Genomic DNA, 57,206 nt, shown 5'->3' with positions numbered 1-57,206 from the left:
TTTGGCGGGATAAAAGAAAAATCCCTAATAAAGCCGTTATTAATTCCAAGCCATTCCAAATGATTCTATGAGGATTTTTTTTTCCTCTCTTTCCTCCTATTACCAATATGCATTAGCGGGACCACGTAGTATCGGAGAGAATGCGTGGTCATCTCGACTTATCGTATTTTACATTTTGAATATAAAGTTTAAGTAATATTTAACGATATATATAAAAACCATTGTTTGTTTTGAAGATCAAGTATGATGCAATGGTAGTTGAGATACATGATAATGGACGGGGTATGGGTTTGAATCTCCTCGTGCATTTTAATTTGTAATTTATTCTAAAATCAAATTTTTGTAGTGTTGTTCTATATTGTTGTACTAAAATTTTCATTCTAAAATCTCGACGACATTCTATCGAGAAAGTATTATTAACTCTTTTTTTCCCCTAATTTTTAGTGTGTATTACTTAGTATATATTTATTTTAATTAATTTCTTAGTTAAACTACAAGATAATTTTCTCGTTTCTTGTCATGATATACGTATCATACTATTCACAAGTAACACTACAAAAATCTTCACCTTTTCCCATGCAAAAAAAAAAAAACGTCGGGCAAAATATTAAAAATGTCGAGATGGGTTATGTCAAAGTTTTTTTTTGCGTCAGCATAATCGTCGTCGTATCCATAACAGGAGAAGTTCCTCCCGACGAAAACTTCGTCGGCATAAATACCATTTTTAGCAACGCAATTATTTGCATCGGCATATATGTTTTCCCAACAAAATACAAATTGCGTCGGGAAAGCATAGTCCTAAACAACAAAATTTCAGTTCAATAGATGGATTTCTGCCAACGTTTATTTGTGTCGGCATAAGTTGTTTATAATTTTATATATTTTTGTAAAAATTAACCAATTTTTTATTTCATTAATACCTAATTAGGCACAAACAAAAATTAATCTTCAAACAAATCAATTGAGAATAAATATAACAAAAGTAAGCTTATATATTTTAAAAAAAGACTAATATTCAATATACAAGCTATAAAATTCTACGAACAAAAACTGTGTATACAATTAAATTTGAGCTTTTCTAACTTCTTACAAATCTCCTATACAAAAATATATATATAAATAAAAGTAAATATTAATCTTCCCTGATCCAAAATATGTGAGATACTAAACCAAACTAAGTAATTATCTCACAAAATTTTCTCACAATCTCCAAAAAAATGATCTTAAGAATTTAAACGAACAACCTGAAATAGGAAAAACAAATATTATTAAAGATTTCCTAAAATCAACAAATAAAAATGCACAAAAAGATGTGAACAATAACATAAAGACTTAAACAAAATATTTAAAATGGTTATGAGGAATGATCACTCTCTCAAGCTACAAACATGTCATCAATGTTCATACATGAACACTACAAACAACCATTTTACTATATAAAAAGTGATTAAAATGGTTATAATTAAGACGTGAACCCTCCCCACATTACGAGCATGTCGTAAATCCACTTAAACAATTAGATAAACACCCTTTAAACCTCCACAACTATCAGATCCTTACAAATAAGCCAAGAACTTGTTCCTTTAAAGTCTACAATTAGGCTTCAAGATAATCTAAAATACAATTAGAACATCTACATCCTCTTCCCTTCCCAAAAAACGAACGTGTCCTAGTTCTACCTAAATGCCATTTAAACCACAAAGTAGCAATAACTGCATAGAAAGCGTCGAAGTAAATCTCTCCCCCCTAAATCCACCTAAATATCTTTCAAGGTTAAACTCGTCATTCGATAGTCCTAAAAGAATATAACTTAACTCTCGGATCCCTACAAATAAATCCAAGAACAAAGTTCCTTGAAAGTGTACAATTAGGCTTTTAGATAATCTAAAACACAATAACATATACATCCCCACCCCCAAGCTATGAACGTGTCTTAGTTTCACCTAAACGTCATTTAAACTACAAAGTGACAACAAGTACACTAAAACACATATATTTAAAGTGGCTACCATAACTGCAGGATAGCCACAAACAAGCAAACTTAGTTTCTAAATCCACTAACCAATAACTAAAGGTTGTCATAACGTACCTAGTTGTTTGAAGGTCCATCTCTTTGCTTTTGTTCCGCAACTAATTGTCTTGTGATTTCAATCAATTGATCTTGAAAACTCGAAACTATAGACTTCAACGTGGCATTTTTTTCCTTTAAGCTTATCACCTCCGCCTCAAGCTCTTCATACTTATTCCCAATATCTTTCTCAATTTGTAAGGAAGATATAGCTACATTGGGTTTTGGGTTCCATCCAAGACCTTTAGTATGACCTAATCATTTTCCTAAAACCCGTTCACAAATAATTTCCTCAATTATCGGTTCAACCCCATCTTGTGATGATTTTCTTATCTCCTCTTGCATTGCCAATTATTTATAATATTTTTTGAGATTATATATTATATATAAGGGTTAATATAAAATTACGCATGTATGATACAATATAACTTACATAAGCTTCTTTGTCGGCTTCGCTTATCCACCCATCATTCTCTAAAAAGTGATTTTTATCAAACAATTTCACTTGGCCTACTTTTCCACCCTTCTCGATCGTCTGTAATTCAATAAACAAATTTATTCTTTATATTCAATGGGAAATGAATAAAACAATAATGAATTTGGATTAAACCATACAAATTCATTTTGCACTTGAAGAAAAGATTTCGACCCACAATAATGATTGAAATTGAAACATTCTATACTCTTCTTGTTCTTCTCTCTTTTTTCCTACACAAATTATAATTTATTAGTACAACCAATTTATGTAAACAATAAGTACAACAAACATATCAAATTTACCTGTCATTCAGGAGTCTCCCATCGATCACAAAGAATCATATGCCCCTTCTCTCATTAGTCCTTGCACATCATTTAAAAAATTGAACAACCTATCATCATCATTATGTGCAGTAGGTTCTTCCCTTAATCCATCATCCATTGAAGGAGCTAAAGGAGTCGTGACTCTTTGAAATTGAGCTAAATTTGTTGATTCTCCATGATAAATCCATTAACTATATGAAGGAGAATTCTGACAATTTTTACACGGGCATCTTGTTTTCCTCTCTTCATTTACATGGCACTTTGCCACTTCCATGAATTGTGTAACTCCATCAATGTACTCACTTGAAAGCCTATATCTAAACTTAATCCAATCCTTATTCATCATTGAACCAAATGAATAAAGTGTGAAATTTAACATTAACAAGTAAAAAGTGTGAGATTTAGTTAATTAATGTGAAACCTAGATCTCAATTTCCTTACTTAAGCAGGTAATTGAGAAAATTAACCAAGTATAAGTTAAATCCTGCTGAAGAGAAGGAAAATTCTAAGTATTTGAATAGATTTTCTTTTAGTAACTTTGAGTTGAGCCTTAACTAGTAAAAATTTGGCCAAGTATGAAGTAAAAAAGAAACCATGTGTTTGGTGTTAGGAAGCATTAATGCATAAGGCTCTAATAAGGCTAAGTTTATAGAGGTTATAAGGGATTAAGTATTGAAGTCAAGGATAACCATGCGTTGAGCTTGGACACATGTTGGACGAAGCATTGGCATGACAAAGGTGAATGAACTCTTATCAAAGAGAACTTATGAGCAGAAGCAAGATCGTTCCAAATTCATTGTGACAAAATTGCAAGCATTCACAAACATATAAACTAGTTATGCATCTCTAACAAAATTATAGCATGCTTTAGAAATTACTACAAAAGGGAGTGAGAGACTTACCATTGAAGAACTCTTCTTTCACAGGTTTCTCACTCTCGTGAAGACTTGGACCAACACTTCTCGCTGCCTCTATGATCGTCTGGTCAACCACGAACAAGAAACCTTTCAAACACCACCACTCAATAACCTTGGTATTCTCGGAGTGAGAATCCAGGAGGTGTGGGCTCTGTTGGATTTGGTAGAGGGAATGAGAAAATAATGATCGCACTATACGACCAAGCAAGTGGGAGAAAGATATTGTCTATCATATAGACTGTGGTGCTTGATCGTTTAGTAAAACAGGTTTGATCGTTTACACAATCGTTTAGAGAAACTCGCTAGCCATGCGATCGTTTAGTTAAAAAAAGAAAAAAAAAACTATACGATCGTTTAGAGAATGGCGCATGTACATGATCATTTAGACAAACACTTGAAGCGCCGTGTAGTCTCTCATGAGCTAAATGATAGGTTGTGTACTTAATGAAGCGATTATGCGATTCTCTTCCAAAATGAAAATATTTTTCATTTTATCCTTCAGTTATGAAAATTGAATAAATCCTCCCACTTCACACACGATTATAAGAGAAACCACCCACAATTATCTCATAATTGTTTTAATTATAAATAAATATAATAACTAACTTATCATATTATATTTATAACCTATAGTTATAATATCACATCATATGTAACATTTAAACCATAGTTTTTTTCTCATTTACTTGATATAAATCATATTTATATCATTTTCCTCCAATTAATGTATCTCATACATCATGTCAACTATATCATATATAATTGAACTAGTTTAATCATATTATATATAATCAAACTCTCTCTTGTCAATTGAATACTTCAAACTGACCCAAAAACTGATTATCAACTTGAATTCATTGAGCTACCAAGGGGACCTTATGGACCTATAGCTTGAAGCTTCAACGGTACGTGAATAGCTGACTAAACTCTTTTGTCACGAGATCCACCATCTGTTAACTGTCGGGCACTCCACTAAAGACCGACAGCTGCACTCTTCTCACTACAGATATATTTCTGTATCCATTGGATATAACTAATCAATAGTATGATAACCCTTCATAGATGTTCGTAAGTATAGTTGGGCCAATTTACCGTTTTGCCCTTGTAGTTACATCTAACTCCTTAAGCACCATCGATCTCTCTAATGAACACTACATCTTTGTCCTACTATGAGTGGACACCTCTTAAGCCATGAGAAGGTATGTGGCACCACATCATTCAAGCCTTGGAATCAACCCTTAAGGGAGCAATCTACCTACTTACTCCTGCTTCCGGAAATGAGTGAATTACATCTTGTGTAGTTGAGTTCCTAACTCCCCAATTAGACGAATCCCCAAAGTGGTAGGTTTGAATTGGCAATCTAGTCACTCGCACCTATGCAAATCAAAGGACCACACTCAAAGGTAGGAGTTCTCAACTTACTCAGAATTAAGGTCATGTTACCTATGGTCATCCTAGTGAAGTGAAGTCTCTGTCATGAACAATGTTATTTAACAAGACTAAAAACTTCGTGGTCCGGTTTTATACAAACTCCTTTATATAGGACACCTCCGCTAGTATGTCTCCACGTGATTAGGAACAGACCATCTGTAGCACGTCACAACCCTTGTAACTGAAGGAACTCTTATTCAAGAGTACCTACGAGCGGAAGCAGATCTTTCCAATTCATTGTGATAGAATTACCGCATATACATTCAAAACATATTAATATACATTCATAATGCTAAAGAGATCAAGAGATGATACCAAATGAGGATTTCTTCTTCACAACGAGCCTAAAACTCAACCGTTTACCTCGAACAATCACCATTCGTACAGAAGGAAATGGAGAAGACAACACCATTCAGAGCCCTCAGTATTCTTGGAGTGAGAATCCAAAGTGTGGGCTTTGTTCGGATTTGGTAGAGGGAAGGAAGAAGAGAGATTGTACACAACAATCAAGTAAGTGGAAGATGAAATTGTGTATCCCATAGACAAGATGTTTGATCATTTAGGTGAAGTATACGATCGTGTAGGAAAAAGTAAGCGATCGACTAAACGATCGTGTAGGAAAAGTGTGAGCGATTGTCCAAACGATCGCATAAGAAAAACTAAGTGATCGTTTATACTATCGTTTAGTAAATATAGGGAGCTAAACGATTGCTTAGGAAAAGGTAAATGGTCGTTTAGTTAATAGCATGCGACGGTGTAATCGGTAAGCGATCGTTTAGCAATATCGTATACGTAAGCGATCGTGCAGTTACTATCGTATAGGCACTGATTTTCTAAACGATGACACTATCTTTTTCACAATGTCCACGCCTATGACCTGCACACTGTCAGCTATTTATAATGCACTCATCCGTTATTTTGAATAGAAGAGACGTCATCCCATTTTCTTTGTAACTGTTCAATGAATGTGATCTTATCATATTCATAACATATAAATTAATATCATATATTAATTATAATATTTTTCTCTACTAGATATAAATCATATTTATATCCAATTTCCTCCAAATTAATGTATCTTATACATAAAGTTAATTATATCATATTTAATTAACTTGTTCAATTATATCATATATAATCGAACTCCCTCTTGTCAATTTGAACATTTCAAACTGACCCAAAAACTGATTCTCAACTTGTATCCAAGCTACCGAGAGGACCCTATAGACCTATGGCTCGAAGCTCCAATGGTACATGAATAGCTGACTAAACTCTTTAGTCACGTTATCCACCATTTGTTAACTGCCATGCATTCTTCTAAAGACCGACAGTTGAATTCTTCTTATCATAGATATATTTCTATGTCCATTGGATTCTTCTTGTCATAGATATATTTCTATGTCCATTGGATATAATCAATCATCAGTACGATGACCCTTCACAGATGCTCGTAATTACAACATATCAATTTACTGTTTTGCCCCTGTAATTATATCTTCCTCCTTAAGTACCACTGATCCCTCTAATGAACAATACAACATAGTCCTACTATGTGTAAACACCTCTCAGGCCATGAGAAGGTGTGTGGCGCCACATCTTTCAAGCTCCGGGATCAGCCCTTAAGAGAGCAATCTATCTACCTACCCCTACTTTGGGGAATGAGTGAACTTCATCTTGTGAAGCTGAGTTCCCAGCTCCTAAATAAGACGAATCCCCAAAATGGAAGGTTTGAGTCAGCTTTTTGGCCACTCGCAGTTCTGGCCACTCGCACCTATGCAAATCAAAGCACCACCCTCAATGGCAGGAGTTCCCAACTCATTCAGGATTGAGGTCATGTTACCTATGGTCATCCTAGTGAAGTAAAGTCTCAGTCATGAACAGTATTATATGACAAGACATTAACACTTTCAGATCAAGTCTGATACAAACTCTTTGTATAGGACACCCCTACTCGCATGTCCACTACACAAATGATCAGGATCAGATCATCTGTGACAAGTCACAACATTTGTAACAATTCCACAAAGCGGGCCGCGTTCGTACCAGGATAAGGTTTCCCTCCTATATCCATATACTACAGACTATTTTTGTTGTCACTTAAGACATGATCCACTTGTATGTCACTACATACATGATTAAGTTACATAAAGACAATCGGGGATATTAAGTTTGTTGGTTTATGGTAAAATAAAAAAAATAAAAAAAATCTAAATGTGCAAAGTCAAGTAGTGAAGTAAATATCATTTATATTTTACATCACAAGTGTTCATAAAAAGTTGTTTACAAACTGCAGGACAAGAGACTTTAGAGTACAAACCCCAACAGTAACTATCTACAGAGCGGGCCGCATCCGTAGTGTCACCAGGATAAGGTTTCCCTCCTATATCCATATACTACATACCATTTTGTTTATCACTTAAGGCATGATCCACTTGTATGTCTTCACATACATGATTAAGTTACAACGACAACCAAGGATCTTAGTTTATTGGTTTGTGATAAATGTAAATAAAACATCTCATGTTTCATAGACAATAATGAAGAAAAAATCTCATATTATTAAATCAAAAGCGTTTGTTCAATATAGATGTTTACAAACTATAGGACCTAATGAGATTTTAGGGAATTAACCCCAACAAAAGGTTGTTCATGCGTTGGATAATAAGAGGCTAGACAATGAGCACAAGACACTGGGCATTGAGACTGGGCGTTGGAGCATTCGCACGGATGATCACGTAGGTGCTTGCAGCGCTAGACGATAGCACTAAACGATGGGTTTGGGCACTAGAAGATGCGTTAGGCGCGAGCACTAGGCAATAGACACAAATGCTAGGAGATGGCGCTACACAATAGGCGAAGTGTTAGACGATAGGTGTTGCGCTAGGCAATAGACACAAGCACTACACGATAAGCGCAATCACTATGCGATGGGCTGAACGATGAGCGATAGCGAGATTGTTAGTGGTTATTATGCTGTTTGTATGATTGATTTCTATGTATATATGTGATTATATATATAGGTTATATTGAATTATTGGCATGATTGGGAAATGTGTTTTGTCTGGACTTGATTGTTATTGTGTCCTTGTCATAATGCGTGTGTAATTGCATTTGGAAACAAGATTTGAACCCGGGGTATTGTTAACATGCTTTATGGACGCTTGGTTGGGATTGTCAGCGTACCCAAACATGTCAAATAGGAAATATCAACATATGCACATTCGGCGGGTGCTAGGATGTTGAGATCATGTCCATGTTAGTCATTATGGGTTATTCGTGGAGAGTACCAAGAAAAATACATGATCATGCCAGGGACATACAGCTGACAGGCTGGGGAGATTATACTTTGTTATGTGATTATTGTTTGATTGTGGAATTGTTTTCCCAAAAGTGGATTTCTAAAATCAAACCTATTTTCATATAAAGCTGCCACTCACTAAGCTATTTACCTCATGTTTTCCATGTTTTATTTTCTCCCCCTCCCCCCTGTTGGGGTTTGTGCCCTAAAGTCTCATGTCCAGTAGTTTGTAAACAACTTTGTACGAACACTTGTGATGTATAATATAAATGATATCGACTTCACTACTTGACTTTGTACATTTAGATTTTACCACAAACCAATAAACATAAAATCTCTGGTTATCTGTATGTGTAAAACCCGAACCCTAATTACTTTAAGTAAGAGTAGGTAATATGATGTCTTCTAATGAGTTAAATGAAGCCATGTTTTAGGAGGGATAGAGGATGGAAGCAAGAAGAAATAAACTTTTGTGTAGCTAAGTGTAAACCCCGAATTCTAAGTTTTCTAAACAGACATATTTAGCCAAAAGAATGAAATATTAAATATCTAATAAGTGAAAATCCATGTTATTTATAGATGTTGTTGAGAAAGAAAAAGAAAAACATGTTAAATAAGGAAACTCACTTATTGGTTTGGTACATGGCGATTAATCCTTGAATTTGGGAGGCAGCAGGAAGATTAAAAGGGAAAAGGGAACTTCGAATGCTTGGTTTCGGCAATCTACATGAGCAAATTTAGTGAAATTGGTGTTGTTTGAAAACTGGGAAAATCTAGTTTTTGAGGTTGTTTTGTCAGAGAGATTGTAGAAGAAGAAGAACAAAAAGTGAGTAATTCGCAGAAGAGGCAGAATCGTGGATTAATTAAGGCCCGAGGTGACAATTGGAAACTCTATGCCAAACTATAAGGAATTTTTAGCTGAAATTTTAAGGTAAGAAATAACTCAATTCTAAACATGTTTGTAGAAGGAAGTTTCTTAAAAAACTAATTGCTAATGTAGAAGCTCGGAGTTGCTGGATTTTGAATTATAAATTTTTGAAGTTGTAACATAGAAGCTATGCATAAGTAGACAGCTGTTTGGGAAGAACAAGCAAACAGCTCATATGGAGAATGAAGATCTCGCTAATGAAGGAAATCTCACTAATTTTGTGCTGAAGATCTCGCTCTAGAGGGAAATCTCACTAGAAATTGGGCTGAGTATCGTTGGTAAGGTTAGTATCGCTAGGATGAAAGTTTGCCAAGAAAAGCTTGATCTCGCTCATGAGGAGGATCTCAATAGTAAAGTTTCCTTTGATGATGAAAGTTTCATTAGTAAATGAACTATTTGGCACTCGAGCTTTGTCTTTCTCATAAGAAAATGGCTCGGGAATGAAACTTACTGTATCACTTGAAGGGCCTTTCTTTAGTATTTAGTAAAGGAAATAGGGTATTAGGCTGTTATGCTATAAAGAAAGAGAGAGCTTTTACCCTACTAGTCTTAGATAGAAGAGTCAAAGGTTTCCTTCGAGAACTCAGAACCTCTTCTATTATCAATACCATTCATTTTTTTTTCGGGGTATGGAACAGCCTCGGGCAGTTGAATCACCAGCATCTCTTCCTCGTTTGCTGAGCCTCTTTACTAGGATTGGAAAAAGCGAGGAACGAGTGACCAAAGCTAAGAATTCTAAGTAGTTAACCGGGAATTATGTTCTTTCAGGCCAAGAAGAGCTAGGAGAGGCGTATAACCCGTTAAGAGGCCAACGAGCTGTGAGTGACTATGTGATGATTTAGTGTTTTAATGATTTAAAAACCATGATTTCTTTGAAGTTATTTCTCATGCCAAGTGTTTATATGAAGTGCCAAGCAACCTGTGTTAAAGCTATTTCTCACGCTAAGTAAAGCATGTTTTCCATGGAAATTGACACGATTTAAATATGTTATCTTGTCCATATACTTTCAGCATGTTTTAGTAACTCCGTTTTCATGATGAACTAGTATGATGATTTGAGCATTAAACCTTAGTGTTCAACTAAATGTTTGTGACTAGTAATATGACGGATACTGAAAGACAATGAGAAAGTATCCTAGCTAAGTAACTAAGGTATGACGGTACTGATGTACTATGCTTTAAATACCTAAGGTTGTCAAAGTACATATGTTGGTATTTCTAAACATAATGAAAAGGGATACTGAAGGTAGGGAAGGTATTCTAAAGAGTTTCTATGCTATATTTGAAAACTATTCTTTTAATGCTCTTCAAGAACTTGATAGCTTAAGTGAGCCAGATACTGAAGGTAAGGAAGGTATCTAAATAAATGTACCTAAGGTGTTGATGGTACATAGAAAACACCACGTGCACGTTGGTAATACGATGTTGAGGGATTGACCAAAAGGGTTCTCCCCGACTAAGGTTGACGTTGAGGGATTGAGCAGAAGAGTTCTCCCCTACTAAGGTTGACGTTGAGGGATTGAGCAAAAGGGTTCTCCCCGAATAAGGTTGACGTTGAGGGATTGAGCAAAAGGGTTCTCCCCGACTAAGGTTGACATTGAGGGTTAGATCTAGTAGTTCACTTTCAACTAAGGATAAAGGGAGGTCGAAGTATGGATCTCCTAGGCTATATACCAGCAAAGGGAGGCCGAAGTATGGGTCTCTTGGCCGGTAATAGACGTTGGGAGCTAGAGTGGTGTATGCTCATTCTCAACTAAGGAATAATGACGTTTAATGGTGGTTTTAAAGGTTTTGTGTACACGTTTTCTTGGTGTATTTTAGTTCCAGAATTATGTTTTCGAGCTTTCATTTTAAGCATGAGATTTATGTTTTTTATTAAGTCATTCACTGGGCTTCTAGTTCACGTTTTCAAATGTTTTCCTTTTCAGGTAGCGGTCAGATTTCTCAAGGTTGATCCTGCTACTGCTTGCCACTGAAAAGCCCGGCTTGTTCAGAAGAACTTAGGTTGATGGCTTGTTTATGTACACATGTTTTGAAGGGACTAGGGCTTTGTTAGGAATGTTTGGGCCATTTGTGAATATTTTGTTCATAGATGTTATGTCGTGGCTGTATGCATGTGTTTATGAATCTTCGTAGAACCTTAAGGGAGGCTTGCTTTATACGTATACTACCAATGTATTAAATAGTTTGGTATTTAAGATTAGAAGTTTTTGGTGGTGGGTACTGGCAGTAGGGTTGGTAACTACCACGGTCATATCCTCATCCAAATTAAAAGGATAATCTAGGAGGGGGTGTGACAGTATGTGACTCAAGCATGTATGTGGTGGCATACAAGTGGATCATGTCTTGAGTGATAACCAAAATGGTCCGTAGTATATGAATATAGAAAAGAAACCTTATCCTGGTAACGCTACGGATGCGGCTCGCTTTGTGGAATGGTCACAAGTTTTGTGACTTGTCACAAATGGTTTGATCCTGATCATTCGTGTAGAGGACATGCGATTGAAGGCATCCTATACAAAGAGTTTGTATAAGACCTAACCACGAAGTGTTAACGTCTCGTTATATAACACCGTTCATAACTGAGACTTCACTTCACTAGGATGACCATAGGTAACATGACCTCAATCCTGAGTGAGTTGGGAACTCCTGCCATTGAGGGCGGTCCTTTGATTTGCATGGGTGCGAGTGGCCAGAACGCCAACTCAAACCTACCATTTTGGGGATTCGTCTGATTTGGAAGTTGGGAACTCAGCTACACAAGATGGAATTCACTCCTTCCCCGAGGCTGGGGTAAGTAGATAGATAGCTCCCTTAAGGGCTGATTGCAGGGCTTGAATGATGTGGCGCCACGCACCTTCTCATGGCCTGAGAGGTGTTCACACATAGTAGGACTATGTAATATTGTTCATTAGAGAGATCAGTGGTACTTAAGGAGGAAGATGTAATTATAGGGGCAAAACGGTAAATTGGGCTGCTTAATTACGAGCATCTATGAAGTTCATCATACTGATGATTGGTTATATCCAATGGACATAGAAATATATCTATGGCAAGAAGAATTCAATTGTCGGTCTTTGTAGAATGCTTGGCAGTTAACGGATGGTGGATATCGTGACTAAAGAGTTTAGTCAGCTATTCACGTACCATTGGAATTTCGAGCCATAGGTCCATAAGGTCCCCTTGGTAGCTTGGATACAAGTTGAGAGTCAGTTTTTGGGTCAATTTGAAATATTCAAATTGACAATAGGGAGTTCGATTATATATGATATAATTGAACGAGTTAATTAAATATGATATAATTAACTTTATGTATGAATACATTAATTTGGAGGAAATTGGATATAAATATGATTTATATCTAGTAGATGAAAAAATATTATAATTAATATTTGATATTAATTTATAAGTTATGAATGTGATAAGATCACATTCATTTGACAATTATAAAGGAAATGGGAAGACACCTCTTCGTTTAAAATAACGTGTGAGTGCATTATAAATAGCAAACGATGTGTTGATCTTAATGTGCGCGGATATTGTGAAAACGATAGTGTCGTCGTTTAGAAAATCAGTGCCTATACGATAGGACTGCACGATCACTTACATATACGATATTGCTAAGCGATCGCATACCGATTACACCATCATGCGCTATTACCTAAACGATCATTTATCTTTTTCCTAAGCGATCGTGCTCCCGGTATTTACTAAACGATCGTATAGACGATTGCTTAGTTTTTCCTACACGATCGTTTTGGACGATCGCTTACCCTTTTCCTATATAATCGTTTAGACGATTGTTTACCTTTTCTTACACGATCGTATAGGCGATTGTTTACTTTTACTACACGATCGTATACTTCACCTAAACAATCAAGCATATTGTCTATGCGATAGACGACCGCATCTCCCACTTGTTTGATTGTTGTGTACGGTATCTCTTCCTCCTTGCCTCTACCAAATCCGAACAAAGCCCACACTTTGGATTCTCACTCAAGAATATTGAGGGCTCTGAGTGGTGTTGTCTTTTCCGGTTCCTTCTGTTCGAGTGGTGATTGTTTGAGGTAGACAGTTGGGCTTCAGACTTGCTATGAAGAAGAAATCTTCATCCGGTATGATTTCTTGATCCCTTTAGCATTATGAAAGTATGTTTGAATATATATGCGGTAATTCTGTCACAATGAATTGGAAAGACTCGCTTCCGCTCGTAGGTACTCTTGAATAAGAGTTCCTTCACCCCCTCCTCCCCAGGTAGCGGAGGTTGAGGAGTTCCAAAGTACTGTTAAGATCAAGGTCTGCCACACCACAGCTACACTTCCTTTTAGAGTTGTTGATGTAAACTTTGTAATTAAGTATGAGATTTGTATAAACATTATACTGTTTGTAATAAAATGAGTTTAGTCAAACAGTTGTCTTTATTCTTGACTTAAAGTTTATTGAGTGTAAAAGGTTCAGATGGACAGTATGTATTACAAAAGGGTGGTATCTGTCGTCCTCATGCCTCCCCTCAGGCTCAAGAGGCGGGCTCGGGATGGGGTGTGACAATTAAATATCCTTAGAAATTCAATTTTAAAACTTAAAGCATAGTATATCCATAAAAAGGAAAGATTAAACTTTAATATTAACAAATGAATCTCATATACAAAACCAAAACCAAAATACACATATAGTTCATCCTTCATTATATCCATCCATACAAACCAAATATAGAATAACAATTTCATTCATAAACAAATTAATATCCTAATTTCAATTTGAAATAAATACATAAATCCATCTTTAAAAAAAGAGGGAAAAAACAGAACAACTAAAAGCTTATTTTAAATTGATTTATCATCAATTTTATTAAAAACAAAACTCCTTATCAAAATAATAACATAAACATAACCCATAGACACATTTGTTAGAAAAAAGCAAAAAGAAGGAGAACCAACCAGTGTGTGCAGTGGTAGTGTGCAATGGCGTGCGACGACATTTGACGTTGGAGCGACAGTCATCTGTGTAAAAAAATTGAAGGGAATGGGAATGTAAAAGGGGATGGAAGAGTGAGGTCTGGAGGGGGAGGTGAGGCAAGGAAAAGGAAGTGACAAGAGGAGTGGGGGAAGGAAGTGACGAGGGCGGGGTTGCGAAGGGGGAAAGTGGGGTCGGGCGGGGGAAAGGGGGTGGGGAGGGGGGAAACGAAAAGGAAATTGGGGGGTAGAAGTTGGTTTGGAAAAGGGGGAAAAGGGGGAAAAAGGAAAAGTGGGGGGAAGAATAGTGTGGGTTTTTTTAATGTATTTTGCCAACACATATTTTGTCGGCATCATTTTTTTAAAAAAAATGTCCACGTTGCTATATTTTGACCGACGCATTTAATTTTCATCGGGAAAAATACGTATATGCCAACGAAAATGGATGCGTTGGGAAAAAAATATCCAGATAGGAAAAATTCTTAGTGTAAGTTTCAAATTTTTCTCATTCTTTTTAATTTTCGTACTTTTAAATCTATATAGTAAATTATAATACTTTTATTGATAATACTTTGTAGGGTCTATATCAATATGAAGAGATATTTCTTTTAAAATAACAACAGAAACCACATAGTCATCATCTTGAGGAGGAAAAAAAAAAACATAGCTTTGATTCTGACTACAAGGACTACCTGTAGATTCTGATCTAAGAACTAAAATTTCTAAATATAATAATAATGTTTAAGATCAAGTTCGTAGAGCATATCTACAACAATATCCTTATCAGCATTGTAATCATATTTTTCAATTCAAGAAATTTAGATCGACTTGAAAACATGAAAACTTATAGAGACAGTTGTAATATGTATTAAATTAGTTAATTTATGGAGCTATAAATATATATATAATTATATATATATTATATATATATTATATATATATTATATAATATATATATATATTTATATTACAGTTTTTTAATTACACAGTGCTCCCTATAAGAAATTTCTGGCTCCATCGCTGCTAATACGATTTTTATTAATGACTCGGTTCTTCGACCTGTCTACACTAGAGATGTCCATGGATCTCATAGGGACTTGTCCCGAATGGGGTGAAGAATTCTTGATTGGATGGGAGAGGGAATGAGGAGAATTTTCTCCCCGTTGACTAACATATGGACGAGAACGGTGAATACATTCCTCAACTTCGATTCCCCACGTCCACCCCACCCCGATGAATATAACACACACATAAAATACATATATACATACACACATAATAATAATAACAACAACAACTCACATTTCAAGTTTATAATATATATATATATATATCTTTATTTTTTATTATTTACTTTACAAAAATCATAATAGAACAATATAGTTATTTTCTAATTTTCACAACTTTTTATACATTTCTAAACGTTATAATATCTAAGACTTTTATATTTTTGAGATCAAGAATGTTGTAATATTTTCAACTTGTAATATATAGATTGAAGGTTAGACTATAATATTGTAATATAAAATTTACCCTTAACAAATTGTGGGATCGAATATTTAAATATTATTAAGTTTATAATAAAATGTTACAGTATTTTATTTAAATAAAAAATGTATTGGAATAACTCTTTTGATAATAATATTTTGTTTAGTTTATAATGGATTTAAAAACGATTAAATATAAATAAGTTACATTAAAACAAAAATAAGCATAAAATTTTTCTCTAGAAGAATCCAATCCCCACAAATTCTCCGTGGGAAATCTCCGCCACAATCCCCGACATCTCTAGTCTCCACCCCTCATTTCATTCTCCATTGCAATAAGTTCGCAAGGTCAGATTCCCAATAAGATTTTTTAGTAAAAAGTGAAAGAAATGATTTTTTTTAAAAGAAAAGGTTCGATGAGATAGTTGTTTAAATGATTGATTCCCCTAAATTCTCGAGATTAATTCCCCACGAAAAGTTCTAAAACCTCTTAAATTAAACTAAATTCATATTAAATTATTTAATCATCCATACTTTAAAAATGGTTCAAACATATCAAATCATTGATACAATATCGTTATATATACACAATAGTTTAAAATGATTCAAACATATACATGTCTTTATACGCATCTGGATATGAAGGGTTGAGGATCCCCATCTCCATTTAGCTGGTAGGAAATTTTCTTTCCCACTTTCTCTCCCACTTCCCGTCTAAATAGGGATTTCCCACTCTGCTAGGGACTAGTCCCACGAAAAAATGGACATCTATAATTAACTGCAATAGAATGATGTTCAATTTTTAGTTGGGGGAGAGGGAAGGGGGTTACAATATATTAAAGGATGGAGGATCGAACCTCAAATATCGAGGTCTATAGTACATATTCACGTCAATTGAATCATGCTCATGTTGGCCATGAGGAAATAAGAAATAAAGACGAGATAGAAAGATACAATAAACTCCACGACAATTTAAAATACCTAAATTATAAGTTTTTCTTGACTTGCAATTGTTCAATCAAGCATTTTTTCACGAAACAAGGATGGTGATTGAAAAATGATTTTTTAAGAATGACGTCCATGAAATAAAATAATATATTATTTTATTACATTAAAAATACTAAATGCAATGAATTTCTATATAACTAAAAAAATGTACCATCATTTTGGTCTATTTGGTCTATGTACTTTAGGTTCTCTACCATTTTATTTTCAAATGTCTAATTTTAGTTATTCAACTATTGCGGCTAGTTTATTTATTTTTTTTTTCAAAAAGAAAAAAATACATCCCCTTCATAATTGTGGAAATATGTTCCTATGATATTTTTTATTGTATGAAAGACTTTAAATGATTAAATTTAAGATTGATTAAAAATGCATCAACTAAAATGGGATCCCTGAAAATATAATAATTAAAATGAAACGAAACTTAAAATATACATAATATTTTAGTAAAAAAAAAAAGGAAAAACATACAAATATTATTTGAAGAAAAGTTCATTAGTTATATCAACACTTTAGATTAAAAATCAAACCCAAAAAGAAAAAAGAAAAAAAAATAAATGCTTTAAAATGGTATTATCTAATTTTAATTGAGCATTCAATTCAATTGAATTAAATATTACGATTTTTTTAGGCAGAAAAATATTGCGATATAAGTTGCTGCGAATATTGATATCCTCATAAATGCTTCGGTCCGAAGCCCGTGACCTGCAAAATTGCATTAGCAATAGAGGGAGTACTTTTCGGAATATTAGTTCAATATTTTATTAATATATTCGTTAAAAATGTAAAATTTCTCTCTCTTATAAAAATGTAAATCATAGAGAGAGGTCAATAAAAATTTATTACTGATTTTTTTTTTCTATTTCTATAAATAGTTTTATATCTTTCTATTTATGAAAATCTGTCTTACTTATATATAAATTATTATTTGTTCACAAAAATCACAACGATAATTTTTCTATTTCATTAATTCAAAAAAAAAAAAATCTGAAATTGCATATGATACAAATTTAATATTCTTTTATATATTTGAAATATTATCATCTATTTGAATATGATTTGAATCTTTGATCATGCAATTTTAGTACCATTTTAAACTTATTTCTATGTTTGAAAATACATTTCATGTTTTCTACATAAATGTTACCTTTTTTAAAAAAAAATTAAAATATTATTTTAGTCATTTATATAAGTTTAAATATTAATTTTAGTTGATGTATTTTTAATAAATATTAAATTTACTCTCTAAAAAATTAAATTTTATGAAAAGTAACTAAACAATGATATAATTAATATTCATGAAAAACGTAATATGTGAACATGTTTTTAAATTTTTTAGTGAAAATTTTCGTAAATAACTTAAAAATCCAATAAATTAATTGTACGAACTAAATTTGAAATTTATAGAGAATATATTATCTAGAATTGGACATTTAAAAATATAAAAATTAAAATTGAATAAACTTCAACTACCATTCATTAAAATGTTAACCAAAATTATGTTGTTTTAAAATATTATTAATATAAAATTATTAGAAAATAAGTAAAGAATCAGAATGGATAATTTTACCCCGTAGGTAATCTTCAACCCTCATGGAAAATTTATAAAATGAACTGAATTTTAAAATTGATAAATAAAGTGGGTACAAACCGGAGGATAAAATTGTCCACAAATTAAAGACGAGAAGGACATCTTTAACCTTACACACTCTAATATCACATTGGAATTTCAATATTTTAAAAATTATTTGAATTCTCCTGATTTTTTTTTTCTTGATATATGTAATTTATTAATAACAGTATATCACGATGGACCAAAAAAATATTCAAATGACTATATTATTGCCATACGTGTGACAAAAAAGGGGGCTAAATATATTTATAGTAGCCAATAACTAAATCTTATTAAAGTTTAGAATAACTTCAGATACAAAAATACGAGTAAATGTGTAATTTTAATGTTTCAAACTTGACAAATGAAAATATTATTGATCGAAGTTTCGTGCTTCGAATCTCCTTACTCTTCATCGAACTAAATAAATTAATGGTTCAATTTTTTTCTCTTAAAATATTATATTAATCATCGTAATTTGGAGTTTGTTTAGTTTTATACTATATTTTTATACGTCCAATTTTAATATACGTACTTTTAATATATCTTGATTTTAGTCAATCCAATAATTTTTATAGAATTTGGTTCGACAATAATGATAATTTCATGCAACAAATTATGATGTGTGAATGTGTTTCAAAGTTTTATAGTAAAAATGCTAATGGATGATAATTTTTTTAAAAAAGAAATAACAAGAAATTAGTAGTAGATATTAAATTTAAGATTTATCTAAAATATATGGATTGAAATATAATATTTAAGAATAGGTCAAAATAGCATTTTGGTCTACATACTTTAAAGTTTGTTCAATTTTAGTTTCTGTACTTTCAAAATTTAGTCTAGCAAAATCAACTTTTATCTATATCGATTAATAATAATAACAATTTTCATGCAATCAGATAAAATATGTGAATATGTTTTCAAAATTTATAATATAAATGTTAGAGATAACAAAAAAATTCTTTTTTTAAAAAAAAAATAACAATAAACTAAAGAAAAATTTTCACATATGGAAAAAAAAAATGTCAAACTATTTACGCAAGTGACAAAAAAAAAAGGAAAAACATTGAGAGACACTAATAGATTTTTATCAGCGTCTATCACATAGTATCAATTCCATTAGTTTCTATCACTACACTGATAAGTTTCTATTAGCCTCTATAAAAAAGATTAAATTTTACTATATTTTGTGTAAATAAATTATTTTATTTTCTATTTTTTAAAGTCCTCTTAAACTAAACATTATGAACTATATTTAAGGTTTATTAAAAGTCAGACTAAATGAACAAATTTCGGAGTATAGAAATAAAAACGATATTTTAAACTTAAAAATATATAAGCTAAATTTAAAAGGACTTTATAGTGCAATGATAAAAATAATATATATTTTTTTTTTCAACCAAAAATTAACCCATTGACTTGGCAAATCGCTCGGGGTTGCAAAAGTGGAAATATTTGACGATAAATTAATTAGGAAGAATTTTGGGGAAGAATTGAAATTACGTTGTTTGTTCGGTACTTTCGCCCAATTGTTATGCTGATTCCTAAAAGGGAACTGCTGATTAGCCAATTAACTTTTCAATACGCAAGCTGACTTGCGTTTCTTCTACTCAAACACGTGTCAGTCTACGATTGGACAGCTTTCTGATTTGTTCGACACTGTGGCCGTACGTTGGTTTTATGAAGTTTATGTCAATATGTCATCAATATCGATATTTCAATTTAATTTATATATTGATAGATTACACATATTCACGAATATTTTTTGGAAATATAAAAATTTGTAAAAATAAATATTCAAATTAATTACATTTTATACTTAAGGAAGTCCATATATTCCCTAACAGTAAATGATTTACATTTTATACTTAATTAAAAATCTTTCTGAAACTTTAGAAGTAAATAGAAGTAAAATACAAACCTTCGAACAAAATATGTTAATTTTAAATCTAAAGAAATCAAATAAAACTAAATCAAATCTTTTAGTTTTGAAAAGGTTGCGACTATACAAATCTTAGATATTAAAAATATATTATACCCTTGAAGATTATATATATACGACGGGAAAAATGATTGGTCACTTCGATTGGAATAATTTTTATTTGGTTTCGTTCACTTGGATTGGCTTTAAAATAATAAAAATAATAATATGTACGATATTTTTAAATTTCTATTAATATCCACGTACAACGTAAAATTAATATTTCGAAAGAAGTATATATAAAACACAAATATGTTTATTTTGGGAAAAAAACGAACAAACATAGAAAAAAAACAATAACAATATCAATACAATATATATCACAAATGTTTATTTGTTAATTTAAAGACATTTTAACATTTGCTTGGCTTTATAATGTTTTTAAAAAACATCTATTGTAATCAGTATTCCATCGGTATTTTCATCACATGAAGACGGAAAGTTAAAATATTGATGCTTATAAATTTGTAGAAGTTTAATTTCAGATGAAAAGTCGATGACAAATTTATAAAAGTAAAATTAAAAAAAAACAAATAATAAAAAATTTAAGGTCTCGTTTGGTAACCATTTTATATGTAGTTTTTGTTTTTTAAAATTAAACATATAGATACTATTTCTACCTCCAAATTTCTTCGTTATTGTCTACTTTTTACCCATGATTTAAAGAAATAAGGCAAATTTTGAGAACTAAAAAAAAATAACTTTCAAAAAGTTGCTTTTTTTTTTTTTTTTAATTTGGTTAAAAATTTAACCATTGTTAAAAAAAATGCAAATCATTGTGAGAGGTGTGGATGACATAAGCTTCATTTTCAAAAATAAAAACAATAAAGTAGATGATTACTAAATGGGCCTAAGTTAATAAAGATATACTTTACTCTCTATAAACAAGTTACCATATTTATTATTCATATTATATCTATTGGGGTTGATGTCCTAAATCTCATGGTTCATGTAGTTTGTAATTATACTATACAAACATTTTATTTATTTAATAAAAATATGAGATATTTTATTCAATATTTAGTAGCATTAATCCATAAACCAATAAACGAACATCCAAGTATCATTTGTAGCTTAAACATGTATGTAAAGACCTACAGATGGATCGTGTTTAAATGATAACTCAAATGGTCTGTTGTAGATCGATAGGACTGTGTACCTTATCCTAGTGACATTACAAATATGATCTGCTTTGTAGATGTTACAATTATTATAAAGTGTTATAAATGATACGATCCTGATCATTCACGTAGCGACATGTAAGTGGGGATATTTTATACAAAGGAGTCTGTATAAGACCGAACCATGAAAATACTAGTCTTATTATATAACGTCGTTCATAATAAAGATTTGCATTTCACCAGGATGACCATAGTTTACATGATCTGAATCCTAAATGAGTTGTGAACTCCGACCTATAAAAGTGGTCTTTTGATTTGTATGGGTGAAAGTGGCTAGATCGCTGACTTAATAAGCCTACCATTTTGGGGATTCGTCTAATTTAGGAGCTAGTAACACAACTACATAAGACGGAATTCACTCTTTCCCTAGCGTCTAGTAAGTAGATAAATTTCTTTTTTAAGGATTGGTTCTAGGAACAATATAGTACCACACCATCTCTTGGACCGAGAGAGGTTTGGTCATAGTTGGACTATAACTTACTGTTCATTAGATGAATCAGTGGTACTTAAAAAGTTAGATGTAATTACAGGGCAAAACGATAATTTTGGCCCAGTTGTACTTGTGAGCAATTTATGAAGTCACATCGTTAATTGGTTATATCCAATAGACATAGGAACTCTGTAGTACAAAGAGTGCAGTTGTCGGTCTTTAGTAGAGTGGCCAACAGTTAATGGATGTTGGATAATTTAATTAAAGAGTTTAATTAATTATCCAAGTACGATTGAAGCTTCAATCTATGGGTCTATAAGGTTCTCTATGTAGCTCAACATGATTAATTTGAATTGTTCAAATTAATTGAGGAAATAACATATTTGATACATTATAAGTTATATGTTATATTTGATATAACATATAGTTATATATACACATAATAAGTTAGTTATATAATATATATATATATATATATTATATATATATATAAATAATTTATATATTATTTATATTTATTTTAAATTTAAATTTCAAATTAAGGGGAGGGAGTTACAACTCTCTACCCTTAATTCTCTCAATCAACGTGGAAGTGGGAGGTTTTTTCATGCAGGATGATTTTTTTCGTTTTATCGATTGTCTTCTTCATAGACTCTTCCAAGAAAAACTCCATCTGAAATTTTTTCAAGAATCCTCCCTTGCTCTCTAAAAAATTATTTTCTTCACTTTTCCAAAATCTCATAGCCCACACACTCTTAGAGATTCTCATCCCAAAAGAGAATACAAAGGTCTCACTTATGGTGGTGCCTTAGTTTTTTAGATCGTGGTTGATCATTCGTGGAGAAGAGGATTTCGTGATAAAGGGTATGAAATTATTGTCTCTTTTTCTCTTAAAGCATGATTTGAATTTTTTTATTGTGATGCATAATTTAGGTTTTGTAAATTTTTATTATGTGAAAAATAATTTGGGACCGATCCCCGCTTCCAAAGTGGACCTTAGGGTTTCTTTAATTGGTATTAGAGCGTGATTTTGGTCCTAATTTTTTTATTTTTTCCATATTGATTTTATAGAATTGGTGGGTTGCATTCTGAATTTTTTCACATGATGAATGGATGTTGAATATATTACAATTTCTGGATATTTCGGGATTGGACTTTGGTTTTACTGCTTTATTTTACAATTGGTTTATAAGGGCCCTGTGTTTTGGGCATAATTAAAGTTATAGAGTCTGTAATTCAATGTCATGTGTCATTCGTTATAATTATGGTGAATTTCTAACGAGGCTAAATTCAAGGAGTTTCGAAGGAATTCACAACTGTACATTGACTTATATATAGTAGTATTGCAACGCTAGGGCGGAACAAAATGGTTTTTCCCTACGATTTGTATGACCTTGATCTCTCTCATTAGTTTGTGTCAATTAACCGAGATGGAAAGAACGAACCGATCCGCATGCAGTTCGATTCATGGCTTGGCTGGTTTGTGTCCAGTTCGCTTGGTTCAAGCGGTTTGTGGTCGTTCAGGTGCTGGACGGTCCCGGTTCGTGTGGTTCAAAACTTGTATTATACCAGTTGACTATTATTTTTGTAAATAGTTAGATATTTTTTTATTAATTAAATTAATATAAATATTAATTTAATTAATTGTTTAAGAGTTCAATCCCGGTCCAATATATTTTTTTAAATTATGCATATGATGTATGATTTATTTTATATATTTATATGTCATAAAATATGCCATATAGTAAAATCTCACCATAGGTTATGCATTTTTCATGCATTATTTATAATATAAATGATACATATATAGTTGCATGATTTAATTTATAGCATGCTTTATACATCATGTAATATAAATGTTATAATATATGGTTGCATGCATTAATAACATTGTCATGTATCATTTATATTATAAGTGTTATAATATATAGTTTGAATATATGGATGAATGTATGTTATTAATGATTTCACTACTTTATTATATAAATGTTATATATGTTAAGTAATGAAATAGAGTTGCATGAAGTATGTTACTACTTTAGATTATTTTATAATTGTTATAATTTACCGATATATGCGTGCACATGCAATAATTGATTTTAAGCTATTTCATTTCTTTTATAAAAGTTACAATTAAATGAAAATAGAATTACAATCAATAATTCGGAATTGCATGCAAACCTTAGGTCAATAACATTTTTTAAAATAGTTTTAAAACATGATTCACATAGACCTACTATGACATTTCTAATGAGATTAGAAATTAGTTTAATCCTTTAATTAGCTTAATAGGATTAAATTGATTTTAATTAAGTTTAAATTTGTAGCAAATGTATCTAAAAGGAACATTTTGTCTAAGGCTAGTTCTATCTACGCTAAGGTATTTAAACTGACGGAAACAAAATACCCCTACCTAGGAACTAACTTGAAAAGGTGAATTAGATAGATTTTCTACAAGCATGCAATTATTGATTAAGGTTTATTAAAGTGTTTAATGAACATTAATCGAAGTTGTTCTGACAACCATCCGCACAACTCAAACATGACACTCTGAAAAACATATTAAATACTCGTATGCAAAAAGGGGCATATGTTAGAGAACACGCTCTCAACATGATGATCAACTTCAACGTGGCAAAGATGAATGGGTCTGTCATCGATGAAGTTAGTCAGGTTAGCTTCATACTAGAATCTTTACCTAAAAGTTCCATGCAGTTCAGTAACGGTGCTGTTATGAACATAATTAACTTTAACCTGACCACTTTGCTAAAAGAGCTATAGACTTTCCAGTACTTAATAAAAACCGAGAAACAAAAGGGTGAGGCAAATGTTGCTTCATCCTCTAAGAAGTTCTACAAATGTTCGATTTTAAACTAAGTGTGTGCTTTCTTCTTCTTGCACCAAAAAATGGAAAAAGAAGAAAGGGGAAAGCTAACCAACCAGCTGCCACCCAAAAGGGCAAGAAGGCCAGGGTTACAAAGAGAATCTGCTTCCATAGCAACCATGAGAGATACTGGAAGAGGAATTGTCCCAAATACTTGGCAGAAAAGAAGAAGGCCAAGCAAGGTAAATATGATTTACTTGTTATGGAGACTTGTTTAGTGGAGAATGATGACCCAGCCTAGATAATACATTCAGGTGCCACTTGAAGGAATCTTTGAAGGTTCTTGAACGGAAGCGTGGAGATTGATCCAAAATTTATTTTCACAAAATGAAAATTACAAAGTACAAATGTTATGCATAATCATAAATTTAGAACATGCAAACAAAAAAGAAATGAGAGAACTAACCCTTGAAGAACGATATTCTTCATGTGTCCTCTTCTTCAAAAATCACAAACTCGAACCCCACAATGGACACCACTACTTGATTGCTTCAGTATTCTTTGGGTGAGGATCTAGGAGTTTTGTGGGCTTTGGCTATTTTGGAAGAGAGAGATTTTGAGAGAGATGAGAGGAAGTGATGAGATTCAGATTTTCTCATAACGTTTTTATGGATTTATATCCCTTTGTGAAACCACACTAGGAAGAAGAATAAGAACTCTCTCCTACCCTACTATCGCGTATTAGAGAGAAAAGAGGGGGAGAGAGTTACAACTCCCTTCCAAAATGATTTTTAAAATAAAATAAAATAAAATTAATTAATTTACTTTCATAGATCAATTTAATATATATTTATATGATAACTACCTTATCCTATAATATATATTAAACTATATGTTATATCAAATATAACACATAACCTATAGTTTTTTTCTCTCATTAATGGCATTTAATATAAATCTAATTGCTCGTAATTACAACTGGGTCAAAATTACCGTTTTGCCCTTATAGTTACATATAGCTCATTAAGTACCAATAATCCCTCAAATGAACAATAAATTATAGTCTAACTATGACCAAACTTTTCTCGGGCCAGGAAAGAGTGTGACGCCACATTGTTCAAGCTTCAGAATCAGCCCTTGAGGGAGCAACTTATCTACTTATCCCGACGTTGGAGAAGGAGTGAATTCCTTCTTATGTAGTTGTGTTCCCAACTCTTCAATCAGATGAATTTCCAAAATGGTAGGCTTGTCGAGTCTACGATCTAGCCACTTTCACCCATACAAATCAAAGGACCGTCCTCATGCGCAAGGGTTCACAACTCACTCAGAATTCAGGTCATGTCACCTATGGCCATTCTAGTGAAATGTAAGTCTCTGTTATGAACGATGTTATATAATGAGACTAAATATTTCGTAATCCAGCCTTATACAAACTCCTTTGTATATAATATCCTCACTCACATGTTTCCACATGAATGATCACTATCAGATAATTTGTAACACTTTACATCAATTGTAAAATTTACAAAACGGGCCATACTCGTAGTGTCATTAGGATAAGGTTTTCAGCCTTATCCATCTACTACAGACTATTTAGGTTATCATTTAGGTTATCCCTAAACATGATCCACCTATATGTCTCTACATACATGTTTAAGCTACAAGATAACCTTGGATGTTAGTTTATTTGTTTGTGGTTAATGCAACTAATTTTGAAATAAAACATCACATATTTTATGACATAGATAAAATGTTTGTATACAATTACAAACTATAGAACCCTATGAGATTTAGGGTATCAACCCCAACACCACCAACCATGTTTGTTCTTCATTTCAGGGAATTAGTTCTTAGCAACAACTAAAGGTTGGGTAGACGACGATGCGTGTTGAAACTGGGCACGTCGTCTCAGCTATAGCAGTGAGAGGCCTTCGACTCTACTTACAAAAATCTTATGTTTTATTAGATAATGTATATGAGGTTCCAAGCTTCAAAAGGAACCCGATTTCTGTAAAATGTCTTATAGAACAATATTACTCTATAAATTTTCAAGTAAATAAAGTGTTTGTTTACAATAATGGAGTATTATTTACAGTAATGGAGTACATATTTGTTGTGCTAATCTTGAAGATAATTTATATGTGCTAGGATTGTTAGCAACTAAAACTCTCCTAAATACTGAACTGATTAAAGCTGTGGCAACTCATGATGAAAGATTTAAAATTTCTCCTAAAGAAAATGCCCATCATTGGCACATGAGATTAGGACACATAAATCTCAATAAAATTGAGAGAGTGGTCAAGAATGGACTTCTAAACGAGTTATAACAAAAAATCTTACCTGTGTGTGAGTCATGCCTTTAAGGCAAAATGACTAAAAGATCTTTTACTACAAAAGGTCACAGGGTCAAAGAACCCTTAGAACTTGTACATTCAGATCTCTGTGTTCCGATGAATATTAAGACAAAAGGAGGGTTTGAATATTTCATCATTTTTACTGATAATTATTCTAGATATGGGTATGTTTATTTAATGCAACATAAGTTTAAAGCTCTTGAAAAGTTCAAGGAATACAAGACTGAAGTTGAAAACACATTAAATAAAATCATTAAAACTTTTCGATATGATCGAGGTGGAGAGTACCTGGATATAAAATTCTAAGACTATTTGGTAGAACATGGAATTGTATCCCAACTCTCGGCACTTGGTACACCTCAGTGGAATGGTGCATCAGAAAGGAAAAATTGAACCTTGTTGGACATGGTTCGGTCTATGATGAGTTATGCTTCCCTACCAGACTCGTTTTGGGGTTATGTAGTACAAATTGCATCTTATATTTTGATCTATGTTCCATCAAAAAGTGTTACTGGAACACATTTGGAATTATGGAATCGTCGTAAATGCAGTTTACGCCATTTAAGGATATGAGGTTGCTGAAGGATCCCAAATTGAAGGGAACTAAAATATGAATACAATATCATATATTTTAGTAAATAGACAATGAGTTTGAATAAAATATCATATATTTTATTAAATAAACAAGAGTTTAAATAAAACATCATATATTTTATTAAATAAACAATGAGTTTGTTCATTACATTTACAAACTATAGAACCCTACGAGATTTAGGGCATTGACCCCAACAATTATCCAACACATGTGCTTGAGGCAAATCCTAAGAAATTTGAACCTCGTTCAAAATTGTGCCTATTTGTAGGTTATCCTAAAGGAATGAGAGGTGGTTACTTCTACTATCTTAAAGATAATAAGGCATTCGTATTGATAAATGCTACCTTTTTAGACTATGACCACATAAGGGAGCATCAACCCCGCAGTAAGATTATATTGAGTGAACTTTCCAACGAAATTACTGAACCTTCAAAATGAGTTGTTGAAAAACCCAATACCTCAACAAAATTTGTTGAAGTTGGATCATTTAGTAGATCAAATCCACCTCAAGTGCTGAGGGAGCCTCGACGTAATTGGAGGGTTGCGAACCCACCCGTTTGTTATATGGGTTTAACAAAAACCCTAGTTATGGTAGCCGATGGAGATGTTGAGGATCCATTGTCTCACAAGAAGGCAATAGAGGATGTTAACAAAGATGAGTGGATCAAAGCTTTGGATCTCAAAATGGAGTCTATGTACTTCAATTTTGTTTGGGAACTTGTAGATCAAACCGACGATGTTAAACCTATAGGTTGCAAATTGATTTACAAGAGAAAATGAGGTTCTGATGGAAGGTGCAAACTTTCAAGCTACACTTTTGGCAAAAGGTTATACCCAAGTTGAGGGAGTCGACTATGAGGAGACTTTCTCACTTGTTACCATGTTGAAGTCTCTCCGGATCCTTCCGTCTATTGCCTCATATTATGATTGTGAAATTTGACAAATGGATGTCAATGCTGCCTTTCTGAATGACAATCTTGAGGAGACTATTTATATGGAGCAACATGAGGGATTCATAATCTAAGATAAAGAGCAAAAATTTTGCAAGCTTAATTGGTCCATTTATGGATTTAAGTAAGCTTCTCAATCTTGGAATATAAGATTTCATACTGCGATTAAATCTTATGGCTTTGATCAAAATGTTGATGAGCATCGTGTATACAAGAGAATCATCAATAATTCAATAGTTTTTTTTAGTGTTATATTAGACGATATCCTACTCATTGGGAATGATGTAGGTCTACTGACTGAAATTAAGAATTGGTTAGCAATCCAATTTCAAACGAAAGATTTGGAAAGAAGCGCATTTTTTTATGGGCATTTAGATCTTTAGAGATCGAAAGAACAAAACGCTAGTCCTATCTCAGGCATCGTACATTGACAAGATGCTTGTTAAGTTTCGATGCAGAACTCCAAGAGAGGTTTACTCCATTTCAGGCATGGAGTTATACTGTCTAATAAACAATGTCCTAAGACACTCCAAGAAGTTGAAGAAATGAGACAGATCCCCTATGCATCGACCATCGATAGCCTAATGTATGTGATGTTATTTACTAGACTTGACACCTACTATGCAGCGGGGATAGTTAGTAGATATCAGTTTAATCCAAGATTTGATAACTTGATGCTCGTTAAAAATATCTGCAAGTATCTACGGAGAACAAGAGACTACATGCTCGTGTATGGTTCTAAGGATTTGATCTTTACAAGATGCACAGACTCTGATTTCCAAACTAATAAGGATTCTAGAAAATTCACATCAAGATCAGTGTTCACTCTTAACGAATGAGCAGTAGTCTGGAGGAGCACCAAGCAGAGGTGCATTGCTGACTTTATTATGGAGGCTGAGTACGTAGCAGCTTGTAAAACTACTAAGGAAACTGTGTGACTCAGGAAATTCATGAAGATCTGGAAGTAATTCCAAATATATCAAAGCCCATCACTCTTTATTGTGATAATGGTGGTGCTGTGGCTAATTCCCGAGAGCCTAAAAGTCATAAGCGCAGGAAGCACATAGAGTGAAAGTATCATCTCATCTAAGAGATTGTGCATCGAGGGGACGTGATTGTCACACAAGTAGCTTCAGAGCACAACGTTGCTGATCCATTTACAAATTTCCTTACGGATAAGGTGTTTGAGGGTCACCTTTAGCGTATGAGTCTACAGGACAGGCCACATTTAGTTTAGGGCAAGTGGAAGATTTTGTACCAGGCGCGTATTATAGCCTATTTTATTGTTTTATGTGTATTTTTATATTAGTATGACTTCTATGATGTACACTAGCTTCAAGACAAGTGGGTGGTTGTTGAGGTTGATGTCCTAAATCTCATGGATCCTGTAGTTTAGAATTGAACATACAAACATTTTATTTATTTAATAAAATATGAGATATTTTATTCAATATTTAGTAGCATTAACCCATAAACTAACATCAAATGTTATCATCTGTAGCTTAAACATGTATGTAGAGACATACAGGTGGATTATGTTTAAGTGATAACCCAAATGGTCTCTAGTAGATGGATAATACTGGAGACCTTATTCTGGTGATACTACAAATACGACCCGCTTTGTAGATGTTACAATTGTTGTAAAGTGCTACAAATCATTTGATCCTGGTCATTCACGTAGAGATATGTAGAGGTATTCTATACAAAGTAATTTGTATAAGACCGAACCATGAAATGACTAGTCTCATTATATAACACCATTCATAATAGAGACTTACATTACATCGGAATGATCATAGGTGATATGACTTGAATCTTCAGTGAGTTGTGAACTCTTGCCTATAAAGGTGGTCTTTTGATTTGTATGGATGAAAGTGGCCAGATCGCCGACTCAATGAGCCTAGCACTTTATGGGATTCGTCTGATTATGGAGCTGGGAACACAGCTACACAAGACGAAATTCGTTCATTCCCTAATGTCAGGGTAAGTAGATATATTGCTCTATTAAGGGTTGATTCCAGGGCTTGAACAATGTGGCGCCACACCATCTCTTGGGCCAAGAGGAGTTTAGTCATAGTTGAACTATGACTTATTGTTTATTAGAGGGATCAGTGGTACTTAAGAAGCTAGATGTAACTATAGGGGTAAAACGGTAATTTTGACCCAACTATACTTACGAGCGATTTGTGAAGGCACACCATTGATTGGTTATATCCAATTGACACAAAAATATATCTATAGTACGAAGAGTACAACTATCGATCTTTAGTGGAGTGACCGACAGTTAATGAATGTTAGGTAATTTAATTTAAGAGTTTAATTAATTATCCAACTACCATTGAAGTTTCAATCTACAGGTCCACAATGTCACATCTTAGCTCAGTAGGGGTTATTGACATCAACCCTTCAATATATGTCAAATCCATCAAAATGTAAAAATGTACTCCTACAACACTTTGATGAAAATGTAACAACACAATTAAGACTAACATTTACATCAAATATTTTAAAACACCATTTTAGCTCGTGTACTTTCATATAAGTTCAATTTTAATCTCTATACTTTCAATAAATCTTAAATTTAATCTTTACAACTATTTTTTTTTCCAATTCTTTATAATTTGAAAACACATTTACATATTTGTTTAACATTAAAATTATTATTTAATATATTCAATAAAAATGAAAGAGAAAAATATCTTTTTGGTCCTTAGGTTTTGGGACTAGTTTTTATCTAGTCCTTAGGTTTCGGGCCTAGTTTCTATCTAGTCATAGGTTTAAAAAATATTATACATTTGGTTTTAAAGTTTTGAGTTTGGTCTCGATTTAGTACATAAGTTTCAAAATGTTACAATTTTACCCTTAACATTTGAGTTTTGCTTCAATTTGGTCTCTATGTTTCGAGATTTACACTTTTAACCTCGACTATTCACTAAATACTCATTTTCTATTTTTAGTGTTAATTTATGTTAATAAATTAAAAATTATCAAAAGAATTATAATTAATTAAGTTCAACTATTTTTTTTTATCACTTTTAAAATTAAATTTAAAAGTTCACTCCAGGACTATTTTTAATTAATTAATAGAAATTGATGTCAATAATTGAAGTGAGTATTTAATGAAAAAATGAAGTTAAAAATGTAAAATATTGTAATGTAGGAACTAAATTGAAACAAAACTCAAATTTCGATGGTGAAATTAGAAGATTTTGAAATTTAAGGATTAAATTGAAACAAAAATCAAAATTTAAGAACAAAATGTATAATATTTTAAAGCATAAGAACCAAATAGAAATTAGACAAAAAAAAAGAATAATAAATTTAAGATTTGTGGTAAAAATTAAAATGAGATATTTTAAAGAAGAAGGGACCAAAATGATAGTTTTAATCCAAAGCCGACCCGACCCGAGTAGTTGAGGGGTGGGAGTGGGAGAAGAATAAGGAGGAAAAAGCGGTGAGGGAAATGAGAAATTAGGGTCCGGGTTTACGGAAAAACCCGAAACAGTAATGGAAGCTGTCACTTTTACGTCTAAGGGCCCCACATATCCAAGAGCTAATTTAAATTAAAATAGAAATTTTGTAAAAGGAAAAAAGAAAAAAAGAAAAAGGAAAAGAAAAAAGAGTGAGAGTGGAAGGCCCACGCCGAAGCTGACAAGGAAGTGGAACAAAGAAGGGAAACCTGAACAACCACCACATAGCAAACCCCACTCCCTTTCTTTCTCTTTTTATCTATTTTTTTTCCCTTCCCTTCATTCTCTCCCCCAATATTTATACGCTCCTTTACTCTCTCCGCCACCCTCTTTCTCTTTCTCTTTCTCTTTCTCTTCTCTTTCTCTCCTTTGATTCCCCTTTCTTCTTCTTCTTCTTCCCCCATTTCCCTTTTTTCTCTCCGCCGATCATGCTCTACGACGACCAATGGCTTACCGCTGCCATGGCCGACGACACCCTCGTCGCTGAGTTATTGTTTAGGTTGAAGCAGTCGCAGGCTGTCTTGCCTTCTAAATCTCCTCTTCCTGTGACGGTCCCCTTTACATGGGGGATTAGACAACCGAGGTCCAGGATGTCCACGGCCACGGCCACGTCCACGGCGGCGGCGGCAGCGTCTGCTATGGCTACGGTGGCGGTCAGATGTGGCGATGTTGTCTTGCACAGGAATAATAAGGATGTTGATTCCACTAGATGCAGTCCTACCACTCCGCTTTCATGGAGTGGTGGAGCTTCTCCTTCTGCTACGCTTGATGGTTTTGAGGACTCGAGCCGTCCTGCTACTCTCTCTCAGGCTGCTTCCAGATTTAAGGTTCTTGACTCTTTCTCGATTCTCTTCCCATTCTCTATTGTGATTTATGCCGTCTGTTTTGGATTTTTGTACTTTCGTCTCTTTTCTCGGCTCTGCGTGATTTGCCTTCCCGATCTTTCTGATTTTTGTCTTTTTTTTTTTAAAAAAAATTTTTTTTACGAGTTCTCTCAAATCTTAACGCCGGCGTTCTTAATTATGTTGTTTTCTCGGCGGTGGTGTCGGCTGCGGATTTTAGGCGGCCGGCGGCGGCGTGGATTCTCAAATGAAACATTCTTATCTCGGAGAAGCTTTGTATATTGTATCGTCACCGTTTTTCTCGTTTGTTTTTCCAAGAATCTGATTCCGTATTGTGAAATCTCTCCTGATTTCCTCTTCCTTATTTTTTTCATCAGTTAACCGAAACGAAGTTCCTCTCTCAGAACTCACACACCTGCAAATCTCTCAATTCCATAACCGCTCTGTACTTCACCAAACAGTTTCCAATTCTCTCCATCAATGGTGGACAATCCTCACAAATCACCGTCGAGAAACCGCTCTTTAATACCATAAATCCACAAATACACTACTAGATTCTCCAAAAATTTCCACGTTTCAGGTCAGAGAATGGACGCTGGTTGAAAATACTTAGCGTTTTCTTCTCGCCTCTTTTCAGCTCCGTTTTTTCGACTCCAAATCCCTTATATCTTCAAATTGACCAAAACGCCCTTCACATCCCTCGCTAGATTCCAAACCTTTCAAAATCATACATCGAGTCGCTGTTTCGTCACGCACGAGATTTTATAAACTCTCTTCCATCGCCGACGGTCGGTCTACCCAGGGACCATAGCAAACGCCTCGAAACTTCTTCCCTACAGCCATTGTCCTTTCTTTTTCCCCTCCTTTTGACCTTACTACCACTCGACGCGGAAAAGATTCATCACCAACCGCGAGGGTATTTTGGTCACATCAACACATTCTGAGCCGGTCTGCTCGAACCAGCGGTCAGATTCGACCGCCGACGACGCTACCAAGTGAGAGGTCCCATATTGGATCAGGTAAGAGAAGAAACGCTCGCAAGAGAAGATAGGTCTGCGTTAGGTTTGATGCAGACTTGTTATCTGGGGAGGGAGTAATTATCAGGTGTGGCGATGGTACACGGTTGGTTCCTGTGTTCGCTTTTTTGAAATATTTTTAATTAGAAAATGGAAACTACCCTATTTGTTTATGATTAATGGATAGAAGTAGAATAACAGAAATATTCGATAACGAATTTGAATTTGGATCGTGAAAATGGTTGGGGGAAGACATATAAATATATTTATAAATAGAATTGTTTTTATAAGTTGTTGAGCTGAGAAGAGGAAAAGGAAGATCCACGTGACCAAGTCACGCGAGGTGGGAAAGCAAGACATGAGACGGGTTCGGGTATGGTCGCAATCTTAAAGTGACCACGTGGAATTCATGATGTGGCGTGTGATTCTGGTAAATGTGAATTTGGGTCCTAATTTGTTTCCAAAAATAAACATCCCAAACAATACCTATCTTTAAAAAAAAATTCTAATTCTATCGTGGTATAGAAAATTTTTCATACTACATACCTAAATATATATGCTTCTTGTTTTCTGAAAGAATACATAAATATATATGTATCTAGTATTCCCCTTTCTTTCTCAGTAGGAGGAGAGGGAAGAGAGAAATAGATCTGTTTCAAACTTTGTGCTATTTTTACTTCTTTTTTTTTTCTTGTACCAATGCCGATTCATTATTGTTAATATGTTTGTAATTTTGATTCTTATTATTGGGTTTGATAATTGGAGTTGATTTGAGCATTTTGTTAATTGTTTTGTGATAATGGTCCTCATCAATATATTTGGAGTTGATTTTAAAGTTTGTGTTAGTTGTTTTGTAATATTGATCTTTTGTGATAATGATCCTTATCAATATGTTTGGAGTTGTTTTGTAATATTGATCTTTTGTGATAATGATCCTTATCAATATGTTTGGAGTTGTTTTGTAATATTGATCTTTTGTGATAATGATCCTTATCAATATGTTTGGAGTTGTTTTGTAATATCGATTCTTGTTACTGGGTTTGGACTTGATTTAAACCTTATGCTAATTGTTTGGTGATATTGGTTCCTAGTGATACACTTTGTGTCAGTTGTTTTATAAATATTGATTCTTATTTTAATAGGTTTGGGGTTTGTTTTCCAGGGTGCTGCTGGAAATGAGTCGGTGGCTGGTAATACTACAAAGAGGCTAAGACGAAAGAAGGTAATTTCTTTTGGGAAAAATCAATTCTGTATGGCCGTATAATCCAAGCATTTGTTTATTATTGACTTTAATTGAGTTGTTGGCTTGCTTTGCTCTTGATGGATGAATGGTTCAACAACCAACTGTATATCTAAGACAGTAACGAAGTTTTTTTTTTTTTTTGCGTTTATTTGATGACGTATTCTCTTTGTTTGTTTTCCAGACATTTGCTGAACTTAAGGAAGAGGAAAGCATGCTTTTGAAGGAGAAACTTCATCTAAAAATGGTATGGATCTTCTTTTGTTATCCTCTTTGACTTTCTTTCTTCCTTTTTTTTTTTTTTTTTTTTTTAATATCATACTTCATATGTATGTATAATTCTTTCATTCTAGAATTTGTTCTGGGATAAAGAACTTTAAATTTATAATTTCTTTTATATATTTTTGTATTCTAAACTTTTTTTTATATATATATTTTGTTCAATATAAGACAAATTAGGGGCTGTTGCCTTTTCTTTCTTGTTTGCACCATCCTTTGTCTTTGAGAACCTAACTTACTTTTTGAACAGGAACTGGCCACTCTACGGGCAAACTTCGAAGAACAAAGAGCCAAGAATGAGAGTCTGAAGAAAATGAAGGTAATTCTGCCTTTTTTTTTTTTTTTTTTTTTATCTTCGATATGTCTGCTTTCATATTCCATGAACATCTGAGCTATTGTCTTGTTGCCTTTGTAAAGTTATAAAAAGATAGACAGAAAAAGGGTTTCAAAGATGTTGACGTTTCACACCCAATATTCTCTTCCTTGATTACTAGGCTTCTAAGAACAAAAAATCCTACTTTATGCAGGTGGATTTCAACTTGAAATACACAGAGAAATTCAGTACAAACTCCAACATGATGCCAGAAGAATCTACATCCACACTAACCCATCAAAGGGAAAGCTCAAATATTGAAAAATTTTCTCCTACATTGCCATTCACAGCATCAGGATCAGGTTCTTTCGAGGCTCAATCACAGAAGAACTGCAAATCAACCGAAGAAGATTGTGGCTTTCTCTTACCAGATTTAAATATGACACCCTCAGAAGATTGACTAAGGTGAAAATACATTAATTCTCTCTCTTTCGCTCTCTAATATGACATAGTGGAAGGATTCTGTGAAATTAAAGCTGGCAGGCACAGATAAGTAAAGTCATGAGCCCCAATGGCTTTACAATTTGTTGATGGCAAAAAAGTTTGCTATCTTGTAGAAGACCCAACCAGACTGTTATATTAGCATTTGTTAATTCCTGTTTTCTACAATTTTTTTTCTTTGTGAAGGCTGTAATTCTGTGGGTTAAACAAATTGTTGAATCCCTCTAGAATGGTGTAGGGTTTGATTCATTCGTTGTAGCGTTTATTATAGGTACATAGTCACGGAATTTGTTTTTTTTTATGACTTTGTTATAAAAATTATTTTTTTTGGCCATTTCTACTTTACTGCGCCTTCCTTCTTTTAGTGCTTTCTTACTCATTATGTATGTTCACACAAAAGTGCCTTAATGCAAAGCATTATAGCACAATTGATTAGAATAAGTGTTGAATCACAGATGGTTCTAACAATGAAAAACCCACATGAGAGAACGTGTATTACATGTTTTAATATAGAGGCACTATATGTTGAAGAGAATATTGATTTGTTTGGTCTCTACTTTAAATTTTGATTCATTTTGATCCTTTTAAAATGTCGATTTCAGTTTTTGTATTTTTGAAAGGGATCATTTTGATCTTTATTTCTAAAATCAACATAAATTTCAGGGAAGACTCTTGCAAATTTTTTGGCTACACTTTTAAGAAATTTAATTTGACTATTTTATATTGGTACATTCTAAAATTATCACTTAACTTGATATATTCTTAACAGCTAGCATCTCAAATTCAGTTTCTTACATTAAGTCAATTCATGAAAGATAAGGTTGAAGTTAATATAAATAAAACGGCAACGTCTTTCAAAACTGGGAAATGGACTTTTCCAATTGACTGTCCTTTGTTTTCATTTTGACTATACATGAAATTATCTTATGTAGAAATTAAGACGTTTGGCACTTCCATTTTTTACTGAAAACATGAAACATCTTGTGTAGAAGAAATGAAGACTTGGTCTCCACCAGTTTTTGAGATTCATCTCAACTTCTCTTCGACGAGCTCGATGCAACGATATAATACGAGCTCAACTGGGTTTAAGGCACACTCCATGTCCACCATTATTTGATCATAGTCGGTCTTGTTCTCCGACTTTATCCCCGTCACTAGCGTTCGGAGAGGTAGAAGCCATTCGTTATAGGATTTCTGCAAATTGCTCTTCAACAAAACTCCAGTATAGTTTGTATTTCCTGTTCCATGAATTTTGATCATGATTCACAATCATCAATAGTAGTTAAACATTAAGAATCCATATGTTCAAGCAGTTTCAGTTTGGCCAGCCTTTCTATGCCGTAGGAAAGGACAAATTCTAAATTATCTACTAGAAGGCATATGCAAAATGATGCTAATACCAGAAGGCACTAATATTTAACATTCAACAGTGATATACCTGTTGACTCTGTTATCAGCACATACCGGTGTAGATTGAGGGCTGAAAGAACCTGTACCACATGAAAAGTTTTTAACCGAATAATATAGAACCAAGATGAAGAAAAGCCAAACTCTTCATTTGTAATTTCTAGCCCAGAACTCAAATGCTTCACACCCTTCAGCAAGCTCCCTTTTCATAACAGACAGAGAGGATGTAAAGCACATATGTATTCTCCATGTATTATTTTGCATTTTAAAAGACCTTCCTGTAATTATACGTAATCACTAAGCATGGACATCACTATCCATTAAAGCTTAAATTTAAGAGTTGCATCAGTGATAGAGGTGTCCAATATGCATGATTGTATGTACTTGAAGATGGGAAGAATTGATGAACAAGGGTGAAACTAGTAAAAATGAAAACAAATCACAGGAATATATGGCTTTAGAAAGTGAAATGGGGGCAGGTAGAGCGAAAATAGTACGAAAGGGCAAGAAAGTTTTGTTATATAGTTGTTTACCGCATCACTCTGCTCTGGAAGGACTGGAGGACCCCCTTTTGGAGGCCTCAAAACCTGCTCCACCAATTCTAGGATACTTGCAGTCCAAAATGATGGTTCTGGATGTGCTTCGGTATCAATTTGCTGAATTTCAGTTGCTCTTTTCCGGCAAAGCTCTGTATGCATTTCTCCTTTGACAAGATCTAAAAGAAGTGCAACCTATTTTGAAGTTTTAACCATAAGGTCAGAGATGTTGCTAGAACCTGCGCTCATTAACATTTAACTGAAAAGGGAGGCTTGATTAGGTTTACCATAGAGGGAGAGTCACTATTCACAATTAGAGCTCTTAACATGTCGAACCTTTGAGAATATGGAATATCAGCAAGTAACTGGTTATGGTAGTTAGACTCAATCAGTTGATATCCTCATAGAAAAATTGCACCGTATTGAACTTAGCTTTGAGAGACAACAGACATAACTTAAGAAACTCACCTTTTTAAATAAATCAAACCCATTCCTCCTAAGTATTGTATCTGGTGCATACATGATAATTATCTGCACAGCCTGAAACGCAACTTGACCAACAAAGAAGAGTTTAGACAATCTTCACCCGACTCTATACATAATAATAAAAAGTAAAGAAGTTGAGTGCTCCATATGAGATCTGAAGAACATGAAATACTACCTGCAAAGCAGCAAATAGACTAGGCATATACGATATGTAGTCACTTTGTTTGTCATCTAAACTTTCAGACCCATTAATCCAAAGCAAGAAGTCAATAGCGTGTTTCTTTAGTTTCCAAGACAGAGCGGCAAAAGAGAGTATGTGCCTGAACATGCCTATAGCTTGCCATCTTTCAGTTTGTTTGGTTGTCAGTTTATCTTTAAGAGCACTCATTTTTTCTTCTGCAGCTTGAGCAACCTCTTCAGAAATAAATCCCCAAAGAACTGCACGAATAAAACAATAGAAAAAAAGATGGGAAACAAAAAAGAAGGCAACGGCATAGAACCTTTCATTTAAGTGTGCAAGGAGTTCTTTGAAATTAATGAACACAAACCTGAAAGACATGCACCGTGCTTGATGTAGGAAAAACAAGCCATATAATCATCTTCATCCTCTAGGTACAAAAAATGAACAAGGAATGATCAATGGATTAGAAAAAAAAATACAACCTTGCTAGAAAAAGTAGCTCGGTTTACCTCCAATAACGTTGTTAGAAATTTTGTCAATATCAGATCCATTGATAAGACCAGCATATGAAAACCCACAGAATGGAAGAAAGCATGACAAATTTGAGACGAAAGGAAGACAGCTTGAAACTTCATGGTTCATGCCGACTGAAAAGAGAGCCTGCATTACAATCATGCACTTGACATTTGAGACACAAACCAGTGGCACCAACAACTCTGAGCACAAGGAGAGAGAAGGTGGGGAAGAGAACCCAGACATGACTTCATGAACGAACTCTGCAAAATTTCATTTGAATGGACAAATACCATGATTTGCAACACATAGAGACCAAGCAGAGATTGGAGCTTCTCCTGTACTTTGCCATCCTGTATCATATATTAGAAAATCCTCGGGAGTCGGGAATAGTTGAAACATCAGGCAAATCATTGAAAGAAAGAACCATATCACATCAAAACAGCACATACCAGCAACTTTTCACATACTGACTGGATGGAACTGGCAATGTCCATCGCTCTGCCATATAAAGTGTCACACTTCACATCCCCTTCACTTGTTTCAAAATCCACTGCTTTAAGTGCATTGAGGACAACAGGAACAACTACTTTTATTTGCTCAAAATGACGCCTCTGAATTGAACAAATCACTGGAAACCAATTTGTCTTAGTGCTACTTAAAAATATATTAAAAAATTTCAAGAGAAAGATAAATATATCTTAAACTAAAGGCTTCATGAGCAAACCCTATGGACAAATAATGCCTCACTTTAATACTACACAAAAAGTGTGGAAGGGTGAAGGATGACATTTATTTTCAGTAATACATCATGTAGCTGAATTCAAGGATCATAGTGCCAGCGTCCTCCCACAGAAGATGATGACCATCAAACGTGGGGTCAGGTCCCCAATTTTCAATACTTACTCTAGGAGGTGTAATAATGGAATCGGACAAGGGATCACTAGTTAGTGGGACGTAGGAATGTTGTTAGTACATTTGTTGGTCTGTTAGTAGTATTATAAGCTGTCTGTGTTGTGGCTTTTCTTTTTCAAACTCGTATTTTGAATAGAACAGTAGTTCTAGGGTTGGGAGAGATTGCCAGTGCTTTCAAAATTGTTGGTTGTTATTGCGTTTGGGTTATATTTCTCATAATCGTTCTCATTTTTGGCAATTAAATGGATTGTGAGGAAGTAGGCTTACAGCTAGCAATCCAACCACCCTGCCCACAAAGATACTTACTATGTAGTTATTACCTTTTGAGAGCCCACTTAAAAAAGGGGCAACGCAATTGGTTGCTTTGGTCGTCTGCAAATCCAATGCCTGAAGCAATTGCAATAATTTTTTGTGAAGAACTAGAATATGCAATTAAACCACCATGTTAATCAAAAACGAGTTTAACTTATCTCCTCAAAAGAAGCATATTAGAGATCTAAAAGCTGCAACTTAGAGTCATTGCATGGAGTTATTAGGAATAAAATGTGCAGCTCATTTATGAAGCACATTGCTTCATATGCTTTCACTTGAATGCCTTGTATTAGAGGTAAATAATTTACTGTTTTTCATCAACCTGCTAACTTGAGCAAGGTTTAGAATCAAGAGTGGAAGTTCTTTTCTATTTTATTTTAATTATTTTCTGTGAGTCTGTGATTGTCTTGGCCCATTTGCGTTCATCTTGACTAATCTCATAGAACAATAACTCAACTCTACTACAAGTGTGGAAGATATAATAGTAATCTAATTATATAGATCATTTTTAAAAATCAAGTTAACCATTTTGGAATAAGAAAACCATACAGTTACAGACATCAACCAGTGAGCTAAAAGCTGAATGCCTAATCATTTGGTAATAGCTAAGAAACTGCCCAGTTACCACTATGAGGAATGTCAAACTGAAGTACCTCACAAAGAACTGACAGCATATCCCGTGGACTACACATAGTAACGAACCTATCAATAATTCTATCAACAATCTCCAGACATCCACCTACTCTTATAAACTTGGAAACTGCCTTTGGAAGATCAAATGAAAGAGCGTCAATAGTACCCTGCAACATTTGTGGGAAGGGGTGTCAGCTTGGAAAACAACTAGAGGGCAGCAAAAATCATAACTTAAAATGCCGGATATATCAAGATGAACTTATACACACACACGCACACAGAACCTGTTCTAATAAAGGAGAAAATATAAATTGATAAATCTCATTGAGAACTTCAAAGGCATCGCTCTCTGTATTTCCACTGTCCAATTCTGTTTCAGCAGCCTCGGAAATAGAATCAAGGTAATTCACCAGCTCAGATACCAGACCTTCATATTGATGGGTGTCTCCGTTTTCAATCGACTTGACAATAGACAAACAGATTGTTAAAATCCAGCCATTGTCAAAGTTACTAAACACAAAACAATAGTAGTCATGGGTTCGTTCACCATGTTTCATTTGATGGGGAAAAAAATGATTGCAGATAATCTTTGCCCCTGAATACACTACTATTAGAAAACATTCACATCATCCTTATCTGTAGAAGTATCATCACATTAAACAAAAGAACTTGCAGCCAGGTAAGCCGACTGCCGAAAATTTTATTTTCTTTGAGGTTCATTGCATAAAATCTTCAAAGTGACAGTTTTACAAGGATACAGTTTCAATACCTAACCGAAAAACTAAGGTCCCTGTTCTCGCTTAGTTAAATGGAGTAGCCAAAAACCAGCAAATCGGGGGGATGAAATTTGAGCAGAGATTTTCAAAGTGGTACTTCTAGGTCTTACCTTGGAGCAAGCTGCGAGTATTTCACGGAGCCGAAGCACTGAAGGACGATCATCGGACGGCACGGTGAGTTGAAGTTTAGACAAATAGTGATCATCGGCCTTCTCCATTGAAATAGCTTTCCACCGCTGTCACCTTGAGATCACTGTACACAGAGTTCTGATAACAATACCGGTTATTCTCTGTCGCCTACCGGCGGTTCTAAGTTTCGGTCAGCCGTGTCTCTTCTCCGGGGCAGGGGTGTTTCGGTCGCCTCGACGGGCCAAGAGGTAATAATCTTTTCCGAACGGATCTTCCCGGTTCGAATTTATATGGACGCTCCGGATTTGCAAATTCTCTTCTAATTTGAATCCTAATTACATTTCAAAGACTACATTAAAAAAAATGCAATAAAAAAAAAATGCTCTATGGCAATTTGATTCTTGGTAACGATGTATCGACGGTTTTATTCGGAGTTGTGGCCTAAAGTGTCGGTTGATTAAATTAATTATTAATGATGCAAGATTAATTTATACATTAGCCGAAAAAAGCTAACGTTATTATATATAATCTTGAACAATATATAGTTGACATAAGAGGTGGATCATGTTCAAGTTCAAGAAATAACCTAAAGGTCTATAGTATATGGTTAATGTTTTTATTCAAATCGTTCATGTGGAGATATGTGAGTAGACTATCTTATACAATTTGTATAAGATTGGACCACTAAACATTTAATCTCTCATTGTAAATCTATTAATTGGTGAGGTTAATATTTCATAGGATAGTCATGTGCGACTGGATCTTAATCCTAAGTGATTTATGAACTCCTGTGAGGTTAGTCATTTGATTTGTACGAGTGAGAGTGACTTAAAATGCCGACTCAATAAGCCTATCATTTTGGGACTTGACTAAAGGAGAAGTTGGGAAATAACTTCACGAGATAGAATTCACTATTTCTTGCTTGAGTGCTAATTTTGGATTTTGAACGTGAGGCCTCACCCTCTCACTAGCCCCAGAGGGACTTGGTTTATGGTTAATCACAAACAAACGGTTGAATTAGTGGTACTTAAACGGATGTTTAACCCAACTGTAATTATGAACAACTCGTGAATGATCGATTTGCTTATATTGATTATATGCATGGACCCAACTTGTCCTACAGTGCATAAGAGTTCAACTATGTGTCTATATTGACCTGTCTTGTAGTTAATGAATAAAAGTTAATTTAATTAAAGAGTTTAATTAGTCTTAGATCATTTGAGCTTATAATCTGTAGGTCGAAGAGGTCCTTTGCTAGCTCACCACAGACTAATAAGGATCAACTACGTTGAAAGAAAATTTGGAATTTTCAAATCTATGAGGGAAAATATTTATTGTATTTGAAACAATTAATTACACGATTTATTTTAAAGTTTATTTGAATGAAATTCAAGTTATAACTTTATGATATGAAGAATTAATTTATTTGAATATAATTTAAATGATTAATTATTTGGATGAGATCCATATAATTAAGTTATTTAATTTAAAGAAAATTTGAATTAAATAATTGAAGGAAAAATAGATATTATTTTGAATTTGATTAAAATAATTAATTATTTAATTTGGATGAGATTCAAATTAAAATCTACTAGAGATAAATATTTAAATATGACTTAGATATTTTAAACCATTTAATATGAGATATTATTTGGGTAGATATTTATTAATATTTGATATTATTAAATATTTAATTTAAAATCTATACAAAAAGATTATCTCAATAGGATTAAGAGAAACTCCATAGAGTTCTATAAATAGGGCCTTTGGTGTTGGGAATGTCCTAAAACTCATAGTTCGTATGTACTGGAAACATATTCTATTTATCGATAAAAGTATTATTGAGTTATTCATTCAATAAAATTTTGTTGATATTTCATTTTATTATAAAAATCCAATAAACAAAATACATGGCTATAATATGAATACTGTAACTTTATGTGGAGATATAAAAGTGGATCAAGTTTTAGTATATAGCCAAAATGGTCTATAAGTATATGGATGATATTGGATATCTCGTCTTGGTGACACTACTGTATGCGGCCCACTTTATATACTAATACAAATGATGTGATCCTATAATCATTCATGTGCAGACATGCAAGTGTGAGTATTCTATGCAAAAGATGTTTGCATAAGATTGGACCACGTAATAGTCACTTTTATTTATAATGTTCGTTTACTGTTAAAAACGACTATTTTAAATTCGATGATGTAGGGTAACTCAATCTTAATCCTGAGCTAACTATGAACCTTTGTTCATTCGAGATTATCATTTGATCTGCATATGTGAGAGTAGTTCAACAACACAACTCATAAGCCTCCTATTTTGGGGATAGGACCAGATATATAGCTGGAGACATAGTATTGCAAGATGGAACTCACTCCTACCCGATTTAGGGTTAGGTTCCCTTGAGTACTGTTTTCTGGTTTTGAACAATGGGCCCCACCCTCTCATGGTGGAGAGGGATATGGTTTATTAGTTGGACTATAAATAAATTGTTCAAATAGAAGATTAGTGGGAGTTTAATGAGCAAGATGTATTTATAGAGGTAAAACGATAATTTTGACCTAGTTGTAAATACAAATAACCTGTGAAGGATCGACTTACCGATTATGGTTAAAGTGGACAGAAATATATTTACAATGAGAAGAGTGCAACTATCGAGCTATAGTGGTGTGCCTCAATAGTTAATGAATATTAATTAATTCGGTCTAAAGAGTTCAACCAATTAATCTCAAATCGTTGGAGTTCATGATCTGTAGGTCCATAATGTTCGTCTATTAGCTCGTAAAATTATATTTTGGATAAGTGAATTGAGCGATTTTAAAACGTTCAAAATCAAAATTAGGGTTTTGAATTTGAAGTGTTCAAATTCAATCTGGGGTTTGATTTATTGTATTTGATACAATTAAAATGTTTAATTTTGTCGAAATTGAACAAAATTGGAGAAATTAGAATATTTAAATATTGATTTAAATATTAAATTAACATGAACAGGATTCGTATTTAAATTAGGTGTTTAATTAATTTAATATTTGATATTAAATTAATATTTAATTGTTTAATTAAATTTATTTAATTATTTATTTAAATAAAACATTTTCAAATTTTTGAAATTCAAAATTCAGTTTTGAATTTAATTAAATTTAAATTTGTGAAAATTAAATTTAATTTTGAAAAAGATCTCTTTTAAAAAAAAGGGAAGTTACCTAGTCCACTAAATCAGCTCCTTGAGATGTTAATGAGATGAAGATTGGAGTGCCTACATGATAATTCTTCATAAATATGTTGAATTTCAGCATTGAAAGGAGGGTGCATGGTGAATTTTTGAAATTCTGTTGCTTCTCTCCAAAACTCTTATCTTTCCCTACCAAATTGATCTCAATTCAGTGTTTCCACCACACAATCCAAGTTGTAGAATAGTAGAGAAAATCCTCTTGGTGGTCTATTGTGCATTTGGAGGCCAAATTCGTGGAGAAGTGCTGGAATTGTTGTGATCAACAAAGGTATTGTTCGTCTTGAAACTCTCTTTTCTGAAAATAGTTTTCATATATGTTTTTAAACTCAAATTAAGTGTAAATAGAACGCTTATTAACTATGATTTCTTCCGCTGCATACTTATGTACTCCATCATTTGGGTGCCCTCATAGAACACACATTCTATCAGAATAATCTCTACGATTACCCTAAAAGCTCCCCTCTAATATTTCTCCCAATTTTCTTAGAAAAGTTTAAGAAAATTTTCTTCTCATTCTCTTTATTCTTTTAAGAAGCGGTTTCCATAAATCAGATGTTTACCAGAGTCATAGCAAAAGAATATCTCATAGAATTGGAAGAATTCAAGAAGGAGACAACCAATTTCAAGTAGAGATTTTATAGCAATTTTGGGTCGGCAAAGATATGTTGCTTGACTTTTTTTTCTTATCCACTTGTTTTTTAATTGTTTCTCGAAATCAAAGAAAACGATCACACGCTTCCGTCGGGATACAAATTCCCTTCAAGTTTATGCTATTTTGATAGTATAAACACTATACCTATGAATCAATATATATATATATATATATATATATATTAGAGAACAAGAATGTCATAGCATTAATTCAAAGCTTCCATGTCGGCCCGAACACACCGGGAAAGCCTAGCTGGATAATAACCGGTCTAATAAAAAGATTCACGATAGGATGAAGCAAACTTGACCATAGAAAAGGCCACCCTCTTACAACATCTTGGAATATAATTTAACTCCATAACATTAGAGTACTTTGATAAATGAAAAGCCTCGACATCAATAACCTCAAAAAGGTTAAAAAACAAAGACTTTATTATCACTCCTTTCGCATCTGATTCCACACAAAACCTACTACACCTGAGCTCTACACCAAATTGAAGACCCATAAGACTATTATTTCGCCAATTTCAGCATCAAAAGATCTCTGTCGGTACAACACTCGAGCTGCCAAAACCTCAGCATCTGCGTCTCTCATTATCACCCCCAGCCCAACTCCCTCTTTGGACGGATGACAAGTGGCATCGACGTTTGTCTTCACCACCCCCATCGCTGACGGTTTCCATCTGCTCATACTACAAATTCCATCCTCCATCGCCACTCCCCAGTCAGGTTCACCACCCATGTTGTTCTCCTCACCGCACGAATCACCAGAAGTGTTCATTTCGACCCTTTGGCCCAAATACGCCCCCCCTCCAGTAATTCAGATACATATGTACAGATCCATTTCACTTTATGATCAAACAGAGCAATGGAAATTGAGTTGTTTACATTGTTCCGATCCTCCCAAATCGCCCAACACCCAACACCAAACAGAAGAATTTTTCACTGTTCAGACAATACGCTGCCTTCACCAACACCTCACCACAAGACTCATCTCCCTCGTCAGATTAGCAACCTTAGGTAAGAGACGCATCCACACTTTTGAAGCATTTTTACAATGAAACAACACATGATACTCAAATTCATATTATCTGACATGACACACACCCACTTTTGGACTAGGTGTTGGGTTATATGTTCTAAAACTCGTAGTTTGTAAATATTAAACATATTCTATTTGCAATAAAGACGTTATTGAGGTTTGTTCAATAAAACTGTTATTGAATATGTAAATTGTACTAAATCTAATAAACTAAGATCCATTACTATTATATGAGTACTTGGACTTTATATGGAGACATAAGAATGGATCAAATTCGAATAAATAGCCAAAACAATCTATAGTATACGAATACGGTTGGGTACCTTACTCTGGTAACACTATTGGATGCGACCCACTATGTATTTAGTACAAACGATATGATCCTGAATCGTTCATGTGGAGACATATGAGTAAGGGCGTCCTATGTAAAAAGTTTGTATAAGACTGAACCAAGAATTATGTCACTCTTACTTTATAACGTTGTTTACTATTTTAGACTAACTGTTTCAAACTGATGACCTAGGCAGCGCGACCTTAATTCTGAGCTAACTATGAACTCTTATTTATTTAGTATTATCATTAGATTTGCATAGGTGAGGGTTGGCTCAACAACACCGGTTCAATAAGCCTCCCATTTCAGGGGTAAGACCAGGTAGATAGTTGGAGATATAGGGCACAATAATGAATTCACTTCTACCCGCTTTTAGGGATAGCAGAGAGGTTGTTCTCTTAAGTACTGATTTCAGGTCTTGAACAAGGGCCCCACCCTCTCACTGGCCTAAGAGGGACTCAGTTTGGTGATTGGATCACAAACCAATTGTTCATTAGAGGATCAAGGGGACTTAAGGAGCAAGATGTAATCTCAAGGGTAAAACAATATTTAACCCAACTACGAACTGTTGGGGTTGATGCCCTAAAGTCTCGTGTCCTGTAGTTTGTAAACAGCTTGTATGAACGCTTGTGTTGTACAATATATGATATTTACTTCACATCTTATATTTTGCTCAATTGCTTATTTTATTTGCTTTACCACAAACCAATAAACATAAAATCTCTGGTTATCTGTATGTAACTCAAACATGTATGTGGTGACATACAAATGGATTATGTATTGAGTGATAACCAAAATGGTCTGTAGTATATGGATATAGGAGGGAAACCTTATCCTGGTAACGCTACGGATGCGGCTCGCTTTGTAGAATGGTCACAAGTATTGTGACTGATCACAGATAGTTTGATCCTGATCATTCATGTTGGGGACATGTGAGCGGGGGCATCCTATACAAAGAGTTTGTATAAGATCTAACCACGAAGTGTTAACATTTCGTTATATAACACCGTTCATGACAGAGACTTCACTTCACTAGGATGACCATAGGTAACATGACCTCAATCCTGAGTGAGTTGGGAACTCCTACCATTCAGGGCAGTCCTTTGATTTGTATGGGTGCGAGTGGCCAGGTCGCCGATTCAAACCTACCATTTTGGGGATTCGTTTGATTTGGGAGCTGGGAACTCAGCTACACAAGATGGAATTCACTCCTTCCCCGAGGCAGAAGTAAGTATATAGATAGCTCCCTTAAGAGCTGATGTCAAGACTTGAACGAAGTGGCGCCACACATCTTCTATGGCCCGAAAGATGTTCACACATAGTTGGACTATGTTGTATTGTTTATTAGAGGAATCAGTGGTACTTAAGGAGTGAGATGTAACTACAGGGGCAAAACAATAATTTAGCCTAGTTGTACTTACGAGCATTTGTGAAGGGTCATCGTACTCATGATTGGTTATATCTGATAGACACAGAAATATATTTGTGGTAAGAAGAGTTCAGCTGTTGATCTTTAGTGGAATGTCTGACAGTTAACGGATGGTGGATCTCGTGGCTAAAAAGTTTAGTAGGTTATTCACGGACCGTTGGAGCTTCGAGCCACAGGTCTATTAAGTCCCTTGGGTAGCTTGGATATAGTCGAGAATCAGTGTTTGGGTTAATTTGAAATGTTCAAATTGACAAGAGGGAGTTCGATTATATATGATATAATTGGACTAGTTAATTATATATGATATAATTGGCTAAATGTATGAGATACATTATTTTGGAGGAAATTAGATATAAATATGATTTATATCAAGAAGAGAAGAAAATACTATAGTAGATATGTGATATCAAACTATAGGGTAAAAATATAATATGATTATATTTATTAATATTTTATTGGTTAATTATATGATAATTAATCCAAAAATCACGTTCGGACGTGCGTGAGTGGGGTAGCGTCGGTTATTGTAACCGATTAATTAAAATAAAATCTGGTCTCATTTTGAATCGTTTGTCCAAAAAGAAAAAGAGAGAGTGCGCTAGTGAATCGTAATTGATCGCATAAGTAAATCGAGAGCCTATACGATAGTTGTTTTGCACTTAGACGATCAACCACCTAGCATCTAAACGATCACACGCTAGTTCCTACACGATTGGATAGCTTCCCTAAACGATCGTATAGTGTGTCGAGTTTGCTAAATTATCGTATACCATTTCCCAAACGATCGTTCAGTAAAATCTACACGATCGTGTAGTTTCTCCTAAATGATAAGCAACGTGTTATATGATAGCTTCTTCTTCCCCTCCACTTGCTTATCGCTTATACGATCGGTTCGTCCTCCTTCCTCTACCAAATTCACTAAAGACCACGCTTTAGGTTCTCACTCCGAGAATACCTAGGGCTTTTTTCTGGTGGTGTCGTCCCCGCGACGTTCATGTTCGTGCGGTTGTTTGGGCGTTGGTTGATCGGGTAAAGGTGTCCGCTGCATTGAGTTCCGAAGTTTGAAGAACGTCTTCAACTGGTATGGAAACTCTCTCCCTCGTTTATTTCTTGTTCAAAGCATGCCATTAATCATGATTTGTTTGCATAACTGTGCGTTTGAATGTATATTGTTGTATTTTGGTCACTGTGAAATTGGAGCGATTCGAATGCACTCATGGAACTCTTCGGTAAGAGATCCTTCAATTGGTATCAGAGCCAGGTTTTGATACTCTGATTTCATATGTTACAACAAAATGACATTTACGTTTTTGGCGGGTGCATTTCTATACTGTTTAATGGTTAAATTTGTTGTGGATGTATGGATTAATGGATGTTTTCGTGGATGATTAGCCTCGGTTTGATTTAAATCTTTTACATTTGCAGTTGTTTGTAAAGGCCCCTGCATTTTTGGGCATTAATAATCGTTATCGAGTCTGTATTCAAAGTTTGTTTGAAGTTTTGAGTCGTTCGAAGAAGAAAATCGGTGCAAGGGTTGTGATTCTTCGAGGAAGGAGGTGATCTAGGGTTGATCGCATCGTGCAGAAGATGTAGTACGCGATTGCTGTTGAATGCATCGGTTAAACGATGGGGGTATGCGATCAAAAGTTGATCGTATCGTATTGACAATCGGGTACACGATCGTAGAGTATCGGGTTGTGTGGACGATGAAATGCTCGCGTATCGTTTAATGCACGCGTGCATTGGACGATCGTTTAGGTCAGCAAGCTTCATCGCTTACTAACTGACTAAACGATCGCTCAGTAATGCAAGGTAAATCATTTACCTGTCGTCACACTAAGCGATCACATAGATGATCAGGCTTCGCAACCTCGTCGTCGTCTACGCGATCGTTTAATTATGCTTCTATCGTCTAGTGCGCGCTGGACGATCGTCTACCTACGACGTTTACTACACGATGGAGTCCTCCTGGTAGTTTAAGACCCGATTCTCCTGTGAACTGGTTTGCTCAATGAAAAATGTAATAGATAAGGTTATTTCATTCCGATTTTTTGTAAAGGCTCATCCCGGTCCATTAATCCTTTATTTATTACATGCTATGTATCGTTTTTTATATGTCATATGGTATGTACATATAGTAAAACCCACCTTAGATTATGCAATGATCATGCATCATCTCTTTATTGTAATTGTTATAATTTAGAGAAGCATGATTTAATTATGTAAGAGCATGCTCATGCATCATATAATATAAGAGTTATATGTATGCATGCATAAAAAGCATTGACATGCATCATCTTTATATTATAATTGTTATAGTATAAGGATGAATGATAGCATGTTTGTTTGGTTGTTACACGTTATATAAAAGTTATATATAGTAATGACCGGAAATTGCATGAAACATGACACATAGTTTACTTTATAAATGTTATAAACACCTCATTGTGCGCAATAGTTTTAGTTGTTTCTTTTTAAAAGTTAAAGAGAAATTAGAACTAAAAGAAATAAGAAAGACATGCATGCTCACTTAGGTTTAATTCATGGTTTTAAAGTGTTTAAAACTTGGATCACATAGACCTAAGATCACGGTTCTAATATGATTAGCAACCCTAAAGCTTTAATCTTTTAATCAATTTAATAGGATTAAATTGGCTAATAAAAGGTTAAAGTGTAGCAAATCTATATATAAGGGACCTTTTGTCTAAGACGGGTTCTGTCTAGACTGGGGAATTTAAGTTGACGAAAACGTAACACCCCTACCTGGGAACTTACCTAGAAAGGTGAATTAGATAGATTTGATGCATGCATGCAAGTTAAAGACAGTCCATTATAGTGTTTAAATGTGACTACTTGAACTTGTTCATATTTCATAGACAAACATTGTTTATGAACAGAGTTTAAAAAGATGACTTAGACTAAAATCAGTAGCTGGATTGCCTGAGTTAATGAACCCTATGTAGGATATTCGGTTGGAGATACTTGAGGCATGAGATGCTTTACTTAAACCTTTCAGGTTTCTTCTAAATAGTCCACACCGTGAGATCTACCCTCGACCTCGCGGCATCTTTGGCGTGTCCCCCAAATGGATGGTGTTTGGGTAGGTCAATATCAAGGTGGATGGAGAGAGTGTTCATAGTAAGTGGGAGCATGAAGTGCGACAACATATCCCTCGGTCTCCCTCGTTAGGTTGAATAAAGTTACTGCGCATCACTTCGAGGCACCCTGGGAGTGTCCCCATAAAGGATGGCAGTTTTGTGTGTTTCTTTATTTGATCACCTATAAGAGGATAAGGTAACTTAGTCTCTTGTCCTAATCTGCTTCTTCCCTACGGTGGGCTCATTAGGGCAGGACTCTGGCACAAAAAACGAGGGGTTACACTTACACGAAATTGTTAAAAGTTAACAGTTTTGGACCGAAAAATGGTGGCTATTAGGTTCAGTTCCAAGAGTTGGTTCTGCCTAATGGTTGAAAATGTCTCATCCCAACGAAGGGGCAATTAATCGCCCCACCGGTGACATTTGTCCTGCCTCACTCGGGCATCATTGCAAAATAGAAATCTATAACTAGGGTACTTGAAACTGTTTTGCAAAACTGATTTGTTTAAAAGTGGTTTAGCAAAATCTAATAAAGTTTTGTTCGTATTTTCAGCAACATTTTCAAAATGGAAACAGCCATGTTGGCATTACTAAGCACCAAAAAACTTACTGGCAATAATTTCGCAACTTGGAAACATATGATCACGACGATCCTGATCATCGAGGATCTCATGTTCGCTTTCACGGAGGCTTATCCTTCTATTCCAGCTCCTAATTCCGCTCGAAATGTTCGGGAGGCATACGAGCGATGGACAAGGGCGAATGAGAAGGCTTGAGCCTACATCTTGGCAAGTATTTCTGAAGTCTTGGCCAAGAAACATGAGCCTATGGTCTCAGTGCGTGAGATCATAGAGTCCCTGTGGGGGATGTTTGGACAACCGTCTGAACAACTTATGTATGATGCTCTTAAATACATATTCAACTCCAAAATGGAAGAAGACACCTCTGTTCGTGAACATGTGCTTAACATGATGGTCCATTAATGTGGCAGACTTGAATGGGTCTACCATCGATGAGGGCAGCCAGGTTAGCATAATCCTGCATTATTTTTCGGAGAGCTTCATGCACTTTGTTAGCAATGTGATTCTTAACAAAGTGAAATATAGCCTTACAACTCTCCTCAACGAGTTGCAGACCTATCAATCTTTATTGAAAAGTAAGGAGAGACAGAAGGGTGAGGCAAATGTTGCTTCATCCTCCAGGATGTTCCATAGAGGTTCGACCTCAGGAACGAACTCTGCACCTTCTACTTCTAACTCTACAAAGGGAAAGAAGAAGAATAGTGGTAAGGGAAAGGGAAGGCACCTGCTAACCCACCGTTTGTCGCCCCAAGGAGGCATCCACAAGTTGCTAAGGGAAAGTGTTTCCACTACAACCAAGATGGACACTGGAAGAGGAACTGTCCTTGGTATCTAAAAGAAAAGAAAGCAGCCACGACTAAGGCCAAGACCGATCAAGGTAAAATGTGATTTACTTGTTCTTGAAACTTGTTTAGTGGAGAATGATGATTCTGCCTGGATAATTGATTCGGGCGCCACTAACCATGTTTGTTCTTCTTTTCAGGAGATTAGATCTTGGTGACAGCTAGAGGCTGGTGAGATGACGATGCGAGTAGGCTCCGGGCACATAGTCTCAACTGTGGTAGTGGGAGGACTCCAGTTAGCTTTACAAAATAGGTTTCTTGTTTTAAATGATGTATATATTGTTCCCGAACTAAAAAGGAACCTCATTTCTGTAAAGTGTTTATTGCAATATAAATATATTGGCTCTTTTAATGTGGATAAAGTGTTTATTCATAAAGATGGTGTTTTTATTTACACAGCAAATCTGGAATCGAATATATATGTGCTAAGGTCGTTAGCCATTAATTTCCTCCATAATACTAAATTGTTTAGAATTGTCGTAACTCAATCAAAACGTCGACATATTTCTCCAAAAGAAAATGCCCAACTTTGGCAATCTCAATAGGATTGAGAGATTGGCGAAGAATGAACTTCTAAGTGAGTTAGAAGAAAATTCTTTACCAGTGTGTGAATCTTACCTTGAGGGTAAGATGACTAAACGACCTTTTATTGGAAAAGGTTATAGAGCCAATGAGCCTCTTGAGTTAGTACATTCTGACCTTTGTGGTCTTATAAATGTGCGAGCCTGAGGTGGCTATGAGTATTTTATCAGTTTCACTGATTATTACTCCAGGTACAGGTATGTTTATCTTATGCAACGGAATTCTGAATCCTTTGAAAAGTTCAAAGAGTTCAAGGCTGAAGTTGAAAACGCATTGGATAGACGGATTAAAACACTTCGATCGGATCGAGGTGGAGAGTTTTTGGACTCGACATTCTAGGACTATTTGATAGAACATGGAATCGTTTTTCAACTCTTAGCGTTGGGTATACCTTAGCAGAATGGTGTAGTGGAGAGGAGAAATAGGACCTTGTTAGACATGGTTTGCTCGATGATGAGTTATGCTTCCTTATTGAACTCGTTTTGGGGTTTCGCAGTGGAGACTACAGTATATATACTCAACTGTGTTCCCTCCAAGAGTGTTGTGAGAACACCTCTGGAGTTGTGGAATAGGCGTAAAGCTAGTTTATGTCACTTCCACATTTGAGGTTTCCCTGCACATGTGTTTGAGGCTAATCCTAAGAAGTTGGAACCACGGTCGAGATTATGCCTCTTTATAGGGTACCTCAAAGGTACACGAGGGGGTATTTTTATGATCCAATGAAAAATAGGGTGTTTGTTTCAACAAAGCTACTTTTTTGGATCATATAAGGGAGCACAGCCCACGAAGAAAAGTCGTGTTGCGTGAGCTTTCCAATGAAACTACTGAAACTTCAGCAAGAATTGTTTAAAAGCCTGCTACATCAGCAAGAGTTGTTGATGAGAGTTCATCCAGTAGGTCGGTTCCACCTCAAGAGTTGAGGGAACCTCGATGTAGTGGGAGGGTTGCGAACCCACCCGTCCGATATCTGGGTTTCACGGAATCCTTGATATGGTAGTAGACGATGACGTTGAGGATTCTTTGTCTTATAAGAAGGCAATGGAGGATGTTGACCGGTGTAAGTAGATAGATAGCTCTGTTAAGGGCTGATTCCAGAGTTTGAACGATGTGGCGCCACACACCTTCTCTTGGCCTGAGAGGTGTTCACATGTAGTTGGACTATGTTGTATTGTTCATTAGAGGAATTAGTGGTATTGAGATGTAACTACGGGGATAAAATGGTAATTTGGCCCAACTGTACTTACGAGCATCTTTGAAGGGTCATTGTACTCATGATTGGTTATATCCGATGGACACAAAAATATATCTATAGTAAGAAGAGTTCAGTTGTTGGTCTTTAGTGGAATGCCTGACAGTTAACGGATGGTGGATCTCGTGGCTAAAGAGTTTAGTCCTCTATTCACAAATCGTTGGAGCTTCAGCCACAGTTTCATTAGGTCCCCTGGGTAGCTTGGATAAAGTCGAGAATCAGTGTTTGGGTTAATTTGAAATGTTCAAATTGATAAGAGGAAGTTCGATTATATATGATATAATTGGACTAGTTAATTATATATGATATAATTGGCTAAATGTATGAGATATATTATTTTAGAGTAAATTATATATAAATATGATTTATATCAAGAAGAGGAGAAAATACTATAGTAGATATGTGATATCAAACTATAAGGTAAAAATATAATATGATTATATTTATTAATATTTTATTGGTTAATTATATGATAATTAATCCAAAATCACATTCAGACGTGCGTGAGTGGGGTAGCGTCGGTTATTGTAACCGATGAATTAAAATGAAATTTGGTTTCATTTTGAATCGTTCGTCCAAAAAGAAAAAGAGAGAGTGTGCTTGTGAATCGTAATCGATCGCTTAAGTAAATCGAGAGCCTATACGATAATCACTCTGTGCTTAGATGATCATCCACCTCGCGTCTAAACGATTGCACACTAGTTTCTACACTATCGAATAGCTTCCCTAAATGATCGTATAGTGTGCTGAGTTTGCTAAACGATCGTATACCATTTCCTAAACAATCATTCAGTAAAGTCTACACGATCGTGTAGTTTCTCCTAAATGATAAGCATCGTGCTATAGGATAGCGTCTTCTTCCCTCCCACTTGCTTATCGCCTACACGATCGATTTGTCCTCCTTCCTCTACCAAATTCACTAAAGATCACTCTTTGGGTTCTCACTCCGAGAATATCTGGGGCTATTTTTTGGTGGTGTCGTCCCTGCGGCGTTCGTGTTCGTGCGGTTGTTCGGGCATTGGTTGATCGGGTAGAAGTGTCTGCTACATTGAGTTATGAAGTTTGAAAAACGTCTTCAACTGGTACGACAACTCTCTCCCTCGTTTTTTTTTCTTGTTCAAAGCATGTCGTTAATTATGATTTATTTGCATAACTGTGCGTTTGAATGTATATTGTTGTATTTTGGTCACTGTGAAATTGGAGCGATCCGAATGCGCTCATGGAACTCTTCAGTAAGAGATCCTTCACGAACAACTTGTGAAAGTCTGATTTACTGATTATGGTTAAATCAAGTGGACAGAAATATAGTGGAGTAACTGATGACATGCAGAAATGCATGTCATCTTAGGCCTTTTACTTAGAATTATGAAGGTTGTTAGGCAGAATATGCGTCGATCATGATAGGAATTCACAAGAATATGAGCTTGCGTCAATATGCATGTCGAATCTCAGCTAACCCATTATTTTACGTTAATTATGCGTTCAATTTACGTTAATTATGCATTCAATGTTATATTTTTGTAGCCAATGTAGGAAATGAAAGCAAACGCGGAAACCGGACCATAGCATAGACGACCTATGCGGAGAAACACTCCATCGCAAGGTAAAAGCATCGATCAATGCATGGATGTTGCGGTAATAAGCCGTATGCGTCCATCGCATGGGAGTTGCGTTCGTCAAGCGATTGCGGTCATCATGTAGAGTTGCGGTGTTAAGTGAATGCGATCATTGAATGATTGCGGCTACGCGACAATGCATTCTAATGGGATCAACGCAAAGTAGGTGGAATGAACGCA

At 34.5% G+C, this 57,206-nt stretch overlaps 2 protein-coding genes across 2 annotated transcripts; one reads left to right on the top strand and one right to left on the bottom strand.

The window, feature by feature from the left end:
- The first annotated feature begins 32,574 nt into the window (after positions 1–32,574).
- Positions 32,575–38,230, top strand: LOC120085676 (uncharacterized). Its single transcript, XM_039041810.2, has 6 exons — positions 32,575–33,111; positions 35,305–35,364; positions 35,567–35,629; positions 35,912–35,980; positions 36,189–36,439; positions 37,465–38,230. The coding sequence occupies exons 1-5, from the start codon at positions 32,713–32,715 to the stop codon at positions 36,432–36,434; spliced, it is 837 nt and encodes a 278-aa protein (XP_038897738.1). The 5' UTR covers positions 32,575–32,712; the 3' UTR covers positions 36,435–36,439; positions 37,465–38,230.
- On the bottom strand, positions 37,285–42,822 carry ALF4 (aberrant root formation protein). The gene is made up of 14 exons (XM_039041808.2): positions 42,345–42,822; positions 41,743–41,919; positions 41,479–41,625; positions 40,834–40,900; positions 40,051–40,229; positions 39,892–39,951; positions 39,595–39,745; positions 39,453–39,512; positions 39,080–39,342; positions 38,887–38,958; positions 38,706–38,783; positions 38,416–38,613; positions 37,914–37,965; positions 37,285–37,713 (listed from the first exon to the last, which is right to left on the bottom strand). The coding sequence occupies exons 1-14, from the start codon at positions 42,450–42,452 to the stop codon at positions 37,502–37,504; spliced, it is 1,824 nt and encodes a 607-aa protein (XP_038897736.1). The 5' UTR covers positions 42,453–42,822; the 3' UTR covers positions 37,285–37,501.
- Between the last annotated feature and the right edge of the window lie 14,384 nt (positions 42,823–57,206).

The sequence above is a fragment of the Benincasa hispida genome, chromosome 9 (genome assembly GCF_027475165.1).
Source record: "Benincasa hispida cultivar pf3 chromosome 9, pf3_genome.v1.1, whole genome shotgun sequence".
NCBI classification, from domain to species: Eukaryota; Viridiplantae; Streptophyta; class Magnoliopsida; order Cucurbitales; family Cucurbitaceae; genus Benincasa; species Benincasa hispida.
Note: the sequence above shows the minus strand (reverse complement) of the source record. Positions and strands in the feature narration are given on the sequence as shown.

Excerpts from the sequence above, each read along its gene's own strand:
- LOC120085676 (XM_039041810.2), top strand. The coding sequence starts at position 32,713 with ATGCTCTACGACGACCAATGGCTTACCGCTGCCATGGCCGACGACACC. Across the intron at positions 33,112-35,304 it reads AGGCTGCTTCCAGATTTAAG|GGTGCTGCTGGAAATGAGTC; the intron begins GTTCTTGACTCT and ends TTTGTTTTCCAG. Across the intron at positions 35,630-35,911 it reads AGAAACTTCATCTAAAAATG|GAACTGGCCACTCTACGGGC; the intron begins GTATGGATCTTC and ends CTTTTTGAACAG.
- ALF4 (XM_039041808.2), bottom strand. The coding sequence starts at position 42,452 with ATGGAGAAGGCCGATGATCACTATTTGTCTAAACTTCAACTCACCGTG. Across the intron at positions 40,230-40,833 it reads TTTAAGTGGGCTCTCAAAAG|TGATTTGTTCAATTCAGAGG; the intron begins GTAATAACTACA and ends ATTGGTTTCCAG. Across the intron at positions 39,343-39,452 it reads GCACGGTGCATGTCTTTCAG|TTCTTTGGGGATTTATTTCT; the intron begins GTTTGTGTTCAT and ends TTATTCGTGCAG.